This window comes from Chiloscyllium plagiosum, unplaced genomic scaffold (genome assembly GCF_037043375.1).
Source record: "Chiloscyllium plagiosum isolate Xiang-an unplaced genomic scaffold, Cpla_swu_hap1 HiC_scaffold_47, whole genome shotgun sequence".
NCBI lineage: Eukaryota > Metazoa > Chordata > Chondrichthyes > Orectolobiformes > Hemiscylliidae > Chiloscyllium > Chiloscyllium plagiosum.
In genome coordinates, this window is record NW_028270185.1 from 29,145,453 (window position 1) to 29,217,541 (window position 72,089).

Sequence of the window (72,089 nt, forward strand, 5' to 3'; positions counted from 1 at the left end):
ATAGAGACATACAAGATGATCAGAGGATTGGATAGGGTAGGCAGTGAAATACTTTTTCCTAGGACGACGATGTCAGCTTGTATAAGAGGGCATGACTACAAATTGAGGGGTGATAGATTTAAGACTGATGTCAGAGGCAAGTTCTTTACGCAGATAGTAGTAAGGGCATGGAATGCCCTACCTGCTAAGGTAGTCAACTCAGCCACATTAGGGAGATTTAAACAATCCTTAGATAAGCACATGCATGATTTTGGGATAGTGTAGGGGAACGAGCTGAGAATATTTCACAGGTCGGCGCAACATCGAGGGCCGAAGAGCCTGTTCTGTGCTGTATTGTTCTATGTTCTATCCTTGTTCCTGTTTGATTATAGGTCCACTTCTCACACAACAACAGGGAGAGCTTCAACAGAGTTGCTGATGGGGAGAAGACTCTGCAACAGGTTAACCCAGATATTTCCAGACCTTGAGGGCAGGGTGAAATGAGTGCAGGAACAGCAATGCTTCCTCTAAGCGAGAGAGACAATTTAATCAACGGGATGAAGTTTGGTGCTTGCACCAAGGGAATGGCCCTGTATGGTTAAGAGGCAAGTTTAACTTGAGGTCAGGTCCTGCCACTCACAAAGTTTGGGTCAGTGAGACAGTCCAGAACAAACATGTGGAACGCTTGAAAGCTGTGACCTCACAAACAGAATGTGAAACACCAAAGGTCACTAAGAGGTGGGTCGTTACAAAGCCTATCTGACCAACAGCCGGCTTTGAACTATGAGAGAGAAAGACTGATCTTGCTAAACTGCTGCTGGACCAGTCAGGGCCAGTGCTCAGCCAAATGTCATCAAAAGAAATCATACCTGGCCCCTCAGAACAGCTCTGCCCTATCTAGTGTGAGGATACCTCAGAGTCCAAGATGGATGCAGCCTCGAAACTGTTGGTGTCCCTGGTAAGTTTTGTAACAACTTAACTGATATAAATTTCTGTATTCAATCATATTTATATCTGCTGATGGCTGGTAATTATTTTATTCCATTTAGCAAGGCAAATCCCATTGCTAGACGATGGTGTCCTCACTTTCTAGGTTAAAAATGAATAGTTTGTCAAGTAAGAGGCTCCTCAGCAACGTGCAGCATTGTCTGTTTCTCTATAACTTGTTTGCAGAGGCCACATTGATGACATTTGGCTGAGCACTGGCCCTGACTGGTTTAGCAAGCAGTTTAGCAAGATCAGTCTCTCTTTGTCATAGTTCAAAGCCGGCTATTGTTCAGATGGGTTTTGTAACAACCCACCTCTTAGTAACATTTGATGTTTCTCATTTCTTGATGTGAAGGTATTTTCTTGGTGGATCTTGCATAAGCAGCTTGCTCCAAATGGGAGCCCAGATGCAATGGATGGGTTGAGCAAGTGGTTATGGAACAATGTGAGGCTCAGCACAGAATGGTTTGATCATCTTGTGTGTTTTTGTCAGTCAGTGAATGTGTGGGAGCATGATATTTGTGAGGACAGATTGCTGGGAGGAGTTTTAAGCACAGGGTTCCAATGAGGACATATATTGTTTTATGAAAAAGGCATGCAATTGTGCCATTTGTAAAACAGTGCATCGTACTGTGGTGTGGAGTTTAATAGGACAAACACTGAGGTCTGGAGTGCTTTGGCAGCAGCTGTCCCACAGAGGATCAAACAATTTTGTCCAACAGGATGTTTCCCACCTTGTTCCTTGTTGCTGTTATCCTTTGATGTTCCCTGAACAATTATGGTCTGTATGAAGATACTCCATTGTGCCTTCCTTTGGGATTGTCATTTTGTCTTTGACTATCAACTTAGCTATGTGTTTATTCGTCTTTGATTCCAAGCTGTAATGATCTCTATGGAGAGTGCTGGGGAAACTATGGCAACTTCCAGCCCCAGTGTATGTTCCAAATCTAGGAGAAGGATCTTTTCCATTCACAAGGAGAGGGCCAAGGATAGAAGCTTTGCTTAATCCCAGATAAAGTGTCTGATTTCTAAACTGAACAATTGCAATGACTAATGGTGCATGGATTCAGATTCTATTTCGCTGGGGAATATAGTCTTGGACAGGTCGGGAGAATGTTGAAGTTCTTCTGATTACGGTGGGTATCCAACTTGGGACATGATGATTGGATTCATTTCTGAATACATTCATGGTTCAGATTGTCAGGATGTTCAGTCCTGTACACGATGGAGAGACTCGATGCTTGATCACTTGCTCATCCATATTGTGGAGTGTGTCAATTTGTGAACACTGTGGAGTGATTCAGTGCCCTGTACTGTAGTTCATCTAGTGTGAATATATTATTCTGGAGGTAATCTGAGTTGTTCCAAAATCAAATATAGAAACTTCACAATCAATGTCCAAGTTAGGTCAGAGAGTCAAAGATGTACAGCACAGAAACAAACCTTTCATTCCAACTCATCCTGGCTTCCATTATTTTATTGATCCGGGATGTCTTTGCCTAGGTATTGTGGTCTTATGGGAAACTTAAGCCAGTTTAAGTAACCTATAAAGCAGGTGAAACTTGCCAACCTCAAAAAAAAAGTACATGACCATGTTTCTACAAGGAATGTGCTGCTCTTGTTCTTTCCAATGTCTTTTAAAAATGCAAACAATTCATTTAGAGAGAGAGTGTGCTTCTGTGATTCAGATTCTTTAAACGTCATGGAGAATGTTTGGCCAGTAACTTCCAGTCTCTTTGTTTTTCTCTCTTACAGTTAGTCTAGTGGTGATTATATTCCTGGTTCAGGATAAGTGTGGTCTTTCTACATGCAACACTCACCATGTTTTGGCCATGTCACCATCTGATCTATTGTTCATTGTTTTTTATGTTATATTTCGCAGATTTGCATGTGATTATTATCATCAATTATGTTTTCCGGGCATCACTCCTGCTTGTAGTGTAATCTACATTCTCAGTCACTTGACCATTAACTGTTCTTCAAAGTTTGGGTGAAGATTTGTAGCTCGGGTGCTCGTTGTTGTGGTTCTGTTGCACAAAAATTTCCAGCTCAGCGAACAGAATCACAACAATTAATTGTTCTGTCTGGTTCACTGTTGTTTTCTTCTTTTGATAAATTTGTCGCCATTTATTCTCATCAGCTGAAAACTAAGTATTGCAGTGAAAAAACTGCAATGAGTGTTCGAGCAACAATTTGTACTTTTGTCTTTTGAAGAACACTCCTTACTACTTTAATTTAATGCCTGGAAGCACAATGAACCAATGTTCCCATTCACTTTTATTCTCTTTATCAATGTCTTGTCTGTCAGATATATTTTCAAGGACATTAAGGTGCACAAAGGATTGAGGGGGTCAGAGAAAAACAGAGAATGATCCAAAGATAGAGAGTAGAAAGAAATGTGTGATTTTACACTGATATATTTGCCAGCTTCAAATTTTTCTGGTTGGTGTATATTTTAGTTTCCTTTAATGCCAGTTATTCCTTGTATTCAGCTGCTTCAGTCTACTGCACCAATCTCCAAATCTCATGCATCATCCTCCGCCACTTTTGCCATCTGCTGTCAGATCCTGCCACCAAAAATATCTTTCTCTCGTTACCTCTATTTGCATTCCATAGGAACCGTTCCCTCTGTGATTCCCTTGTTAGGTCCATGCTCCCACTAACTCCCTCTCCACTGTTGGCACCTTCCCCTGCTACCGAAAGAGGTGCAAAACCTGTGACCTCACCTCCCACCTCACCTTCATCCAAGGCCCCAGAGGATCATTTCAAATCTGGCAGAGATTTACTTGTATATCCTCCAATCTCGTTTATTGCATCTGGTGCTCTTGATGTGGTCTCTACATCAGAAAGGCCAAGCACAAACTTGCGGAATGGTTCAGTGAACATCTCTGGTCTGTAAGCACTAACCAACCCCACCATTCTGGGCCTCCTCCACTGCCTACACAAGGCCACATGTAAAAGTGGAGGAGGAACACCTTCTCTTCCACCTCAGGAGCCTACAACCACGTGGCATAAACATTGAATTCACCTGTTTCCAAATCTACCTACACCCCACCCCATATCCAACCCTGTGACTTGGATCTGCCCTCTTGACCTGATCTACCTACCTATCCACTCCATCCTTCCCACCGACATGTCACTATCGCTTCCTACCTTTGCCCACCTTTCCCTAACCCCAACCCCCTTTCTCCTATTTATCTCTCAACCCCCTTCCTCCTCCCCAGTCATGAAGTTTGATCCCGCTCAAAACATCATCACTTGTTGCATGTTGCCTGACCTGCTATGCCTTTTCAAGTGCCACACACTTTCAGCTGACTCCAGCATCCACGTTCCTCACTGTCTCCAATAGACCTCTATCAAGTCTCCCCGCAGCCTCTGATACTTCAGAGAAAACAACAGGAGTTTTTCCAAGCCTCAACTTATATCTCATACCCTTTTTCCAGGCAGCATCCTGGTAATCCCTTCTGCCTCCTCTCCAGAGCCTCCACATTTTTCCTGGAATGTGGCAACCAGAAGTGAATGCCATGATTTGGAGATGCTGGTGTTGGACTGGGATGTACAAAGTTAAAAATCAGATAACACCAGTTACAGTCGAACAGGTTTATTTGGAAGCACCAGCTTTCGAAGTGCTGCTCCTTCATCAGGTGGTTGTGGAGTACAAGGTAAAAGACACAGGTCTTTTTCAATATATTATTTCAGTTACATCACACTGTAAACTTTTGGTATAAATTCTGTGTCTTACGATCTTATATTCCACAACCACCAAAAGTGCTCCAAAGGCTAGTGTTTCTAAATAAACCTGTCAGACTATAACCTGGTGTTGTGTGATTTTTAACTTCGAACTGAATGAAATATTCTACATATGGCCTAACCAATGTCATATACAGCTGCAAAATGACATCCTGATTCATGGCCTCAATGTCCTGACCAAGACTGGAAGTATGACACACACCTTCTTAATACCCTATCTACATGCGTGGCCACTTTCAGAGACCTATGAATATGAACCCTAATATCTCGCTGTACCTCAATGTGTTCAGGGTTCTGCCCTTAACTGTATACTTTTCGTTAACATTTGATCTCCTGAAGAGTAGCACCTCACACTTGGACGGATTAAACGCCATCTGCCATTTCTCCGCCCATTTCTGCAACTGATCTATATGCCACTACATCCTTTCTCAACCTTCTACAATATCTACAACTCTACTGATCTTTGCATCATCTATAAACTTACTAACCCACCCCCCATCTACAACTTCATCCAAGTCATTTATATCTGTTAAAAAGTAGAGGTCCCAGTATGATTCCCTGCGGAACACCATTAGTCACCATTCTCCAGACAGAAAAACACCTTTCCACAACTCCTCTTTGCCTTCTATGGGCAAACCAATTCTGAATCCATGCGGCCAAGTTACTGTGGATCCCATGCATTATACTCTTCTGGATGAGCCTACCAAGATGGACCTCGTCAAAAGCCTTACTAAAATCCATGGAGACAATATCCACTCGCTCTACCCTCATCGATCACCACCTCAAAAAATTCAACCAAGTTAGTATAACACAACCTGCCCTACACAAAGCCATGCTCACTGCCCTTAATTAGGCAGTGCTTTTCCAAATGTGCTGAAATCCGATCCCGGACAATTCTGTCAATAGCTTCCCAACGACTGATGAAAGACTCACCAGTTTATAACTTCCTGGATTATCCCGAATTGCAGTCTTGAACAGAGGAACAACATTAGCTGCTTGCCAGTCCTCCGGTACCTCTCCAGTGGCTAGTGAAGATACAAATGTCTTGGTCAAGGTCCCAGTAATCTCCTCTCTTGCCTCACTGAAAAACTTGGTGGAGATAGCATCAAGCCCTTGCGACTTATCAATTTTAATGCTCTTCAAAAAACCCAATACCACTTCTTTCTTGATCTCAAAATGCCCTTGCATATTAGCATGCTCCACACTAATCTCACTATCCTCTAAATCCTTCTTCTGAATCAATACTGACACAAAGTACTCATTTAGGATTTTGCAAGCCTCCAAGCAGGAGTTCCTCCTTTATTCTCAAATGGTTCTACCTTCTCCCTCGTTATCCTCTTGTTTTTATTTTTTAATATATGCCTAGAATATCTTGGAATTCTCTTTAGACCTATTTGTCAATTTCCTGGTCCCTTCTTGCTCTACTAATTCCCTGCTTGAATTCTTTCTTGCTTTCTTTATATTCTTTACAGTCCTTGCCCAATTTTAGCTCCCTAAACCTTCCCATTTGCTTTTTTTCCTTTGAGTAAATTCACAACCTCCCTCTTTGTCCAAGGTTCCCTTACCTTGCTATCCTTATCCTTTCTCCTTACTGGAACATGCCAGTCCTAATATTGACCCGTCGGGAACTCCACTCCAAATCTTCCTCCAGCCAGAAAAATATCCACTGACCATTGACTCTCTCTTTCCTATCACTCAGTTAATGTTGTATCCATGTTGCCCGTGCCTCTTGTACCATGACTTATAATCTGCACAATTTGTTGTATGCTATCTTCTGGATATCCATGTTAATCACATCAGTAACATTGCCCTCATCGACCCTTTCTGTTAAGTCGTCAGAACACTTCAGCAAGATAGTTTTACACAATTTCCCCTTGACATTTTTTAACCAACCCACCTTTATCCATGTGATTCTCAGTTTTATCACAATAGTTGTTTCCAGAAGCTCTCCCAACACCAGTGTTAAACTGACAAGGCTGTCAATTCCAGGATTAACTTACAAGTCTTCACAGAACAAGGTCGTAATGTTGATAACCCTCCAGTCTCCCGACACCTCCTCTCAGTCCAGAGGAGACTGTAATGTTGTGGCCAGTGCCCCTCTCACTTCAATCAGAATCCTTGGATGTATCTCATCCTGATCTGGTGTCCTGTTAACCCCGAGCGCCAACATCATTTGGACAGGTAATTGGATAGAAAAACTTTCGTCCTCAGTGTATCCGCACATTAACAGTTTACTGATTAGTATCACAGCTGTTTTCTCACCTTCACTGGAAAGACTTAAAAATAAACTCTTATTTCTCTCCAGCGCGAGGCCCCAGTCCGCGAGCTCGCGCAGAGTCGGTTAAACGGCCGCGCCTCGAGACCCCGCGTGAGCCCTCGGGGCGGGCCTTTACTCTCATCCAGCTCTGATTGATCAGAACATCTGTCAATCTCGTGCTTATAGCCAATAGAAGTGCGGTCCCGCGTTGGGAACGTCATCTGGAAGTGAATGTGGATGAAAAGAGGAATCGCTGGAGAAACTCGGCAGGTTTGGCAGCTTCTGTGGAGTTAAAACAAAGGTAACGTTTCAGATTCAGTGACCCTTCATCAGTCCTGAAAGTAGCTCGGAAAAAAGTGCAGTTAGTGGCTCTCACTCCTGCAATAGGTGGAGATGGAGCCCAGAAAGAGAGAGAAGAGATGCAGATAAAGGGGATGGATAATTGTGAGGCAGGGAGAAATAAAAGCTGATACAGGGGAAAATGTAGGAGCAGATTACTGCAGATACTGGAATCTATTGAAAACAAGTCACATTCCTGATGAAGGGCTTATTTCTGAAATGCGGACGGCACAGCATTTCTGCGTTTTTGGGGTTTCTCTTGAGGGAAGGAGAGGATTGATAAATCAATGGCTGAAAAGGTGGTGCAATGTGCAGGGATTCAGTTTCTTGGATCGTTGGGATCTTTTCTGGGACATAAAAGATCTGTTCAAAAAGGATGGGTTTCACCTGAACTGGAAAGGGACCAATACCCGACTGAGGAGATTTGCTAGTTCTAGTTTCGGATCCTGTCAACATTTTTAGAGTGGTGAGGTGGGAGCTTCTAAGTAAAGTGCATAGACAGAAATATGAGGATGGTTCTGAATCAGAAAAGAGCAAGTTAATTCGAAAAGACAGACATGAGCGGTCAGAGAATGATTTAACTTTCAGGTAAGGCTGATAAGCTTGGTTGAGGAATTGACAAGAGAGGCAGCTCAACATTCCGGGCTTTAGGTGTTATAGGAGGGATAGTAAGAGAGGAGAGGGAATGGCATATTTAATTAAGGAATACATTACTACTGCAATTAGAATAGATATTTCTGAGGGACTGTCATAGTGTTAAAGTTTTGGTTGGTGAAGAATTTGTTAAATGTGTTCAAGAAAATTTTCTTTCTCAATATATAAATGTTCCTGTCGAGAACGAGCAAAACTTGAATATCTTTTGCAAAATAAGGCAGAGCAAGTGACTGGAACTAGTGATTGTAATGCTGTTAGTTTTAAAATAGCTATGGAAATGGATAAATCTTCCAAAAAAGTTAAAGCTCTTAATTGGAATAAGGCAAAATTTAAGGGAATGATGCAATAACTTTCAAAAGTTGATTAGAGGAGACCGTTTACAGGTAAAAGTATGACTGACAAGTGGGAGTCTTTAAAAGTGCGATAATGAGAGTTCAGAAGCATATGGTCCTATTGGTTGAAGGGTAGAAAGAGGGTAGGAACATGCTTAAAAAGGAAATCAGAAAGGCAAAAATGGAAAGTTAGATAGCTTTGGCAAGTAAGATTTAAGATAACCCAAAAACGATTCTATAAACACTTCAAGAGCAGGAGAGCAATGAGAGAGAGAGTAGGACCCTTTAAAGATCAACAATGTTGTCTTTGTGTTGAACCTCCAGAGGTGGGAGAGATACTAACTGAATATTTCACATCAATTTTTACTGTTGAAAAAGAAATGGGGGCTAGAGAACTCCGGGAAATAAATATTGATATTTTTAAAACAGTTCACATTACAGAAGAGGAAGAACTAGAGATCTTAGAAAACATAAAGATAGATAATCCTCCAGTGCCTGATTATATGTGTCCCAGAATGTTGTGGGAAGATGGGTACGAAATTGTGGGGCACCTAGTAGAAATGTTTGTATATCTATGAACATGGGTGAAGAACGAAAGGACTGGAGTTTGGCTAATGTTGTGCTATTGTTTAAGAAAGGATGTGAGGAGACGTTCTGGAACTATAGACTCACGGGTCTAACTTCGTGGTGGGTAAGTTGTTGGTGATGATTCTGAAAGATAGGCTTCATATGCTTTTAGAGAGGCAAGGACTGAGTAGAGAAGCTTGGATTTTTTGCAAGAAAAATCGTACCTCACAAACTTGCTTGAGTTTTTTTGAGGAAGTAATCAATAAGATTGAGGGCAGAGCAGAAGTTGTTGACTTGGATTTTAGTACAGCCTTTGACAAGGTTCTGAATGGTTGACTGGCTAGTAAAGTTAAATCACACAGGATTCAGGGTGAGTTTGCCAATTCATTGCAAAATTGGCTTTGGAGTAGGAGACAGAGGATGGTGGTGAAGGTTTGTTTATCAGACTGGAGGCCTCTGACCAGCGGTGCTCCACAGAATTTGGTGCTAGGTCCACTACTTTTTATCATTTTACATAAATGATTTGGATGTAAATATAGGAGGTATGGTTAATAAGTTTGTAACAAGTTTGCTTCATCCTAAGATGGCAGCATCATATGGCAGAACGGCTCTTGTGCCAGAACTCATTTGCTCTGACCGCTTTTCTCTTTCTTTCTTTTGCTTCTCTGTTTTTCATTTCTCTTCTTGACCTTGTCCTGAGCTTGGACAGTATCATGGCAGCAAGCGTCCAACCACAGGGAAGAGTGGGCCCAGGACACACCTCGAGTGAGCTGCTACTTACTTTTCCAGAGCATGCACAGGACCTAAAATCAGTGTCTGTCATATCGGTGGAGACGACATCAGCGAGGTCAACCCAGAGGCAAAAGATCGTGCCTGAGGTTTGGCGACTTTATTGTTGGTTGGGTCCAGCACTCGCACCAGTGAAGCAGTGGCAGAAAGGCACAATGGCAACATTGACGAGGTGGGTCTACCGGTGAGAAATCCAGCTCTGACATTGGTTGGTTTGGCGCAGCCATTGGCTCACAATGGTTGAGCAGTACATGTCTAAGGATCAGCAACTTCAATATTGGTTGGGTCCACTGCAGATGATGGTGAAGTGGTGGTGGAGAAAGGATAATGGCATAGATATTGATTGCCATGTTTAACTGGCTCATCTTCAGCAATATCTTTCCATTTTTTCTTATTCTTAAATTATTCAAAATTGTGCTGTGTCATGGTGACAAATGAAATTTTTTCACTATTTTATTGTAATTTTTATGTAAAATGCACATGACAATACAATAATAATCAAAATCAAATCACACCAAAATTGATGGTGTAGTGGACAGTACAGATGGTTATGTCAGAGTACAATGGGATCGTCATCATATGGGCCAGTGTGCCAAGGAGTGGCAGATGGAGTTTAATTCAGCGAAGTATGTGGTGTTGCATTTTGGTATGGCAAATCAGGAAAGCACCAATACACTTAATGGGAAGTGTTGTCAAATAAAGAGACCTTGGGGTGCAGGTTCATTGTTCCTTGAAAGTGAAGTCGCAGGTAGACAGGGTAGTGAAGTAGGCTTTTGGTGTGCTTGCCTTTATTGTTCAGTGTTTTGAGTATGAGAGTTAGAAAGTCATGTTGCGGCATTACAGGACATTGGTTAGATCGTTTGGAATGCTGTGTGCAATTCTGGTCTCCCTGTCGTAGGAAAGATATTGTTAAACTCCAAAGTTTCAGGAAAGATTTACGAGGATGTTGCCAGGGTTGGAAAGTTTGAGCTGCAGGGGGAAATTGAATAGGATGAGGCTATTTTTCCTGAAATATTGGAGGCTGAGGGATGACTTTATGGAGGTTAATAAAATCATGAGGGGTATGGATAGGGTGAATCACCAAGGTCTATTTCCCAGGGGAGAGGAGTGCAAAACTATAGGGTATAGGTTTAGGAGATGGAGTTGGATAATCAGAAGGATTTAGAGAAGGAATCAAGAAGTTTAGACAGCTCAGTGACACAGGATTGTTCCCAATTGTCAAACTTACTGTTGTTTCTGGCATTCTTACCTGCATTTCATTTCACTTAATTCTATGAAATCGGTCATTTCTTTCACGATCACACCAGCTGCTAACATTAACATCACAACAGAACCGCGAACACTTCCATAGAGATTTTACAAAATGTGATTCACACCTGTCCAAGAAAGTAAATAAATTAATGATGAACATGGAACATTTTGAATACAGGTAAACAGGTGAGAATGTAAATTCGAGAATTTAGAGGACAACATGCTCCATTATAAAGATTAAATCACATACTTTTTTAAAATCTGTGTCTTTTGATTGCAAATGTATTTTCAGCAATACTTTACTTGGTCTGTTTCCATTCAGTCCATCCTGACCTGATGTACCCACTTTTATCATGACAAATTCAATGAAGTTAATTTTGACTCATCAAGCATGCAGGTACAGCAGGCAGTGAAGAAAGCTAATAGCTTGCTGGCCTTCATAACGAGGAATTGAGTATAGAAGCAAAGAGGTTCTTTTGCAGTGTTTTAAAAAATTCTCAAGGTCAGGTTCGTAGGAGAGTAGTCTGACACAGAACAAACGACCAAGAGGCGAGTCTGCTAGAATATGAGCATTTTATTCCCCGCAGCGTCGCCACAATCAGGTCTCATACTTACAACGGGTCTGGCTTATACTCACTCTACATGTTACCGGAACTGGGAGCCGTCAGTTCTCGTAGAGCGGTTGCCAACAACCCACGCTCGGCGGTTAAACGTAACCCCGGAGCAGACTCAACCGAACTGGAGACTTTTTCAGCTGATATACTCTTTTCGAGATATAAACATTCATGTGAACAGCAGAGCAAGGCTAAAAAACACATTCCATTCTGACAGATAAGAAGATTCACACAGGAAGGAGTGTAATAAGATTCACACGGGACTAAGCAACACCTTAGATTCACACATGTATTGGGACATAATTTTAACTCTTTCACCACATGCAGCTATACAGGGCCCTGGTGAGACCACACCTGGAATATTGTGTGCAGTTTTGGTCTCCAAATTTGAGGAAAGACATTCTGGCTATTGAGGGAGTGCAGCTTGGATTCACGAAGTCAATTCCTGGAATGGTGGGACTATCTTACTTGAAAGGTTGGAGCGACTGGGCTTGTATACCCTTGAGTTTAGAAGGCTGAGAGGGGATCTGATTGAGACGTATAAGATTATTAAAGGATTGGACACTCTGGAGGTAGGAAGCATGTTTCCGCTGATGGGTGAGTCCCGAACCAGAGGACACAGTTTAAAAATAATGGGTAGGCCATTTAGAAAAGAGTTGAAGAGAAACACTCTTCACCCAGAGAGTGGTGGGTGTGTGGAATGCCCTGCCCAGAAGGCTGTGGAAGCCAAGTCTCTGGATACTTTCAAGAAAGAGTTGGATGGAGCTCTTAAGGATAGTGGAATCAAGGGTTTTGGGGATAAGGCAGGAACAGGATACTGATTGAGGATAATCAGCCATGATCATAATGAATGGTGGTGCTGGCTCGAAGGGCAGAATGGCATACTCCTGCACCTATTGTCTATATTATATAAGATAACAATAACTTATTCAAAGACATGAATTTTAAGGGGTATCTTAAACAGGAGAAGGACCTGTTTACTCGGAATTATGATACTGGCCAAAGGAAAGTGGAGGTAAAAACAACGACTGCAGATGCTGGAAACCAGATTCTGGATCAGGGGTGCTGGAAGAGCAAAGCAATTCAGGCAGCATCCGAAAAGCTTCGAAATCGACGTTTTGGGCAAAAGTTCTTCATCAGGAATAAAGGCAGAGAGCCTGAAGCGTGGAGAGGTAAGCTAGAGGAGGTGGGGGTGGGGATAGAGTAGCATAGAGTACAATAGGTCAGTGGGGGAGGAGATGAAGGTGATAGGTCAGGGAGGAGAGGGTGGAGTGGATAGGTGGAAAAGGAGCTGGGCAGGTCGGACAAGTCCGGACAAGTCAAGGGGATCGTGTTGCTGGAGGTTAGAAACTCTGATGAGGTGGGGGAAGGGGAAATGAGGAAGCTATTGAAATCCACATTGATGCCTTGGGGTTGAAGTGTTCCGAGGCGGAAGATGAGGCGTTCTTCTTCCATGCGTCTGGTGGTAAGGGAGCGGCGGTGGAGGAGGCCCAGCACCTCCATATCCTCGGCAGAGTGGGAGGGGAAAGTGGAGCTCTCAACCTGCACCAGCCGTTACCTCGTGGTTGTGGTGATGGCAGAGCTATTTTTTATAATCACAGAGGTTATTCTGTGATAGATTAAATGTATTAATTTCCCCTGTCTTTCCTGGATCTCACCACTATGTGTAGTGTACACAACGTTCTGATTCATTCAGCCAAAAACTATTCTGTTTGGTTGACAGTTACCTCCTCCTTTGATCGATGTAATTGTCATCTGTTTCCAGAACATGGATACACAGTATTGCGCCAAGAAAAATGCAGCTATCGTCCTCTGAATAACATGCATTCTGGTCTATTTTTAAAAACATCCCCTTCTACTATCGATATGAACCGACAGAGGTAATTGCCAATTGTTTCTGTTATCCAAAGCAGAATTATTTTTCTGTGCCGGTTGGGTGGGATTTGACTGTTTTGATTGGGTTTTAATGCCCTTGGTTCCATACACTTTACTTCTGTCGCTCAGTACTGGCAGTGAGACATATTTTTGTGACAATTCGGGCCCATCAGAGACTGAAGGACCAAAGCAAAGGAGAGAATCCCGGTGACCCAGAGGTGGAAAGCAGAAGAAAGTCTGTGATTTTACTTTTGTCGTTGTCCGACATTTTCATCATTCTGTGGTCGGTGCAAGAATGACAGAATTCTTTTATTATAATATTCGGGGAACATACCTGAGACATTACAACAGTTCAGAATTTAAATTTCAATGGTTGGCGTTTCACTGGTGAATTTAAATTGCTGCATAAACACTCAGTTCAAATTCAGACTGCAAGTCAAAGAAATAATGAAGTATCCTGTCATATTAATTATCCAATTAATAAATAAACAACATATCTGAGAGTAGCCTAGAGAACCCAGTATATACATCGCGTGAATGAAAAAAAAACTCACGAAGGCTATTGCGAATAACTGGAACCCAAGCATTGATCTTTATACTATCCAATGTCATTACCTTCCACTCCAAACAATACACGTTCTGTTTGCTATGAATTCTCAATTCAAGTCAGTATATTATCGTGATCCCATTTGCTTTGATGTTGCAAACTAACCTTTTATGTAGGGCTTTGTCAAAAGATTTCTGAAAATCCAAGTACCCACATCCACTAGATCTCCCTTATCTATTCTCTGAGATAATACCAACTGAACAGAATTATTTGAGGAAGTGACAAAGTTGATTGATGAGAGAAGGGCTGTAGATGTCATAAACGTAGACTTCAATAAGGCGTTTGATAAGGTTCCCCAAGGCAGGCTGATGGAGAAAGTGAAGTTGCATGGGATCCAGGGTGTAGCTAGATGGATAGGGAATTGGCTGGACAACAGGAGGCTGTGAGTAATAGTGGAAGGGAGTTTCTCAAAATGAAGAACTGTGACCAGTGGTGGAGTAGCAGTTAGTGAAGGGGACTGTCAGAGAATGTAGCAGAATATAGATAGATTGGAGAGTTGGGCAGAGAAATGGCAGATGGAGTTCAGTCAAGGCAAATGCGAGGTGATGCATTTTGGAAGACCCAGTTCTCAAGGAAACTATACAGTAAATTAGAATCCCTACAGTGTGGAAACAAGCCATTTGGCCCAAGAAGTCCACACCAACCCAGTCCCCTGCATCAATTAGTCTAGACTTCCCCTATCTAATGCACCTTGCTTATATATCCCCGAATACGATGGGTAATTTAGCAAGATCAGTTCACCTAACCTGCACATCTTTGTACTTAAGCCCTGGGGAAATTGACATACGGAGAGATCTGCGTGGTCAGGTCCATATTTCCCTGAAGGTGGCAATGCAGGTCAGTAGAGTGGTCAAGAAGGCATACGGCATGCTTTCCTACATCGGACGGGGTATTGAGTACAAGGTTTGTCAGGTCATGTTACAGTTGTGTAGGACTTTGGTTTCGCCACATTTGGAATACAGCATACAGTTTTGGTTGCTACATTACCAGAAGGATGTGGATGCTTTGGAGAGGGTGCAGAGGAGATTCACCAGGATGTTGCCTGGTATGGAGGGTGCTAGCTATTAGGAGAGGTTGAGTAGAATAAGATTATTTTCATTAAAAAGATGGAGTCTGAGGGGGGATCCTGACTGAAGTCGACAAAACCATGAGAGGTATAAACAGGGTGGATAGCAAGAAGCTTTTTTTTTAACCAGGGTGGGGGACTTAATTACTAGGGGTCAAAAGTTGAAGGTGAGATGGGAAAGGGTTAAGGGAAATATTCATGGAAAGTTCTTGACGCAGGGAGGAAGTAGAGATGGACATGATGGCATCATTTAAGATGTATCTAGACAGCTACATGAATGGCCAGGGGACAGAGGGATACAGATCATTGGAAAATTGACGACGGATTTTAATTGAGGATCCAAATCAGCAGAGGCTTGGAAGGCTGAAAGGCCTGTTTATGTGCTGTAATTTTCTTTATTCTTTTTTGTTATTGTGGTTTTGTCAGAGGGACAAAATGCATCACAAATGTGGTGAAATTTTTCGAGGAAGTGATCAGGTCTTTGGATGAGAGTAGAGCAATTGATGTAGTTTGTATGAATCTTAGCAAAGCCTTTGACAAGATTATATTCAATTCCCTACAGTATAGAAACAGGCCATGCAGGCCAACAAGTCCACTCTCACCCTCCAAAGGTTAACCCACCCAAACCAATTCCCCTACCTTTACCCCTGCCTAATGCACCTATCTCTATGGGCAATTTAGCATGGCCAATTCACCTAACCTGCACATCTTTGGACTGTGGGAGGAAATCCAGCACCCAGAGGAGACCCGCACAGACACAGGGAGAATGTGTAAACTCCACACAGACAGTCACCCAAGTCTGGAATCGAAGGGCCCTGGTGCTGTGAGGCAGCAGTGCTAAGCACTGAGTCACTGAACTGTCCCAAAGCCACACATAGGAGATTGACAACTAAAGTAAAAACACATGAAATTCAGAATAAATTAGCAAATTGACTCAGTCAGAGGAAGCAGAGGCAAAGTTGAAAGAAGGCTGTTAGAGAAATTGGAGACTGGTATCCAGTGGGATCAATTTTGGATCTTTCATTGTTTGTGATATTCGTAAATGATAATAAAGAGTGTGTGTGTGTGTGTTCATGTATATGGGTGAATGTGTTGTTGGGGGGTGGCGGTGGTTGGGGATATTAAGTAAGTTTGTGATGACACAAATATTGACTGGGTGGTTGGCAGTGAGGAAAATATTCTTAAGTGACAAGCAAAAATAGGTAGATTGGTCAAACAGGCAGATCAACGGCAGATAAAATTTAATCCTGATAAACCCTGACGTGATACATTTTGCCAGAAGTTGCAAAACAAGGTAGTACTCAGTGAATGGGAGGACACCAGGCTGCATAAAGCAACCAAAAGATCTTAAGGTGCTTGTTAACAGATCTCTGAAAGTAGCAGGATTGGCTACGAGGGTAGTTAAGAAGGCATACAGGATATGTGCCTTTACTAGTCAAGACGTAGATTATAAGAGCAGGGAAGTGCTGTTGGACTTTGTTTAGGCCATAGTTGGACGATTGTGTGTCGTTCTGGTCACCGCAGCATGGGAAGGATGTATTTGCATTGGAGGGAGTGCAAAGGAGGTTCAGCAGAATGTTGCTTCGGTGTAGCAATTTAGCTGCGAAGAGGGAGGCTGGATAAGCTCAGGTTGCTTCACGAAGAACAGAGATTGGAGTATCTATGAAGACCATAGACAGGGTGAATAGAAAGCAGTTTCCCCCTTACTCAAAGGCCTATAACAGGGTGGTATAATTTTAAGCTGAAAGGCAGGAGGTTTAGAGGGGACCTAGAGGTTGGTAAGGGGCCTGAAATTGAAATCAGAAACCTCAGAAAAGTACTTGGAAGAGCACTTGAAATGTCATAACATTCAAGGCTATGGGCCAAGTGCTGGAAAATGGGACTGATGTAGATTTAGTGTAATTTTGGTGGGGCAAGCATGATGATCTGTTCGATGTTATTCTGTCATTTGAGAATTCTGAGGATAAGGATCTGAATTTGTTTCTGTTTTTCTTTATATTTGTTTTAAGAAAGTATTATCTAGTGTGAGTTCGAGCAGTTGTTGTAGTCAGCATCAGGTTTTGGTTCTGTACCAGAGTGCTCATCCACAGATAGAATTTCCTAAATGGGTTGCAAAACTGAATTAACAAGAAAAGCAGTAGGATAACAGTATTTATTAAAACAGCTTTCAAGGTGTTCTACAATGTGAGGTATTGATTGGCTGACTAGCCTCAGCAAAATGAAGGTCATCACTGAAAGGAATATTGAAAGATATTTCAATATTGCTGGGACTGATAGTGGGTGAAATCATGCAAGTCTTGTTGTTTGAATACAAGTTGGAATTAGCATTTGAGACCTAAGAGGATCAGATTAATCCAGTCTTTGGAGTATTGAACTATAAACATAAATCTCAATGATATCACATCATTAAAATAAACCTGCTGTCATTCAATGATTTTAAAAATAATGAGATACCAGACAAGATAAAATAGTCTCTGAAACTGTCTCTTCTTCAATTTTGAGATAATTCTCCAATTCTGAGACATTGCCAGCAGCAGGAAGGGAGAGGTTATTTCACAAACAACAACATGTACTTTCCAAGGCTAATTATCTTGAAAGTATGCTACGTCTTCCTTCACATTGTTGGTGTGCCTGGTAAATCTTGTAACAACTTAAGTTATATAAATCTCTACATATCCACTGTACGCCTGATATGCCAGATGACAGTGTGCTCACTAACTGAGTTTAAAGTGAATAGTTTGTCAGATTGGAGGCTCCTCAGTAATATGCAGTATTGTGGGTTTCTCTATGCTGTACAGAATGTATATACACTGAGGCCACATTGATGGAATTTAGCTGAGCACTGACCCTATCTGGTCAAGAAAGTGTTCAGCAAGACAGTCTTTCCCTGTAGTAGTTTAAAGCCTGCTATTTCTCAGATGGGTTTGTAATGACCCACTTCTCAGTGACACCTGGTGTTTCCCATTCCTTGATATAAAGAGATGTTGTTAGTGGATCTTGCTCAGGCAGCTTGCTCCAAATGGGAGCCCAGGTACAATGAGTTTTTCAAGTCATTATGGAGTGATAACTGATGGTGAGCACGGATGGCATTGACTATCTGCGTGTTTTCATCAATCAGTGGATCTGTGGAGACACAGTATTTGTGAGGACAGCTCACTGGGAGCGGTGTTAAGCACAGGGTTCCATTTATGATGTGTATTGTTGAATTATTTGTTTGTCGAAAAGACGTGTGAGTTATGCTATTTGTAGAAAGAGGCATAGTGCTGTAAGTGCACAGTTTAACAGGACAAACACTGAGATCTGGAGTGTTGTGGTAGCAGCTGTCCCACAGAGGATCAAACAACTTTGTCAAATAGGACGTTTCGCATCTTGCCCTTTGTTGCTGTTATCCTTTGATGTTCCCTAAACGATAATGGTCTATGTGAAGATACTCCCATGTACATTTGCTTGGGATTGTTATTTCATTTTAGGCTATTAATTTGCGTAAGTACTTATTATTGCTATTATTATTTTGTTGGCACTGACATTTTACAGATAAGTGCCCGGATATATTTTTAGACCAATTCACAGTGAGGCCATAGTGTTACACCTTGATGCAGCAATCCATCAACTTTGTGAAGTCTCTGTAATTGGACCTTGTCCAGAGGCCTCACCACTGTGGAAATTGGTTGGTCCAAAAGGATTTTTCACAGGTGAAAGCCAAGTTGGTTTATGGTGAATGACGTGTGATTTAGGATATTTGATATTTTTGTGCTGCTCCAAGGCTCCAATTAGGATCAAGAACATTTGGCCCGACAGAGTGAAAGTTGGTGCTGCTGGTGTGTATTCCTGATGAAGAGCTAATGCTCAAAATGTTGATTCTCCTGCTCCTCGGATGCTGCCTGACCTGCTGTGCTTTTCAAGCACCACACTCTTTAATTTTAATCTCCAGCATCTGCAGTGCTTTCTCTCTGTTGTGCCCTCCAGTTGAACTGAAATACAACACTGAGAGACTCATGAGTTGGAAACTGTAAATGGATCATCAGTTGATTCATAGTCCATCAGCAGCACACTGCTAAAAGAATATGAATCATCTGTCAACTTTGATTTACAAGATGCTCTTTGCATCATGGTATGGGACATCATTGCACCGATTGTCACATGGGATGTCTGTCCAAGCAGTGATGGTGATTCACACCGCAGAGGCAGATTTATATAGATATATAAATTCCACCCGTTATAATTGCTGTAGTACAAGTCAGTTCAAGATCTTGCTGGGCAATTTTAGCCAATCTACTTCTTAGAATTTTTATTGTATCTTCCTTGCATTCTGCGTGGTTGAAAAGGAGGTGAGTGGGAATGACTGCTCGCCTGTGTTCACTTTATGGGTAGTTGTTCATGACTAGAACCTTTGCTGGTTGGGGATGGCTATTCAGGGAACTGACCTCACATAGGGCAGTTTAGTATGTTCAGCTCCTGTTTGGATGACAGTTCTGCGGTAGGGCCACTTAAATTGAAATTCACCTCTGATTTCTTTCCACCAATGCTGCCAGACCTGCTGAGCTTTTCCAGCAACTTTTGTTTTTGTTTTTGATTTACAACATCTGCAGTTTAGATTAGATTAGATTACATTACATTACAGTGTGGAAACAGGCCCTTCGGCCCAACAAGTCCACACTGACCCGCCGAAGTGCAACCCACCCATACCCCTACATGTATCCCTTACCTAACAGTACGGGCAATTTAGCATGGCCAATTCACCTGACCTGCACATCTTTGGACTGTGGGAGGAAACCGGAGCATCCGGAGGAAACCCACGCAGACACGGGGAGAATGTGCAAACTCCACACAGACAGTCGCCTGAGGCGGGAATTGAACCCAGGTCTCTGGCACTGTGAGGCAGCAGTGCTAACCACTGTGCCACCGTGCCGCCACTTTCAGTTCTTTCAGTTTTTATTTGTCATTTTTCATGTTATTTGAATCACTGTGTGAAAGTGAGGTGATTTATTGAAGATCACACTTAGGTGCTGAATAACCCCAGACTGCTTTGTGGTCATTGATGGTTGGAAAGTATATCAGGGTGGGAGTAAGGTAGTATTGAAGGGACTTGTTGTTGCCAGCTAACAATTGAAAGTTTATAAATGTTTGCAGTAACAACAACACTGAGCTGAACATTCCCCCAGTACATTGTATATGTCAGGGCAGCTGCTGGCACAGCATGTTTTACATCAAGGGAATAATGCAGTGGATCAGACTTTTTGATGGAATAACAACCTGTTACTACAATTCCAAAAAAGTTCACTCGAAGAAAATGCTGTTGATGCTTGTGCAATGGCATGGGGTGTTCAGCAGCAGGTATCATTGTAAACAAGAGAGAGAGAAAGAGGGAATTAATCCCCAAAACAAAAGACACTCCATTGGACAGCGACACAGACACAGAGATTACTCACAAATATACAACACACTGATACATTCCCAGGCTGAAGCAAACCTCATGGGAGAGAGGGAATGTGAAGAACCATCAAGAGAGCTGGGACTAACTGGAATATGAGTATCACCACTTCAGTCTGTCCATGTCTTAACTTCTGTTTGTCCCTGTCTGACTTTTCCTCTTCTCTCTATCTGTGTCCTTTTGTCTGCCTCCCTCTTTCTATATCCCTCTCACTGTCCTTCTCTTTCTCTCTGTCTCCATCTTTCTCTTTCTCTTTCTCTCTTCCCTATCTCTCCCTCTGCCCTTCTCTCTCTCTCCCTTCCTGAGATTCTCTAGCACTTTCTGTCTCTGTTCTTCGCTTGCTCTCCTCCTCCTCGATCTCTCTATTCTCTGTCTGTTCTTGTTTCTTCAGCCCCATTCTTCCTCTCTTCTGTCTGTCATTTATTCCCTCTGTCTCTTTCTCTCACATTCTCTCTCACCCTGTCTTTTTCTCTTAGATCTGAAATTGCATCCTCCTATTCTGTTCCCATTGTACTCCGCTCCCAAATGTTTGCCCTTCCCCAATTATTTTGCCCTCCCAATTATATTCCTCACCAAATGTGTACCCTCACAAATATTTTGCTGTCCTCCATATCATGCTGAGCCCCACTTCCCAAGCGCAGAGATTAATGAGTTTGTCTGGACTAACTGGCCTGTAACTGACTGCTTTTGTGCACAGCAAGATCCCAGTCCCAGAATTATGGAAGCTTCACATCACATAGATAATCCTTTCAGCCCATCATGCCTCCCTACCACCACAACCACCAACAACCCCCCATCCTCCCCCCACACCTCCCATTAAATGATCCTGGTGCTATCCAGCTACTCAGGCCTTGCCCTGAAGGGCATTATTACTCCCCTACCTGGGGAGACCGCTCTTCCGCCCTGTCTCATACTCTGCCTCTTTGTCCTCTCACCCCTCCATCTCTCTCTCTCCGACAACAGCCCCTTCCCCCCTCAAGCCCCATCAAACCCTCCCCCTCACCCTGGCTCTCTCTCACCACCTCCTTGCTTCCCATTCCTCCGCTCAAGAACTCAGGGGCATGGCTACTCCACCTCCCCTGGCAGACTCTCAACCCCTGGGCTGAAGGACATGGTGAGTATGTTCAGAGACTAACTGGTCTTTTGACTGCTGTAATGCACAGCAAGATTCCAGTCTGCAGCCACTCAATGAGAAAGGTACTTTATGCCCCTTCCACTCATTCCTCCACTCCCTGGCCCGGTTTGGACAACAGGTGAGGGTAAAACCTGGGAGCGACAGGGGAAATGTGTATCCTACTGCATTAACTGTACAGCAACTTGTGGCACTAAGTCCAAATCTTCCCAATCCCCCTTCCCAGGGTGAAAGAGGGAGAGAAAATGCTTTGAGAGAAAAAGAGAAGAACCAACAGACAGAGAATGAGATAGTGATAGTCAGAGGGAGGGAAGGAGAGAAAGAGAGTTCAAGGGAGGAAGAGATCGCAAGTGAAAATCCCAAGGACAGAAACAAGATGTCAGGCTAATAAAAGTAAGTATATTATCTCCATTCTTTATCTACCTTCAGAGACTGGTGTACATTCACCCCAAATCTCTCTAATTGTAAATGCTTCCCAGGGTCCTATTGTTCATCGTGTATTTCCTTGTCTTGTTTGTCCTGCCCACGTGCATTACATCATCTCACCTCATTACTGCTGTTTCCTCGATATGAAGGATTACTTTCTGTTTTGATATTTATTGTTAAGTTTCACCATTTTAACATGAAATTCAGTGGCAGTGCTATTACTGAGTCCTCTTTATCCATATTTTCTGGGAGTGAGGGACAACTGGGGGAGTATATGGGCCAAACACAGGCAAATGGAACTATTTAACAGTGAAAACTGAGTGGCATCGTCCAATTGGGCCGAAAAGCCTGTTTCCATGCTGTAGACCTCTAGGATTCCATAAAACCTTCACAATCACAGCTCCATCTCCCTCTGCTTGACAGTGACTATCACCCACACCCCAACGCTCACCAGCTGCTACTGAAATTTTCCACTGAATCTTGTTGAAACAAGGAAGACTCCACATCACTTCCTTTTTATTTCAGGAATTCCAGGAATTGCTTTTCTTGAGTCAGTGTAATGTCTCATGTGTTTTGCTTTATCCTTTATAGAGGTGAGAGAAATACACCACACTGTAATATCGAGTCCAAATAGTTGGCAACTTCTTGATCCTTTGATCACACAAATACTCAGACACCAGCCCTGCATTCTCTCAGTGCTCAGAGCAACCTCTTTCCATCTGAAATGAACTGAATACTCCATTATCTAAGAATGAAATAAATGAGTAATAACCAACCAATAAAGTTAAAATGACAGAATCATTTGTATTTTTCCAACTGAAATGCACACATTTTGAGATCAAACTGTAGCAGCTACACAGTAACAAATGGGTGTAAGTGGTGGGGGAGAGAGAATCAAATGAGCTGTTGCACACACAGACAGAGCTGTAGGAAACTAAGGTGTTGATATTTGGGGAATAATGTAAATTGTGATGTAGTTGGACTGGGGGAACCTCACTGGACTTGTAATGCAGTGACCCAGAATACAAATACCAGCAATTGGCAGAATTTAATCTCAAATAATTAATCCATCTGGAATTGAAAGTTAGTTTCATAGTCCCATTGCAGAACCTAACACCAATTGCTGTAAATACACATCTGCTTCACTCATGTCCTTCACCAAAGGGAATCTGGGAATCTTACCTGGTCTGGCCCAGAAGTGTTTTCAGAAGACATTAAAGAGTTCTGACTGATCATTAATGCATGGTTAAAGATGTATGTTTCAGACATGAGTGAGCAATGAAAACAGGAATGCTATTCGGTTTCAGCTTCGACACTGAAATTGGCAACACACACAATGAACACAGTAAAGTACTTCTTCCTAACAACTGGTAGCAGGACAGACATGGTCTAGGTTGTTTTTACTGATTATTACATCACTTCACTCCTAAATGTTGATTGCCCTTTAAACACTACCTCAAAGACGTGCTTCAAATGGCAAGGACGGAGAACAGATTCTGACTGGGGAGTATCAGATTCGCAGTAGCAATACTGGGGACCAAATTCGTCAATTCGTGCGGAGATGGTCAACCAGATTAGACCTGAAACTCGCCTGAAGGGAACCAATAAGAGTGAACAACTTACTTGTGTCCCACTCCTCCAATAGATGGAGCCCAGAAAGAAAGAGAAGAGCAGTCTGGCAGACAAAGGGATGAATAATTGTGAGGCAGGGAGAAAGACAAGCTTACCATGGAGCTACAGGTGAAAATGGAGTTGGCTGTGCCTGAAGCAGCCCGTGTCATGACCAGGGCCTGGGTTGTGGAGGGTCGATGCAAACTTAGTGGGCCAAATGGTCTCTCTCTGCAGTGTAGGGATTCTATGATCTTTGCTGAAAATGTGTTGTTGGAAAAGTGCAGCACATCAGGCAGCATCCAAGGAGCAGGAGAATCGACGTTTCAGGCATAAGCCCGGCTTCCTGAAGAAGGTCTTATGCCCGAAACGTCGATTCTCCTGCTTCTTGGATGCTGCCTTACCTGCTTCGCTTTTCCAGCAACACATTTTCAGCTCTGATCTCCAGCATCTGCAGTCCTCACTTTCTCCTTCTCTGATCTTTGACAAGTTGAGTGACGGTCACAGATAAGTACCTAATGAAATTAATCATTAAAGCAAACATTAAAAATTAGAGCTACACAAACCCTGTTAATTGAGCTAAATGTTGAACTGGGAACTGAACTGAACTGCATTGCCAAAGAATTCATCAATCTTGGAGAGTTGGCACAGGAAGATTACCAGGAGGGTACCAGAGCTGGAGAACTTTATTTAATTTGTTGGGCCGGCATTATTTTCCATCCCCAATTGCCTAGAAGGTAGTTAAAGGTCAAGCACATTGCTGTGGGTCTGGAGTCACATGTGAGCCAGACCAGGTCAAATGGCAAATTTCCTAACCTAAAGCACATTAGTGTATCAAACTATGTTCACAACAATGTTCTAATGGGGAAGACTCCTTCCTTTTCCCCTGAAATTGAATTCAATTCCCACCATCTGCCACTGTAGGATTCAAACTCATGTCCCCAGAACATTGACTCGATTTTTTTCTGCCCTTGCCCAGTCCCTTCCCACTTCCACCTGTGATTCCTCTGACACCTTACTTTGGTTCTGGATGTTGCCAGGTTTATAGTGTTGTCAATCACAGGGACCCTGTTTCCAAAACTCATTCAACTTCCACGACAGAATAATCATCTCAATCCTTGTGCTCCTCATGTTGTGGCTCAGACTGGGAACACTTCACAGTTCCCATCTTCATTTCCCGCAGTTTAACCTACACTGCTGTCCCACAGGGACAAATCACCTTTGGGTGTAGAAGGATGGACTGGGCAAGGAATGGGAATTTTAATCAGTCACTAAGTTAGCTTGGAAATATCTGCTGCACATTATATTCCATCAGCTAATTCCTTCCTCAGTCAGTGAAGTTGCCCATATCTTTGGTCGTCCCCACAGCTTTTTCTCCCACCCACTGTAGATCTTTTCGGTGAACCTGGAAACATTACATTTGTTCCCTTCAGCTACTCATTGCTATCGATTGAAAGTGTCTGTGTCTTTAGCAGTGACCCTTCAGGCAGTCCCACTTGCTACTAACTCGGAGAAAGTGAGGACTGCAGATGCTGGAGACCAGAGTTGAAAAGTGTGGTGCTGGAAAAGCGCAGCAAGCCAGGCAGCATCTGAGGGGCAGAAGAATTAACGTTTCGGGCATAAGCCCTTCTTCAGGAATGAGGCTAGTGTGCCAAGCAGGCTGAGATAAAAGGGGGGCGGCGGGGGGGGAGGCGCTGGGAATACGATAGGTGGAAGGAGGTGAGGGTGAGGATGATAGGTCGGAAGGGGGTGGGGCGGAGAGGTCGGGAAGAAGATTGCAGGTCAAGAGGGCGGTGCTGAATCCGGGGTTTGGGACTGAGATAAGGTGCGGGGAGGGAAATGAGGAAGCTGGAGAAATCTACATTCATCCCGTGTGGTTGGAGGGTTCCTAGGCGAAAGATGAGGCGCTCTTCCTCCAGGTGTCATGTGGCCAGCGTCTGGCGATAGAGAAGGCCAAGGGCCTGCATGTCCTTGGCAGAGTGTGAGGGGGAGTTAAAGTGTTCAGTCACGGGGTGGTTGGGTTGGTTGGTGCGGGTGTCCCAGAGGTGTTCCCTGAAACGTTCCACAAGTAGGCGGCCTGTCTCCCCAATGTAGAGGAGACCACATCGGGTGCACCAGATACAGTAAATGATGTGTGTGGAGGTGCAGGTGAATTTTCAACAGATATGGAAGGATCCATTGGCACCTTGGAGGGAGGTGAGGGGGGAGGTGTGGGCACAAGTTTTGCACTTCTTGTGGTTGCAAGGGAAGGTGCCGGGAGTGGAGGTTGGACTGGTGGGGGGTGTGGTCCTGACGAGGGAGTCGGAGAGGGAGTGGTCTCTCCGGAATGCTGATAGGGGTGGGGAGGGAAATATATCCCTGGTGGTGGGGTCTGTTTGGAGGTGGCGGAAATGACAGAGGATGATACGATGTATCCGGAGGTTGGTGGGGTGGAAGGTGAGGATCAGTGGGGTTCTGTCCTGGTGGTGATTGGAGGGGCGGGATTCAAGGGCGCAGGTGCGTGAAGTGGAGGAGGTGCGGTGGAGAGCATCGTCGACTACATCGGAGGGGAAATTGTGGTCTTTGAAGAAGGAGGCCATTTGGGCTCTTCGGGAGTGGAATTGGTCTTCCTGGGAGTAAATGCGGCAGAGGCGAATGAATTGGGAGTATGGGATGGCGTTTTTACAGGGGGCAGGGTGGGAGGAGGTGTAATCTAGGTAGCTGTGGAGTCGGTCGGTGGGTTTGTAGTAAATGTCTGTGTTGAGTCGGTCGCCCGAGATAGAAATGGAAAGGTCTAGGAAGGGGAGGGAGGAGTCTGAGACGGTCCAGGTAAATTTGAGGCTGGGATGGTACTAGCTCACCAAGCTGGTAATGATCTTGTTTACTGCCCACCAGCTAGTCCTCCACCCTCCAGGACACAGCAAACACCGTGACATTCATGGTACAGTCTCTCTTAACATCGCAATGGTGTCATGAACCCGCAGAAAGCAGAGATGAGGGAGGGAGACAGAGAAATGAGATGCAAAGAGAGAGAGAGAGGAGAGAAATGGTGAGACAGAAGAGGAGAGACAGACACAATGTCTATGCCTATGAGGGAGAGAGAGCTGTGAGCGCTCACTGGGCTGAATACATCCCTAAATGATGAAACAAAATTCAGAGACAGATCTATAGTCAATGACAGTGTGGGGATGGCATTTCAAACCCATGGCCAAAGGAACAGTGATGGGAACAATGTCGAGGTGAGTTCTTCCTCTGTGCCTAACACCATTCTGTCTCTGTCCTGTGAGTGTTTGATGAGGATGGAGTGAGGGAGATTTACTCTTATCAATCCCAGGATTGTTCCTGCCCTCGATGTATACAGATGGCATTACATGTGGTATTACAGAGACAACATTTCTCTTTGTATATCTTCTGCTGTCATTGCCCTGTCAATTTTGGTGGGAGACAGATAAAATAGAGATGTCTGAGTCTTTGAAGTATGAAGCAAGCTCCATTAAACAATCCCTGGATGTTAGACTAACACGAGACATTCAAACACATAGGTCAGCTTCCGTCATTTGTATAGAAACCACCGCGAACCCCTCGATTAGATTCCGGTCTGAAACTCACTCCCTCATATTCTTTATACAAACCACCCTGAAACCCTCAGTTAGATGTGGACATCATTGCAGTGTTCTGATTTCTGTTCATTAAACAGCCATAATCATTCTCACTCAGTCCCATTTAGTTCCCATTTCTACAAGTAGATTCTATCTCATTTGTTTTCTTTTTGACTGTTTTCATTTCTATCTGCATCCAAATGACATCCAATGTCACTATTTCCGGTGTTAGTGTCTATAGTTAAAACATCTGACATCGCAATGTCCAGCATTACACTGTCCAGTGTCACAGTCTGATCTCACAGTATTTAGTGATAGTGTCCAGAGTGACAGTGTTGTAACCAGAGTGATAGTGTCATACAGGGAGTGACAATGTCCAGAGTTATTGTGTCTGGAGTTACGGTGTCCGGAGTGACACAGGAAAATGAAGCTGAACCAAAACCAGCCTCCCGATCACTGGATTTGCAACACAGTGACATTCAACCATTCAATGACCCTCAAAATCGTTCAATTGTTCCTAAACAGAATTTACAAATAACAGATCTTGGATATCAAGTTTATAACTTAATAAATTGTTCATTTCTGTTTATGTCACTTTAGCAGAACATAGATGATCATAAACCCATGCACCACTCCAATTCGCAGACAGTTAAGAGATAAACTTGTTCAGAAATTTTAATTTGCCAGTTGATAACAGTTTCAATGATCAATAGTAGGCCATCATGAAATCCTTTGATGCTGGGTTGTATTACAGGCACAAGAACTGTACACCATGTTTGAACTTAAAGTCACCAGTCAATGTGAACAAATTCTGCAGACCTGTGGAGACTAACACTCATTCCCGAAGACTCACATTCTCATCTCTGACCTTTTGACAAGTTAACAACTGGGGAAATAACTAGACAAAGTCAAACCAAAAAGAACCAGACCAGTTCCAGCAGCTTCCAAAGAAGCACTTTCACCAAGCCCAAAATCCAGTCAGAGCGAGGTCACTCATGGTTTTTGCTTTTTTCTCACCATTCTCTTTGGTTACCTGCCTGGCAGCATTCATCTCAATGACTGACCCATTCAATATCCATCCAGCTGTCAGTCCCTGAGCATAACGACATCTCGGTGCTGAAGCATCTGCTGTTTTCAGAGAGCAGTAATTCACCTGAATTACCTTTCCTGGCCAGATCCTAACAGCAAACATCAGTCTTTTGTCTCTCCAGTTTTTTTTTAAAGAAGAACTAGCCACTGTTCAAAGTTCAATTCTCAATTTGGACTCAGTTCCAAACCAAAATGAGAAAAATAAAAAAAATTGTGATGGTCACAACACTGGTCTTGCAGTGTCCAGCTGTACATGCCCACTCGTGCAGTGTTCCAGTAATGCAGTGCCCACTTGTGCAGTGTTGAGTATTATTGGCGGATGTGTCCCTGTGAGACTGGGCACAAACAACCCCATTGACCTGTGGCCAACCACTTCAACACAATGACACTTCCTGCACCACCAAATCCAAGCTATCCGACGACTGGAGGAAGAACACCTCATCTTCTGCCTTGGGACCCTCAACCACATAGCATCAACATTGACGTCACTAGTTTCCAAATCTCTCCTCTCCCCCCAACTCATCCCAGATCCAACCCTCCAAGTCGGCTCTCCCTTCTTGACCTGTCCATCTTCCTTCTTAACTATATGCTCGACCTTCCCCACCGAACAATCACAATCACACCCCAGCTGGATTTACTGAGCACCTTCCCAGCTACGTTCCCCAAAAGCCCCACCCTCACTCTATTTATCTCTCAACCCCCTTACTCCCCCACATTCCTGATGAAGGGCTTATACCTGAAACATCAGTTCTCTCCTGCTCCTGGGGTGCTGCCTGACCTGCTGTACTTTTCCAGCACCACACATTTTGACTCTCACAGTAACTAATGTTACAGTGCTAAGTCTCACAGTGCCCAGTGTTACAGTGGATAGTATTAAGGTATCCAATCTCCACAGTGTCCAACACTATAGTGCCCAGCCTCACACTGACGAGTGCTACAGTGGCCATGTTACAGCATGCAGTTTCACAGTGCCTGGCCTCCACAGCAGCCAGTGTTATAGTATACAATCTCACAGTGCCGAGTTTCACAGTGCCCAGTCTTTGTGTTTCCGATGTCTCACCCACCATCTCTACCACCATCACCGAGGTTTACTTTGTCCCAACCTCCAACACAGCCCCAGTTTTACCAAGTGTCCTGTTTCGGAGATATTCCTCCATGCACTGTACTGCCATGTTGTCCATGTTGGGGTCAAACTTATTTGCAAAGAAACATCTCTGACGGACCACCCAATGTAGATCTCCTGCCCCATACACACAAACCAAATGGCGATACTTTCCCGTGCAGGGAGGGTACAGGGCACCCCTCGCAACGTCACCAGCCTCAAAGGACCACTTTACTGCCCGGCCAAGTGTCCTGGTGGCTCCTTGGGTGTACGGGATGAAGCCAGGTACATTGGGCATTCTGTGCAGGGTAGCCCACACATGCTCGTCCGGGCTGTAGGTATCCTCCGACCACTTGAGGAAGGCCTGGATCTTGGCACTGTCAAACACATGGCCGACAAACTCTCTGGAGGCCAAGAAGTAGGCGCTGCCCACGAACATGGAGGTGCTGATGTTCGGCTGGTCTTTCAGTTGCGCCGTCAAGACGACTTGGTCGAGGGTATCGTGGTGGTATTGCCAACGTTTCTAAAAGGCAAGCGCAAGAGAAAGTGAGAGAGACGAGAAAGTAGAAATGATAGCTTTTCAACTTCGCCTGTGGCTTTTTCCCTCCCCAACTCCTCTGCACTCTCCTTGCCCCCAGCTCCAGCAAGATCCATGCACACTCCTTCTCTCAGTTACTCACCTTACAGTGGAGAATAAGGCCATTCAGCCCCTCAGGCGTTTCTCACTCCCATTGCCTAGTGCCAGTCACCTGCCAATTTCCCCATATTCCTGCCTCCCAAACCATCTCCCAATGTTCATTCGCTGAGCAAACATAAAACTTATCCTCAAGCTCTCCCAGTGGATCTGGCTTCAAAAATACACTTCAAACTGTGCCCTCTGGTCATAAAGGTTGAGAGCACCAGAAAAATAGATCCTTGAGCCCATTATGACTGCGCTGGCAAAACAGGCTCCTTGCTACTCCAGTCTCATTTTCCAGCACTGGGAAACATCACCTTTCATGCCTCACCAGTGCAATGGAGACACTTTCCTGTGGTCATCAACTCCTGGAGTGGGACTTGAACACAGAGCTTTTGCCTTAGAGAGAAGGACATGGTGTGCAGGGATATAGTTCTTTGAAAGTTGCATTGCAGATAGACAGGGTGGTGAAGTAGGTGTTTGATACCTTTACCTTCATTGGTCAGTGCATTGAATATAGGAGTTGGTATGTAATGTTGCAGCTGTAACAGAGATGGACAGAGCTCTGAAAGATAGTGGAATCAAGGATTATGGGGATAAGGCAGGAACAGGATACTGATTGTGGATGATTAACCATGTTCATAGTGAATGGTGGTGCTGGCTCGAAGGGCCGAATGGCCTACTCCTGCACGTATTGTCTATAAGTAGGAATATCTTTGACTATCTCTGATATGCCTTTGCCATTACCAAGTGTGATCTATTGTCTGTCGAGGACATTAGTGAGGCCATTTTTAAAATACTGCATACAATTCTGGTCGCCCTTCGAAAGAAAGGATGTTGTTAAACTTGAGAGGGTGCAGAAAAGATTTACCAGGATGTTGCCAAGATTGGAGGGTTTGAGCTACAGTAAGAGGTTGAATAGGCTAGGGCTATTTTCCCTGGAGTGTTGGATCCTGAGGGGTACCTTTACAGAAGTTCATAAAATCTGGAGGATCATGGATAGATGTTGAAATGATCAGCCGGATGATAGTACACTTCACACAACTTCCTTTTTCACATACATGCAAGATGACTCAACCAGCCGGGTCAAAGCCCACCCTTGCCTGGAGAGTCTGAAACAGGCAGTTGCAATCACACTTTTACACACAAATCGGCGTTTCCCTTTCACAAATTACATTTTGATTCCTAGCCTTAGCAACACAACTGATCAATCAGATCCTGATCTAGGTGCGTGACGTTTAGCATTAGATCATTGATCTTAAACTTCTACAACACCTGTTGAGTGTTGTTTCGGTCTTCCTGTCTTCTCACTTAACTGGTGCCAGTTTCAGTAAGCTAGCTCGCGTACGTACGTGCTTGGCTGCACTTTTCTGTTGCTGGTCAGAATTGTTTAGCTGACCTCCTTTTCTATTCTTGCCCCATTTTGATTCCTTCCACGTCAGCTGTATAGCCAAATGTCTTTTCCCGAGGGTGGGGGAGTCCAAAACTAGAAGCATAGGTATAAGGTAAGAGGGGAAAGACCTGAGGGGTTACTTTTTCATGCAATGGGTGATGTGTGCTTGGAATGAGCTATCAAGAGGTGGTGGAGGCAGCTGGTACAATGACAATATTTAAAAGGCATCTAGATGTGGACATGAATAGGAATAGATTAGAGAGATATGTGCCAAAGGCTGGCAAATGGGACTCAGTCAGATTGGGATGACTGGTCAGCGCAGACTGGTTGAACTGAATGGTCTGTTCCATACTGTATGATGTTATGACTCCGTGCTCTCTGGTTATTGAGGTTTAGAGGACTAAAATAATAAGTTGCCCTTCAGCCCATCATGTCTGCACTGGTCAAAAAGACAAGCTCCGAGCTATTCTCATCCCATTTTGCAGCACTTGGCCCATACCCTTGAGTGTCTCACAATAGCAATGAAGACACCTTCCTATGGCCATCAGCTCCTGGAGTAGGACTTGAATCCAAAGCTCCTCCCTCAGAGTGAAGAACACCACACATTAGATTCTCTACAGTATGGAAACAGGCCATTTGGCCCAACACGTCCACACCAATCCTCTGAAGAGCAACCCATCCACACCCATTACCCTACCCGATATGAGCAATTTAGCACGACAAATTCACCTAACCTGCACATCTTTGAACTGTGGCAGGAAACCAGAACACATGGACGAAACCCACGCAGACGTGGGGAGAATGTGCAAACTCACACAGACAGTCGCCCAAGGCTGGAATCGAACCCAGGTCTTTGGCGCTGTGAGGCAACAGTGCTAACCACTGACCCACCGTGCCACCCCTTCCGCAAGACACGACACTTTATTCATATTGTGTCAAAAGATATCTTTTATCCTCGGTCCTTGTGGCATCATGCATGGGAGATATGGATCCTTGGTTACCAAGGGGAGGATAGATTATCGATGGTATGCAGGATGTAGATGGTGGAACAGGATCAAAAGGGTTAATGGCCTACTCTTGTTCCTTGTATGTATGGGAACAGATCTCTTTTTTTTAATCCAACTAATATCGGAACTTGCCATCATCTCATACGAATGTAGTTTAGGCTTCATTTCGGTTCAATTCCTCAGATCTCCCTACCATGCCTCTAACCGAAAATCTTACATCTGCATTCCATTGCATTTTTACAATCGGTGAACAGTGAAGTATATTTCCTTGTCTTCATTACCGAGTGCTCACCCTTTACCCATTGAATAAACCTCACCCCAATCTCCTTTGTTCCAATGGGAGCATCGTTGACCTTTCCAACTGAGCCATCCAACTTAAACCCTGGCAACATTCCGTGAAGTCACCTCTTCTCCCTGTCCTGAGGGCCCTCACATCATTTTATAGTCACCGGAAATGACCACAACAATCCAACTGAGGCTAAACCAATTTGACATGCAGCATAACTCAACCATTTATTGGCATCAATGCCTCTATTTATTAAGCCTTCTGCTTTTCTATCCTCTTACGGCCTCCTTCATCTTCTAATGTTGATGAATGTTTATTGCCAGATCCCTCTAATCCTGCGCACTCTTTACGATTGTGCCATTACATTTCTATTACCTCTCCACATCCTTCTCCCAAAACATATCACCTTACACTCTTCTGTATTCCCCTCTGACTGGATGCTGTCTGTTCACTGTGGTGACTCTGGACAATTCACATCATCCTCACCATTTGCCAATCCTTCAGGTTTATCATTGCCCCGAATATGGGCATTTTTCCACATACTCCAAGATTGATATAAGACCATAAGACATAGGAGCGGAAGTAAGGCCATTCGGCCCATCGAGTCCACTCCGCCATTCAATCATGGCTGATGCGCATTTCAGCTCCACTTACCAGCGTTCTCCCCGTAGCCCTTAATTCCTCTAGACAACAAGAATCTATCAATCTCGGCCTTGAAGACATTTAGCGTCCCGGCTTCCACTGCACTCTGTGGCAATGAATTCCACAAGCCCACCACTCTCTGGCTGAAGAAATGTCTCCACATTTCTGTTCTGAAATGACCCCCTCTAATTCTAAGGCTGTGTCCATGGGTCCTCGTCTCCTCGTCTAACTGAAACAATTTCCTAGCATCCACCTTTTCCTAGCCATGTATTATTTTGTACGTCTCTATTAAGTCTCCCCTTAATCTTCTAAACTCCAACGAATACAATCCCAGTATCCTAAGCCGTTCCTCATATGTTAGACCTGTCGTTCCAGAGATCATCCGTGTGAATCTCCGCTGGACACGTTCCAGTGCCAGTATGTCCTTCCTGAGGTGTGGGGACCAAAACTGGACACAGTACTCCAAATGGGGCCTAACCAGAGCTTTATAAAGTCTTAGTAGTACATCTCTGCTTTTATATTCCAACCCTCTTGAGATAAGAGACAACATTGCATTCGCTTTCTTAATCACGGACTCAACCTGCATGTTTACCTTTAGAGAATCCTCGACTAGCACTCCCAGATCCCTTTGTGCTTTGGATCACTGACATATTGAATAAAAGCAGTCGTCTATTTAGGGCTGAGATGCAGAAACATTTCTTAACTTATAGGATAGTGAAGTTATGGAATTCTGTACCACAGAAAGCTGTGGAGTTTGAGTCATTGAATATATCCAAGAATGCGATTAACAAATATTTACGTTTCAAAAGCATCAAAGGCATGAGAGAAAGTCTTAGTATGGCATTGAGATAAAGGATTAGCCAGGATCATATAGTATGGTGGGCCTCATGTCGGGCCAAATCATCTTCTCTTGCTCCGGGTCTTGATGTTTAAAATGTCCCAATACCCATCATTCCCACCTACCAACCTGCCAACCTCTCGTCCAAAACAAAATCCATGAATCAGGGCTTGTGTTGTCAATTTTGTTGTCAAGCCATTTTTATCTAGTGCCTAGTGAAACACTTCATTGAATCCAGTTCAGACAATGTTCTCTGCATTCAAATTCTCAGCTACTTCATCAATGCATGATGCGAGGTTGGAGACTTATCTTTTGAAAACCTGCACTGGCTTCGCTTCATTAATTTGATCTAAGGCTGCAAATTGCAGCCATAACGACCAGCATCAATGTCAAGTGCATGATATAAAGTAAACTAGGATCCATGTAGTGTGAGCCTCGGAGACCCAGGTTCAAGTCGCTTCTGCTCCAGAGTTGTGCGATAACCCCTTTGAACAGTTTCATCAGTAAATGTAAGACCATTAACAAGTCGGGACAGGAGTTGGCCATTTGGTCCCTCAAGCCAGCTTCACTAGGATCATGGCTGATTCAATATTCCTCAAGTCCATGTTCTTGCCCTGTCCCCGTAACGCTTAATTCACCAACTGAGCAAGAATCTATCCATCTGAGCCTTAAATATATACAAGGACAACTCTCTGTGGCAAGGAATTCCAAAGATTCACAACCTTCTGAGAGAGGAAATTCCACCTCAGCTCAGTTTTAAACTGGTGCCCCTTTATTCTGAGACAATACCCTCCCTGGTCCTGGACTCTCCCATGAGGAGAATCATCCTTTCAGCATTTACCCAGTCAAGCCCCTTAATCCTGTCCATTTCAATGAGGACATCTGTCATTCTTCTAAACTCCAGTGAGTAGAATCCTGTTTAGCCTTTTGTTTTTAAGACAATCCCTCCATAATGGGGGCCATCCTAGTGAATATTCTCTTCACTTCCTCCAATGAAACAACATGTTTTCTTAAATAAGGTGACCAGAAGTGCTCACAGTACTCCAGATGTGCTCTCACAAGCACCTTGCACAGTTGCAGTAAGACTTTCTGACTTTTATACTCCAACCCCCCTTCAAATAAGGGCGAACATTCCACTACAGTTCTGAAGAAAAGTCACCAGACTCAAAACATTGACTCTGTTTTCTCTCCACGAATGCTACCCGACCTGCTGAGTCTCTCCAGAAATTTCTGTTTTCGTCCAATATTCCATTAGTCTTCCCAATTACCTGCTGCCCCCGTGTGCAAGCTTTCCATGTTTCATTCACTAGTTGCCCCAAGTCCCTTTGTGTTGCAGCTTTCTGAAGCTTTCTCCATTTAAATAATATTCTATTCTTTTGATTTCCCTTCCAAATGAACAACTTCACATTTTCCCACATTGCACTCCATTTGCCAACATTTTTGCCAACTTAACATATCACTATCTGTCTGTAAAGCACATAAGACAACATTTTTTACTGTAACTCGATTATACATGACAGTAATATATCAGCAAGGTTTGAGAAGGTTTGTAGCTCAGGTTGAGGTTCTAGATGTAGGTTTGCTCGCTGAGCTGGAAGGTTCACTGAAGATGTTGCCTAGTATGGTGACAAAACATCTGAAAATGAACCTTACAGCTCAACGAGCAAACCTACATCCAGAGTAATATTTCAAGTCAACCTCAGAGTACAACGGGATCTTGATCAGATGGGTTAATAGGCCAAGGAGTGCCAGATGGAGTTTAATGTCGATAAATGTGAGGTGCTCCATTTTGGTTTGGCAAATCAGGGCAGGAATAATACACTTCATGGTAAAGTCTGGGGAGTAATGATGAAACAAGAGATCTTGGAATGCAAATTCATAGTTTCTTGAAAATGGAGTCGCAGATAGACAGGGTAGTGAAGAAGTCGTTTGCCACGCTTGTCATTATTGATCAGTGCATTGTGTGTAGGAGTTGGGAGGTCATGTGGCTGAACAGGACATTGCTTTGACAATTTCTGGAATACAGCATGCAATTCTGGTCTCCCTGCTATAGGAAGGCTGTTGTGAAACTTGAAAAGGTTCAGAAAAGATTTACAAGGATGTTGCCAGAGTTGAGTGTGGAAATGCAGGAAATTGGTACTTACAGACATGATGGAATATTTACAGACATGATGGGCTGAATGGCATCCTTCCGCAAGAATTCTTTAATTCTGTGACTGGCGCAGAGGGAGATTAACTTCAAGGTTCATGTTATCAGGAGGGACACCAAAGCCCTTAGCTAAGTGGTCAGAAAATTCCCCAATCTTTACTTGAACTAAGGCATAACCTGTCTCCACCAATATCATAGCAAAAGTCAGCCATTCGTCCCTTCAAGTCTGCTCCACCATTCAAGAAGATCACTGCTCTTCTGGTTGCAATTTCAATTCCACATTTCTATCGGTTGCCCCGGGGTCCTTATCTTTTTTTAAAAAAAGGTCACCTTGCTCACCCTTTCATAACTTCATCATCTCAGCCTTCACAACTTCGTACAGAAGAGATTTACACAGTGCAACAACCCTCTCAGGGGAAAATAATTCTGCAAGGCATTGGTGAGGTCACTTTTGGAGTGATCGCCCTGCTGTTGGAAGGCTGTTGTTAAACTGCAAAGGGTGCAGAATAGATTTACAAAGATGTTGCCAGGACTGTGAGGTTTTAGTTATAAGGAAAGGCTAGATAGGCTAGGACTTTTCGCACTGGAGTATTGGAGGGTGAAGGGTGACCCATCAACCACCTTATCATGTCCCCTCAGAGAAACTTATTCATTTCAAAAAGATCTCTCAGATTTCCAAACTTAAATGTGTAAAAGCCAATTTGTTCAACCTTCCTTCATAAGATAAACCCTTCATCCCAGGAAAAAGGCAGGTGAAACTTGCTGTCAATGTAATTATTTTATGTTTTAAATGAGAGAAAAATGTACAGACTGATTCTGATGTGGTCTCATCAAGGCCTTGTATGGCAGTCTCTCCACCCCTCAGGCCTGGAAATGGGCTCTACATTTTGAAGAAAAATGTCTGTACTAATGGACTCTGGACTAGAAAGGACTCTGTTTGTTGGTAATTAACTGTCATATAGTTTGTTGGGCTTATCACCTGCACTGTCTTGCATGTCCCTGGGTCTGTCAGGTCTTACTGTGAGCTGGGAGGCTCATGGGTCGACCTGAAAGCTGTCACCCCGAGAACCGGCGAGTGGGTAGGCCATCCTGTGAACCTGAAGGTTGGTAGGCTATCCCGAAAGCCACATGGTGGGTAGGCCACCCTGATGACAGTCTCCCCGAGAGCTAGATGGTGGGTAGACCATTCTGAGCACAGTCATCCTGAAAAGGGGTAATCGGGACGGGCTGTCCTAGAGGTGGTCGAAAGCTGTGTCAGAGCAGCCGAGAGCCAGAAAGCGTGTAGGGGCGGGCTAAGATCCAGAAGGCTTGTGGGCTGCTCTGCACGCTGTCAACTCAGGGAAGGGGACAGGCTGTCCTAGAGGTGGCCGAAAGGTGTGCCAGGATAGGCCACTGGCCAGATTGGGGTGGGTGAGAGCCCAATGGTACGTAGGGGCAGACCGAGAGCTAGAAGGTGTGCAGCCATCCTCAGCGCTGTCACCCCAGGTGGGTACTGGGGCGGACAGTCCTAGAGGTGGTCGAAAGGTGTGTCAGGGCGGACCGAGAGCCGGAAGGCGCGTAGGGGCGGGCTGCCTTAGAGTGGTCGGAAGGTGGGAGGGACGGGGGCTTGCTGGGTCTGTATTGTCTGCACTTTGTCTCGTCCTTAAGCATAAATGTCATTGTTGCTGTCTTTTCATATTTGAAACTGGGATTTGTGGTTTGTCCTCAATTCCCTGTAAATTGGTTGAACAGGATGGCTTGAAGCCTAACTTTGCTGCTCCTCTCCCTTGTAAAATTGCTGTTGTATACAGCTGTAAATGTTAACTGTTGTGCTGTAACCTCTTTTTTGTACTTGTTTAATAAATTTTTTAAAAAAGGGGAATGCTCCTCTCCCTTGTAAAATTGCTTTCTCTTGTCTACATTTGTAAATGTTAACTGTTTTTGTAAACTATTTTGTAACTGTTTAATAAAATTTATAAACAGGAGATTCAGCGGTCTTCTCAATTTAGGGGACTGACTCTGTGCTGGCTGGGTCACAGTCAGTGTGTTACTGTTGGTTTCTGCTTCTTTTTTGTGTGGGGGAAACCTGATTCCTGAACTGGCATTCCTTTAGGGAGGACTGATTGTTAAACTCCTGATGTACATAATGTGTTTCAGGTGTAACTCAGTTCTCATTAGGCGATTGTTGTTTCACTGGCTGGTTACAGTCTGTGTGTTATTCTTTTCTTCACTTTTGAGAAAAGGACAATGTTAATATTGTGGTAGGGCTTAGCCCTTGGACACTAGTTTTCTTTGTTTTTTGTATGTGCCCTCACTGTTTTTGGTGTTTGGACTGAGCCCTTGTGGAAGACTGAGCCCTTGTGGAAGAGGAGCTGTTCCTGTGGGGAGGCCTAGCCCTGAGACTGGGCCTCTGAAGATTGAACATCTGTGTGTGTGCTGGGAGGTGAGCACTTGCTGTATCCTGGAGTTTGGGAGAAGACATTCCCTTCAGGAGTGGACCAAAACCCCTGTGAGTTAACCATCTTTACAATGTACTGTGTTCCTGTGAGTGGGCCTGGCTCTCCAAGGATGTGCCAGGACTCCATGGAGACTGAACACCTGTGTGCTGTGGGGTGTGCAATTGCTGTCTTTGGGAGTGGACTCTGCCCTTGGTTGTAGACCCTGTTTTTAGCAGTGGACTCTATTTCTGCACTGTCTTGTGTGTTCCTGGGTCTGGCAGGCCTTACTGTGAGCTGGGACATTCATGGGTCGTCTTGAAAGCTGTCACCCTGAGAACCAGAGGGAGGGTAGGCCAGTTGCCAGTTGCCCCTAAAGCCAGTAAGTGGGTAGGACATTCTGAGCGCTGTCGTCCTGAGAAGGGGTAATCTGGATGGGCTGTCCTAGAGGTGGTCGGAAGGTGTCTCAGACCAGTCAAGAGCCAGAAGGCGCATAGGGGCGGGCTGAGATCCGGAAGGCTTGTGGGCTACCCTGCACTCTGTTGTCCCTGGGAAGGGGACGGGCTGTCCTAGAGGTGCTGGAAGGTGTGCCGGGGTAGTCCACTGGCCGGACGGTGCATTAGGGTGATGAGAGCCCAATGGTAATTAGGGGCGGACCGAGAGCCAGAAGGTACATAGGGGCGGGCTGCCTTAGAGCGGCTGGAAGGTGGGAGAGATTGGGGTGGGGGTGGGAGACTTGCTGGCTTTTTGAGGGTCTGTATTGTATGCGCTGTTTCTTACATAAGTGGACTGTCTCATATGTATGAATGTCATTGTTACTGTTTGTAATGATTGAAATTGGGATTTGAGGTTTGTCCTCATTTCCCTGAAAACCCGGTTGAATGTCAGGGTTTGGGGCTTGGCTTTGTCATTTCCCTCCCTTGTAAAATTGCTGTTTCTCTGTATACAGCTGTAAATGAAATTGTTTGTATAAACTGTGAATTGTTTAATAAAATATAAATAAACAGGACTGTCTGTTTCCTTTCTTCCTGGTGATGGAATATAAATTGTGAGGAGCAATTATAACTGTTATCTGCGAAAATCACAAAGCTGAATCATGAAAGAGGAAGGGGAATGTAGGTTAAGCTAGATATGCTTGTACAAACAGTTATAAGCATCTGTTTCCCACTTCTGCAAAAACAAAAACCACAATCAAGCGGTCATAAGGCTCAGTGTGGACGAAGAATGAGAGGAAATGTTGCTTTAGCAAGCAAGGAAGCAGATGGCAGTGATAGGATATACGCTAACAATAGACCACAGAGGGATATGGTGAAATGGCCAAGCAAAACCTGTACTGTTACGCACAAGGCCAGATAAGGCAAGAGATAAACAAGAGGAATGGGCACTGGGTTTAGAGTAGTGGGAGGAGGGAAAGAGAAATGTAATTGTACCAAGGTTTTGTACTGTGCGCCTACCTTGTAGACACCACTCTTGCAAGAGTATATCAAATGATACTGCTGCTGCAGATCTTGTCTTGGACTGAAATTATTGAAGTGAGTAGGTTCTATTTCCCACATAAATTAAGATTTAAACACTTGTTTTTCACTGCATCTGACACCTACACACATGACATGGGTACTAGGGAAAAATAAGCATGACTCCTGTCGGGTGGTAGTGGAAGAAAAATAAACAGGCATGTCAAGAGATCTGCTCACTGAGAGCTGGCTCTAGGGGAGCTGGATCAGCATATGAAGGACTCTTCAATCCTCTTGAGGAGAGGAGACTGACTTCAAAATAGCCTCAATGTGTCTTATGTGCTGCTGTTGGTGTCTTCCTACTGAGGAGTTTATTTTTAATTTTTTTTTCATAAGTTTGTTGTGATTTGTTTTCTGGAGTTTCTTTCTGCTTATTTCTGTTAATTTGAAGCTGTGCTCAGCTGCACAGGCAGCTACTACCACCATTACTGCTACAGTCTGGGCCTGCTCCTGCTACTGAAGCCTAGGCCTCGCCTGCACCCCTGCTGCTGCTGCCTGGGCCTACCTACACCTGGGGACGACTTCGACCGCTACTCCTGAGGCTGCTTCTGAAAAAAAAATAAACAGGACGATCAGAGCTGGCTCTGAGGAAGCTGGATCTGTGTCAACGACTCCATGTGTAAACAAAAGGGTGAGTTGGTGACTGGATAATGGCCTCTGTGAAGTTATTCCTGATGTCTGGGTTTCCTGCTCCTCGAATGCTGCCTGACCTGCTATGCTCTTCCAACACTGTTCTATTTTGCCTGTAATCTCCAGCATCTGCAGTACCCACTTACAGTCATAGACATGTACAGCATGGAAACAGATCCTTCCATCTTACTAGATATCCCGACCCAATCCAGTTCCACCTGCCAGCACCCGGCCCATATCCCTCCAAATCTTTCCTATTCATATACCCATCCAAATGCCTATTAAATGTTGCAATTGTACCAGCCTCCACCACATCCTCTGGCAGCTCATTCCATACGCGTGCCATACTCTCCATGAAAATGTTGCTCCTCAGGTCTCTTTTATATCTTTTCCCTCTCACCCGAAACCTATGCCCTCTAGTTCTGGACTCGCTGACCCGAGGGAAAAGACTTTGTCGATTTATCCTATCCATGCCCCTCATAATTTTGTAAACCACTATAAGGTCACCCCTCAGCCTCCGACACTCCAGGGAAAACAGCCTCAGCCTGTTCAGCCTCTCCCTATCGCTCAAATCCTCCAACCCTGGCAACATCCTTGTAAATTATTTTGGAATCCTTTCAAGTTTCACAACATGTTTCCAATAGGAAGGAGACCAGAATTGCACGCAATATTACAACAATGGCCTAACCAATGTCCTGTACAGTCGCAACATGATCTCCCAACTCCTGTAATCCATAATCTGATCAATAAAGGAGCATATACCAAACACTGCCTTCACTATTCTATTTACCTGCGACTCCGCTTTCAAGGATGTATGAACCTGCACTCCAAGGTCTCTTTGTTCAGCAACACTCCCGAGGGCCTTACCATTAAGTGTATAAGTCCTGCTACGATTTGCTTTCCCAAAATGCAGCACCTCGCATTTATCTGAATTAAACTCCATCTGCCACTTCGCAGCCCATTGGCCCATCTGGTCCAGATCCTGTTGTAATCTGAGGTAACCCTCTTCGCTGTCCACTACACCTTTAATTTTGGTGTCATCTGTCAACTTACTAACTGTACCTCTTTTGCTCGCATCCAAACCGACTAATCGTGGACATCTACTACAAACCCACCAACTCCCACAGCTACCTGGAATACACCTCCTCCCACCCTGCCACTGTCAAAACACTATCCCTTATTCCCAATTTCTCTGCCTCTGTTGCATCTATTCCCAGGAGGACCAATTCCACCACAGAACATCCCACCTGGTGTCCTAGCATAAAAACTACAATTTCCTCTCTCACATGGTTGACAATGCCCTCCAGTGCATCTGCTCCATTTCCTGTACCTTCACCCTTGAACCACACCCCTCCCAATGCAACGGGGACAGAACCCCTTTGTCCTCACCTTCTACCCCACCAACATCCGGATACATTGCATTATCCTCCACAACTTCTGTCACTTACAAACAGACCGCACCATTAGGGACATATTTCCCTCTGCACTCCACCTGCATTTCAAAGACTATTCCCTCTGCAACTCCCTTGTCAGATCCACACCCCCCACCAACCCACCCTCCCCTTCTGGCACCTTCCCTGGCCTCTGAAAAGTGCAAAACTTGCACCCACACCTCCGTCCAAGGCTCCAAAGGATCCTTCCACATCTGACAAATATACTTGTACCTCCACCAATGTCATCTACTGCATCCATTGCACCCAAGGTGGTGTCCTCTACATCGGGGAGACAGAACTCTTACTTGCGGATTGTTTCAGAGAACACCAACCAACCTCACCACCCCGTGGCTGAACACTTTAACTCCCCCTCCCACCAAGGGAATGCAGGTCCAGGGCCTCCTCCATCACAAAACCCTTACCAGCTGATGCCTGGATATTCCACCTTGGAACCCTACAATCAAGCGGATCAATGTCGATTTCACTAGTTTAATCATTTCCCCAACCCAATTTATCGCAGTCCCCAGCCTCCAACTCAGCACCACCCTCCTGACTGGTCCATCTTCCTTCCCACCTGTCCACTTGACCTTTCACACCCCACGCACACCCCTTCCGCATACCTTCATCTATCACATTCCCAGCTACCTTCCACCCCCAGCCCCACACCCATTCCGCTTCTCTCTCGGCTCCTTGTTCCACAAGCCTCATTCCTGATGAAGGGCTTATGTACGAAACATTGATTCTTCAGATGCTGCCTGACCCGCTGTGCTTTTCCAGTGCCACACTCTTGACTCTGATCTCCAGCATCTGTAGTCCTCACTTTCTCCTGCACTCTTAACCTACCGACATTCCTGTATACTCTCGTAATCAGTTTATATCCCTCCTTATCCCAGGCCCAGCCCTCTCTTTCTACCCCATCCCTTTCACCTGCCCATCTTCCCTTTCGCTCATCTGCTCCACCCCACCCACTGTCTAATCACAGCCACCTTCGCCCTGCATCCACCAATCGCCATCCCACCCACCTTTCCCCAGCCCCACACCCCCATTTATTCTGCAGCCCCTTCCTCTCCCCGGGTTCTGATGAAAGTTTCCGACCTGAAACGTCAATTGCTCTTCTATTCTGTTTGCAGCTCAACTCTCCAACTCTTCTATATTCCTTTGTACATTCTGAACCTCCCTCCATGCAATTGAACTGTTTTAACAACCCTGTCTCTCTTTGTACAGGCAGGAGTGAAGGACTGGAGGGGAGAGAGAGAGATGATGGAGGGAGGGAGGATGGAAAACACTTGGATGAAGAGAGGCCCAGCAAACAGGAAGGCGGTTACCTTTTTGAACCCTGGTGCAGGATCCGACTCAATCACATTGGAGCCGTTTAGAGCTCTGAGGCTGCGGACTATCTCCCGGTTGGTCTTCAGGGGGAAGTCTTGGCCACACACATTGATGAAGTACCTCCAGGGGACAGGGCTCTCCAGCAGCTCCTTCATGCAGTTGAGATCCGCCTGAACTCTGCTCCAGCCAGCATAGGTGACCCACTCCAGCTTGGCTGCAACAAAGACATTGTGGAAACACGAAGCGATGGCCCGAACGGCCGCATGAAATTGACTCGGGGATTTGCGGTCCATGTGGATACAGTAGACATTCTGTGGGGTGTAAATGCTCCGTAGAAGCCTCTCGAATATCTCAATGCTCTGGTGGATGACCATGGAGTAAGCCAAGGGGAAGTGTTCCTCCTCAGGGCTCAGGGGGACAGTGATATACTTGCGGGCCCTCACAAACGATCTGCAATTTCGGGTCATGTTCAGATAATCTCCCTCAGTGACGGCTTGGTGCTTGAGGGAGACAGTAATGGAGTTGAGGAGGGCCCTTTCCACCTCCTGCCTGTCCCCCTGGATGATCTGCCAGCAGGTGGAGTTCTCCTCGACCAGGAGGAGATGTTCCTGCATTGGACTGGCGCCTGGTTTCACCAGCCTAAGGGTCAGCCAGCCCCCTCCTTTCTGGACCAGCAGCCATTGGCACAACAAGACCACACTGAGCACACACAGCGTTGATCTGAGGCGCGACCAGTGGGCACAACGCTGGCTCAGCTTGGGCATAGCACTTTCCAGGGGGCAGTGTCCCCAGCCTATAGGCGATAGGCAAATGCAGAATGGATGCTCTCTGTGCTGGGCAGCACTGCCTCCACCAGGCCGTGGGGAAGGAGTGACTGCAATTTGCTGGAGAGGTCGCAGCAGTCAGTCCCCTCCTTGTTAGACTCTTGTCTTCCTTTTCCCTAAGATTCAACAATGACTCGACTTTCACTCCCTCTCCCCCCGGAACTGCTCTCCCTCTGGAATTCCTCTCCCACTTTAACACCTCTCCCTCTCTCTGTGACCCCTTTGTAACCCCTCTCCCTCTAATAACCCCTATCCCTTTGTAATCCCTCTCCTCCACTAACTCATCCCTCTCCCTCAGTAACTCCTCTCTCCCTCTGTGACTTCTCTCTCTCGTTCCTCTCTCTCTGTAACTTCTCTCTCACTCTCTCTCACACACACATTAACTCCTCTCTCTCTTTCTCTGTCCCTCAGTAACTCCTCTCTTCCCTTTCTCGGTAACTCTCTCGGTAACTCCTCTCCCTCTCTCTCACACACACACACTAACGTCTCTCACTCTTTCTCTGTCCCTCAGTAACTCCTCTCCTCCCTCTCTCGGTAACTCTCTCCCTCTCGGTAACTCCTCTCCCTCTCTCTGTCTCTCTCAGTAACTCCTCCCGTCCTCCTCTGGATGAAACCCAGTCAATGTTCCGTTGTTCCTCTCTCGGAGTCCGGGCTCCTCTCGCTCCTGTCTGCCTGCCTGGCTACAAGCGTTTCCTTCCCCAGTCTCTGCTTCTCTCCGGCCGTTTCTGGACCGATGTTGCCGGGTGGAGTAAATGAGAGGATCGCGATGGTGTGCAGTCTGGATCAGAGAACCTATAACCAGAGAGACACAGAGCCAGCCAAGCCCAATAACCCACGCCCCAGCCTGAGCTGAGATGCTCTTTCAACAATGTGGGAGGGGTAACCCTTGGATGAAGAGAGGACCAGGAGACGGGAAGGTGGTTACCTGTTTGTATTGTGACTCTTAACTGCCCTCTGGGCTATTAGGGATGGCCAATAAACACTGGCCTGGCCAACGGTGCCCCCATCCCATGAATTTATTGAAAAAAAAGTGACAATAGTAAGTCAAATTAAATCAAACTTCACCACTCGTCATCTCTCTCTCTCTCTGATGCGAAATTGGAATTATGCTGATTTGACCGTTCATAATAAAGCTGTGAATCTGAGCACAGCAAGTTGATATGAATCAAAAAAAATTCCCCGACCGAGAGTGACTCAGAGGTTAGCATTGCTGGAGCACAGTGCCAGGGAACCAGAGTTTGATTCCAGCCTTGGATGGCTGTGTGGAGTTTTGCATGTTGTCTGCTTGGGTAACCTTTGGGTGCTCTGATTTCAAAGATGTTCAAGTTAGGTGGATTGGCCATGCTGAATTGCCCATAATGTCCAGGGATGTGCAGGCGGTGTGGGTTACCATAGCCAAACACACACACACTCCTGCAGGTTTAGGCAATGCTCAATCTAATGCAACATCCTGGTGGATCTCCTTTGCCCTCCCTCCAGTACAATCACATCCTTCCTATAATGTGGTGCCCAGAACTGCACACAATATTCCAGCTGTAGTCTCACCAAAATCCTGTAAAGCTCCAACATGACACCTCTCTGCTCATGTATTCAGTGGCTTTGACCCTTCTTAATTCCCTTACCTGTCTATCCTGCCGCCTTCATGGATGGCTGGACACACAAATCAGGATCCGTCTAATCTTCTGTGCTTGCCAGTGTCCTCCTATTTAACATGTATTCCCTTGCCATGTTAGTCCTCCGGAAATGCACGTCACAGAAATTTGGGCATTCAGTAGCACAGAATGGAGAAAAACAAACGACTGGCTCAAGAGCTGGCATCTTTTAAACATTGTAACTGTGTCCACATACATTACTTCATCTGGAAGTTCATTCCATCACAAACCACTCTGGGGAATAAAGAGTTGCTCCTCAATCTTTAAATCTTTTTCCTCTGACCTTACAAATATGGCCCTGAGTCTGAACTCCCCCACACTAGGGAAAAGACCCTTCTCATTCACCTTATCAATCACTGTCATGATTTTATAAACCTCAACAAGGTCACCCCTCAATTTTCTATGCTGCAGTGAAAACACGTACAGTGCTGATCACCACCCAACCAGAAGGATGTGGATCCTTTAGAGAGGGGACAGAAAATGTTTACTAGGACGTTGCCTGGAATGGGGGATTTTACCTGTGAAGAAAGATTGGAAAAAATTGGGCTTGTTTCCACTAGAATGCAGGAGGTTGAGGGGGCGACCTTATAGAAGTTTATAAGATTGTGAATGGCATAGATACTGTGGAAAGTATGAGGCCTTTTCTCAGGGTGGAAGAGTCAGTTACTCGGGGACACAAGTTCAAGGTGGAGGGGTCAGGGGGGTGTTTAAAAGAGATATGCGAGGCATGTTTATCATGGAAAGGGTGGTGAGTTCATGGAACACACTGCCAGAACAGACAATGGAAACAGACACAATTGTACTTTCAAGAAGCATCCAGCAGCAGGCATGAATAGGAAGGGAACAAGGGAATACGGATCCTGTAAGCGAAGACAGTTTAAATATGGAAGGCAAAATGTGTCAGTGTAGGCTTGGAGGGTTGAAGGGTCTGTTCCTGTGCTGTAATGTTCTTTGTAAAATGTCCCCAGATTCTCCAGTCTATTTTTATATCTCAAACCCTGCACTCCTGGCAACATCCTGGTAAATCTTTTCTGAACCGTCTCTAGTTTAATAATATTCTTCCTACAGCAGCGTGAGCAGAACAGGACACAATCTTCCAGAACTGGTCTTACCAACTTCCTGTCCAACCTCAGCACACCATCCCAACTCCAATATTCAGAGACCTGAACAATGAATGTCATCACTCTCCATCTGGCATTGTTTCACCCTGACTCCCCTTGTAACTGTCCACATCTCGCTGGGACACTGATGTGAAACATCTTGGCTCTTTGACTGATTCGACCAAGTCTCATTTCCTACTGTTCCTGTGTATCCCTCAGAACAGGAATGTAATGTGCATTCCCATGGCAACATAACGATGACATACTTGTTTGTGGATTCACATGAAACGGGCATCACTGACTGGGACAACCTTGTTAGCCATCCCCCTAATCTCCACGGCATAAATGATGAGGAACTCTCCTCTTTAAACTCACTGTCCTTGTGTTTTAAGAACCCTGACCACAAATGCAAAGTCACATGGGAGAGAGTTCCAGGATTCTGTCCCAGAAAAACTGAAGGAAGGATGATTAATTTCAAAGTTGGGATTAAGGGTGAAGTGGAGAGTAACTGCAGAAGAAGTAGTGTTGAGTCATATTGCTGGCCTTGTCTTCAAGGTAATATTGATGTTGGGTTTACAAGGTGCGGTTGAGGGACCCTTCCGGAATTACTCTAGTAAATCCACAACAGGTATAACATTGTTTCCAGGAAAAAATGGACAGACTTCATCAGAGAAAGGAAATGCAAATTGCTCAAAGTCTTATGAGATGATAACATGGAGGGCCCAAGCAGCTGAAGGCCGGTGGAGTGATGGAATTAGGGAATGGTCAAGAGGCTGGAATCGCAGAAGGGCTGACATCATGGAGTGATAATGAGCATTGATGTTACAGCTAAGAGAGGGTTATTGGGACTGGAGGAGGTTTCAGAGATAGGGTGGGGTATAGGGGGTGGAGGAGGTTCTAGAGATAGAGAAGGTGTCAGGGCTGAATGAGGTTACAGAGATAGGGAGGAGTGTACTGGGTGGAGGGGGTTATAGAGATGTACAATGCAGAAACAGTCCCATCAATCCAACTTGTCCATGCCTACCAGTTCTCCTAACCTAATCTTGACTCAATTGCCCGCACTTGGCCCATATCCCTCTGCACCTTTCCTCGTCATATACCAATCCAGATGCCCTTTAAATGCTGTAATTGTACCAGCCTCCACCACTTCCTCTGGCAGCTCATTCCATACATGCACCACTCCTCAGCCCATTGGCCCATCTCATCAAGATCCTGTTGTACTCTGAGGTAACCTTCTTTGCCATCCACTACACCTCTAGTTTTGGTGTCATCTGCAAACTTACTAACTGTATGCCCTATGTTCACATCCAAATCATTGTATAAATGATGAAAAGCAGTGGACCCAGCACCGATCCTTGTGGCACACCACTGTCACAGGCCTCGAGTCTGAAAAGCAACTCTCGGCCACCGCCCGTCTTTTACCTCAAAGTCAGTTCTGTATCCAAATGGCTAGTTCTGCTTGTACTCCATGAGATCTAACCTTGCTAACCAGTCTACAATGGGAATCCTTTTCGAGGGCCTTACTGATGTCCACATAGATTGCGTCTACCGCTCTGCCCTCATCAAATTCTCTTTGTTACTTCTCTGAACAAACTCAGTCAAGTTAGCGAGACATGATTTCCCACACACAAAGCCATGTTGACTATTCCTAATCAGTCCTTGCCTTTCCAAATACATATAAATCCTGTCCGTCAGGATTCCCCCTAACACCTTGCCCGCCACCAATCTCAGGCTTCCTGGTCTATAGCATCTCTCAGCTTTAAAGCATCACCTTTTCATTCTGAAGCTATGTCCTCTGGTTCTAGTCTCTCCTACTCGTGGAAACACCTTTCCATATCCAGTCTACCACGGGGCCTCAGTATTCTGCAAGTTTCAATCAGATCTCCCTCACTCTTCTGAATTCCATTGAGTCCAGACCCAGATCCTCAGCCACTCCTCATGTGACAAATCTTTCATTCCTGGGATCATTCTTATAAAATGCCTCAGGAATGCTCTTAACTTACTATTGTGAGAGATGACATTACACTGAATTACATATTTTGACTGCAGGCTATAAAACCACCGAACTTTAGCAGCAAGCTATGTTAGTGTCCCTTTCTCACTGACTGCTGCTATCTCCTCAGCAGTTTGAAGGGTCTATGATATGTAGATACTAGACAGTACAAACTGAGCGGACACATCTCTCTGTAATGAGAACAACCATGTTCTACTCAGACTATGTGGACTTTACCTTTACCTTCACCAAGCATATGTTAATATGATTAAGAAAACATTTACTCAACAACAGGAATGTTGGATGATTACAAAAATAACTTGGTCCACATATATTTTGCCTGAACCATGGTTGCTACCATATAACCAAAAACAATTATACATGAGGAAGTCTAAACCCAGTTTATTCATCCAAGACGTGTGTTGCAATTAAGTGCTTTCTGTTTTCTTGTCTTTGACAGTGCATTACCCTATAATGTCGGTATGTGTGCTCTCATGTATGTTCACCCTGTTCAATGTCCTTGCTTTTATCTTCATCTTCACTCTCAGAAGATTACTGCTGATCCCCTATTTCCTCTGCTGACAGTCCACACTCTGTTTGTCAACTGCACTTGAGAAAGGCATAGTGCACCATTTCTGATCTATACTGCAATGCCCCACTGGAGCTTCCAACTCAGCTTGAAGTGGTTGAGTTATGATTGTTCAACTATGGCCCTGGTGGAAGCATGGGCAGTGTTGTATCTTCATTTTCCCGTTGCCTCAGGGACGCACTACCCCCTTGATAGCATTCATAGGCCCTTATTTCAAGGAGATTGGAGTGTAAGAGTAGGGAAGACTTACTGCAACTGACAAAGGTACTGGTGAGACCACATAGAGTCATACAACATGGAAACAGACCGTCCGTTCCAACAAAGCCTTGCCGAACATTATCCCAAACTAAACTAGTTCCACCTGCCTGCTCCTGGCCTATAGCGCTCCAACCCTTTCCCACTCAAGTACTTATCCAAATGTCTTTTAAACCTTATAATAGTACCCACATCCTCCCTTTTCTCAGGAAGTTCATTCCTGTTTGTTTTTTTAGCCTTCCCAATCTTCTGATTTCCCAGTGCTTTTGGCCACTTTATAGGCTCTCTCTTTTTCTTTGATAGATTTCCTGACTTCCTTTGTCAGATATGGCTGTCTAATCCCTCCCCAAATAATCTTTCTCTTCTTGGGGATGAACCTCTGTACAGTGTCCTCAATTTTACCCACAAACTCCTGCCATTTTTGCTCTACTGTCTTCACTGCTAGGCTCTGCTTCCAGTTTATTTTCGTCAGTTCCTCTCTCATGCCCTCATAATTACCTTTATTAAACTGTAACACCATTACATCCGATTTTGCCTTCTCTCTTTCAAACTGCAGACTGAACTCTACCATATTATGATCGCTGCTTCCTAAGTGTTCCTTTACTTTAAGATTTTTTATAAAGTCTGTTTCATTACATAGCACTAGGTCCAGAATAGCCTGCTCCCTTATGGGCTCCATGACAAGCTGTTCCAAAAAGCCATCCTGTAAACATTCCATGAATTCCCTTTCTTTGGATCCACTTGCAAAATTATTTACCCAGTCCACCTGCATATTGAAGTCTCCCATGATCACTGTGACCTTGCCTTTCTGATATGGCTTCTCTATTTCCCGGTACATGTTGCGCCCCTGGTCCTGACCACTGTTAGGAGGTCTGTACATAACTCCCATTATGGTTTTTTTGCCTTTGTGGTTCCTCAATTCCACTCACACAGACTCCACATCATCCGATACTATGTCATTCAGCACCATATATTTAATTTTGTTCTTAACTAACAAGGCAACCCCGCACCCTCTGCCCACCTCCCTGTCTTTTCAATAAGTTGAAAACCCTTGGATGTCCCCCCTGTAACCACGTCTCTGTGATGCCTACCACATCATAATCATTCACGATGATCTGTGCCATTAGTTCGTCTGCTTTGTTATGAATGCTACGAGCATTCAGGTAAAGTGCCTTAATGTTAACTTTCTTATCATCAGAGATATTGGAAGTCATAAGATGTCCTAAGTTATCCTTCCTTTTTGCTGCATTCCCAGTCTATTTCAAGTTTAAATCTGCCTGCACATATGCTATCTTGCCGCTTATCTTTCCATTTAACTTTATACTCCCTGTCGCTTTCACTTTCCCTCCTCCCCAACTCAGAAGTTTAAAGTCCTACTGACCACCCTATTTATCCTCCTCACTAGAACATTGGTATCTGATCGGTTCAGGTGGAGACCGTCCCAATGGTACAGATCCCCCCTGTTCCAAAACTGATGCCAAGGCCCCATGAAGTGGAATCCCTCTTTCCCACACCAATCTCTTAGCCACGTGTTTACTTCCCTAATTTTCTTATCCCTATGCCAATTGGCACGTGGCTTGGGCAGTAATCCGGAGATTATGACCCTTGAGGACCTGTATTTCCATTTCCTTCCTAGTGCTCGATAATCCCCAAACAGGTCCTCCACCCTAGCTTTGCCTATGTTGTTGGTCCCAACGTGCACCACACAACTGGATCCTCCCCCTCCCGCTCCAATATCCTTTCAAGCCGGTCAGAGATGTCCCGAACCCTGGCACCGGGTAGGCAACACACCATGCGAGACTCCTGATCCAGCTTGCATAGTATACTATCTGTCCCCCTAATTATAGAATCCCCTAGAACAACTACTTGTCTTTTTGCTCCCCCCTCTTGAATGGCCTTCTGCACCATGGTGCTGTGGTCAGCTGGCTCATCCTGTCCAGAGCCCTTTTCCTCATCCGTACAGGGAGCAAGAATCTCATACCTGTTGGACAAAGTCAAGGGTTAAAGCCCAGTTACCAAGCCAAACCAAGTTACAATTGAAAATAATGCATTTCCATTGGCTCATTTCAAGGCAAACAAACAAAATAAATTGATTGCAAGAATGTTTGATCACTGAGGTTAGTCTGCCCTTCCCTCTGAACACAATAAAACTGCAATAAACAATGCACCTGTTTCTAGAATTTGTTTTATTTCAACAATAAATACTTTGTACAGTGAGCAATAAAATCTTGCTGAGGAGACAGGACAGTGAAACACAGATGGAAGTGATATGGGATATTTTGGAACTATCATTGTCCCTGGATCACTAAACATTAGATATGTGAGTAAGATAAATACGGAAATCCTGATGATATGACTTGCACGTTTCAAATTCCCATGACCTTCTGTCGACCCCTCTCCCTGACCATCAAGGACATCCAAGGCTTAGCTCCCAGCTCCCCTGTGTACCAGCTCCCCAGCCTGTGATATCTTACCTTGGTTTATTTAGACATTTCAAAGAAATCCTCTGCCTTCTGCAGTGAGTTTCAGTCACAGACATTGCAAAGTCCTCGTTCGTTTCCTGGTAGCTGTTTGCTAAATCTAGGCTTCAACCACCTCTTGGGTAACTAAACTCACACACACTGAATCTCCTTTCCCATCTATCATTCTGTTCCATTGTCCATGTGATTACTATCCAAACCCACACATTACCTTCTGAATACCCAGTGACCGAGTGAGTAAGCTAACCTCCAGATCCAGTCCCACAAACTTCCAGACCCTCTGAACCCTCTGAAACTACAAACATACATCATGGATCATCCGATTTCAGCCCCACCCCTTACCCTCCCCTTATCTGACCTGTCAAACACCTTGACTGTTAGAACCATCCTCCAAACCAGAACTGACCAGAAAACACCACCACGCACACATTCTAATTACTCCCACCAACTGGACTCTGCAATTCAATCTCAACCATCCAGCTTTTGCCCCCAAACAGATACAATTACCCCCATTGAAATGCATTGACACAATAGAGTCAGGCCCGATTATACTGCCCCTTTTCCCAACTATCCGGATACACTCAAGGCAGAATGACCAGCTCATCCTTGTACCAGCTCAGCAATCTGCATTATCCAATCTTTCTTTATTCAACCATTTCAAAGCCATCCTCTGAAATGTGAAGGAAGGATGAGACTCAGGAAACACATAGATTTGACAAAAATCTTCTGTGAAGATTGCAGCTCTGTATCAGCTAAGTGACAGAATTTCATGATTATGTGCGATGAATCTGTCACAATCACATTCGATCAAGTTGCTCTGGAGAGTTTCAGCGTTCAGAACTCTGGGTTGGGGACAGAATTGTCACATTTGATGGATTTCCAAACAGAATTCTTAATACCAAAGTTTGGTTTCTGGTCACTGGATTCAAAATGTTAACTCTGATTTCTCTTCACAGATGCTGCCAGACCGCTGAGCTTTTCCAGCAATTTCTGTTTTTGTTTCTGATTTACAGTATCTGCAGTTCCTTCCATTTTATTTGATTATCAATGACCTGAATGCTCAGCATTTGTCCAATATAAAATGCTCAAATAGCCAATCACTATGACTCAGAGACTAACAGTTAATAAGTCTGTTGCCCACCTGTAAACTTGTGAAATACTGACTCTCTTTGTTGCTGTGCTGCGTAACTGACTTACTCAAGGGCTAATGCAACAGGCCAGACAGTAAATCAGGTGGCATGTGAGACAATATTGAATACCCATTGAATGCTCATTGGCATTTGGTGCTAAAAGTTTGGATTATGATGCAGTCTGGATAAATTAGATATTGCAAACAGGAGATAATCAAATGGACAGTCACTATTTTCAATAATATAAAGAAACAACTGTGGATGTTGGAAATCTGAAACACAAATAGAAGTTACTGGATATTTCTCTCTGCATTCTCTCTACCAATGCTGCCAGACCCGTGGAGTTAACATTTTGACCCTTTTGCAGAATTGGACTTGAAATGTTAACTCGACTTTCTCTCCACTGGCTTCAATAAGCAGCTCTGCCACGCCCATTTTGGAGCAGATATTTTAACCTTCATTTGCTGAGTAATGTCAACTCAGACAGCTCAGTTTCCAGACATGAAAGTTCGTATTTTGGAAATGTGCATGCAATTTAAATCCCTCTCATTTGTCCTGTTAAAAAGGCTTTGGCTTCTTTTGATGGGCAACATAAAGACAGACTGTTTTCCCAAGATACAAATATAAATTGTTTCTGTTCATATGAGCCTGTCCAATATGTTTGTATTTAAACAAATCAAAATAATAGCTCTGTATCTGAACGTGGGCAGCTTTTGTGTCAACTTAAATCAATCCATAGCACACATTGATGTAAATAAATACAGCATGAGGGGAAAGTTCGGGGAAAGCAGCCACTCAAGGGGCTGTTCGATAGGCCCTCTGATGTTAAACATGAAGAGATATTGGCTGCTTGTGATAGTGAGATGGCAATCAGCATTGCTGATTTGAATCTACCTGTAAATCAGGTTGGCAGCAGTAACGTGGATGAGAGGTTATTGATGACCTTCGAGAAAGTATCTTAGAGCTGCGTGTTCTGAAGCAACCAGACAGAAGGTTATGTTATTATCATCTTATTGATACTGTGTAATGTGACAGGATTTATGAAGCAATCTCAGTGTAAAGATTTTCCTACGTAGCAGCCATCACAATATAATTCAATTTTACATCCAATGTGAATGGAAGAAGATTGACTCTGAGGTAAGTTTTTCAAACTTAAACAAGATCCACTCTGCAGGCATGTAAATTAAACCAGCTGAAGTGAATGGTGTAACTGGCTCGGAGAGAGATCAGTAGAGACAGTGATGGCAGAGATTTAAGAGGATACCTCAGAATAAGTATATTCTGATTGAAACAAGAGACTTTAAAGGGAGGACTTGCTTTCTGTGGTTGACTGAAAAGTTGAAGAAACCAGCCAACCTGAGGATATTGCAAACATGGGTGGCAGGTCAGATGATTGATTAGAAAATAAAGTATGGCAGAGAAAAAGGTTAATTAGGAGGAAATTATAATCTCAGAACCCAACTGAAAATGTTAAAAACAACAAAGCAAGAGTTTCCATGGGTATTTAAAAACAAAACATGTATGCAATGTGAGTGCCATGTTTGGGCGGCTCGGTGGCACAGTGGTTAGCACTGCTGCCTCACAGTGCCAGAGACCCATGTTATTTCCCACCTCAGACTGACTGTGTGGAGTTTACACATTCTCCCCGTGTCTACGTGGGTTCCTCCGGGTGCGCCCGTTTCCTCCCACAGTCCAAAAATGTGCAAGTTAGGTGAAATGGCCACGCTAAAATTGCCCGTAGTGTTAGGTGCAGGGGTAAATGTAGGGGAATGGGTCTGGGTGGGTGCACTTCAGCGGGTCGGTGTGGACTTGTTGGGCTGTAGGGCCTGCTTCCACTCGAAGTAATCTAATCTAATCTAATCCTCTAGGGAGTGAGAATATGGGAGTTATTGGTAGATGTTAGGGGGCAAAAAGTGCAGAGCTGGAAAAGCACATCAGGGCAGACTGCATCCAAGGAGCAGGAGAATCGATGTTTCTGGCATAAACCCTTCATCCATAGATGTTAAGGAAATGGCAAATTAAATGAATAAGTAAATTGCTTCTATCTTCACTATAGAAGATACAAAAAGCATTTCAGTAATCGTGGTAAGACACTGTTTTGCTGACATTGAAACTTCAGGCCAACTGTGTCTACATGCTGACTCAGAACTGAGCACATGCACAGTTCCAAATTGTCTGCATCATCATTCCAATCTCCCTCACCCTCTCCCTTCCTCTCTGAATCTGAACATCACCGCCATTCTCTGCACCACCTCCACCAGCCCCAACCACCATCAGACTGGACATCAATCTCTCTCTTCTCCAGGTCACAATGTCTCTCTCACCCTCAGACTTTCTCTCCCACCCCCACTCTATCCCTCCAAATCTCAACATCCAGTGAAACTGAGCAGACATGGAAAGAAGATGCATGATTGAAACACTTCAACCAATCGCATTCACCCATGCATGAGCAAGCATCTCCCTGGAGAATACTGCATGTACTCCTCAGTGTCAACCCAACTGTAAGTCAGGAAGTAGGAGGGAGGGATGAACACAATGTAATTACAGTCACTAAGGAGGCTGGACTCAGCAAACTGATAATAGGTCTCATCACCTTCTGTCTTCATCCCAGAGTCTTAAAAGAGGTTGTTAATTTGGTTGTAGATGCATTAATGCAAATTCTTTGAATTTCCCAAGATTCATTAGACTTCACTCAGTCAGAGATCATTTAGTCTGTCAATGTTTTGCCCCATCCCTTGTCAGTGACCATCGCCTCCCTGCCTCTAAACCTCTTCTGGCCCCAAGGCCTATCTGGAATGACTTGATGGCACTAACTGCTGTTTGGAGACTCTTGCTGACACTAATCTCGAGGATGCATAAGGTTCACTTGGTACAAGGTTCATTAATTGAAACCTGCTGTTTTTCTATTACTACAGTATAATAATGTCTATTTAACCCTGACCGTATAATTCATTTCAACAGTCCCTTATTTTGAAAGAGGATGTAAATGCATTAAAGACAGTTCAGAGGAGGTTTACTCGATGAATACTTTGAATGAGTGGCTTGTGCAATCGGGATAGGTGCTCAGACTGGGTTTGTTTCTGCTGGAGTTTAGACGGGTTAAGAGTGATCTGATCAAACTGTATAAAGGCTCTTAATGATCTTGGAATGGATGTTTCTTCTTGTGGGTGAGTTCAGAATTAGGTGCCATGTTTATAAAATTAGTGAGGGGTCACACTTTTTGGACAGAGATGAAGATAATTCTTTTTTCGGGTGTGTAACTTTGGAATTGTCTGTCCCAGAAAGTAGGAGAGGTGAGGACAATGGATATTTTTAATTCACAGGTAGATTTATTCCCTTACATAACAAGAATCTAAGATTACACTGCGTAGATGGGAACGCAAAACATAGACTTATCAGCCATAAACTTATGAAAGAGTGGAATAGGTTCAAGCGAGCAAATGAATTTGTTAAATGCATTCATGAAAGTTTCCTCAAACAGTATATAGAGGATCCTACTCAGGAAGGGACAAAACTCGACCTACTCATGGGAAATAGGGCAGGACAGGTGATGGAGGTAATAGTGGGGGAGTATTTTGGGACCAGTCCTATTAATTTTAAAGTAGTTATGGAGAGGAACTGGTCCACAGGTTCAAGTTCTAAATTGGAGAAAGGTGAATTTTGATGGAATTAGACAGGAGCTTGCCGGGGTTAATTGGAGTAGTTTGTTTGCAGGTAAAGGGACCTCCAGCAAGTGGGAGGCCTTTAAAAGTGAGATCGCTGAAGTTCAAGGTCGATATGTTCCTATGAAGGTGAAAGGCAAGGTTGACAGGAATAGGGAACCCTGAATGACAAGAGATATTGAGGCTTTGACCAGAAAACGAATGAGGTATGGCTGAGGTACCGGCAGCTGGGACCAAGGGAATCCCTGGATGTATACAGGGGATGCAGGGTTTTACTGAAGAAGAAATCAGGAAAGCAAAAAGGGGGCATGGGATGGCCTTGGCTGAGAAGGTTAGGATGCGTCCAGAGGTTCTTTAAGTAAAAAGGAGTAAGAATAACTAGCAAAAGAATAGTTATTTCTTATTTTCTAAAGGCAAGTGTCAGTCATTGTGTTCCAGAGGCAATTCAATTGGACAAATTGATAGGCTTGAAGCAAAGCACACTTTATTCTTACACTGCAGTTAAAATAGTGATTTTAAAATAGCGACAATTCCAAGATGGAGGTGAAACAGGACACCTGAGATCGAGCTTGTCCACTCCACCCATTTAGAGTCATCGGGTCATCGGGTCATAGAGATGTACAACACAGAAACAGACCCTTCGGTCCAACTCATCCAGATATTCCAACTCATTCAGATATTCCAACTCAATCTAGCCCCACCTGCCAGCACTCGGCCCATCTTCCTCCAAACCCTTCCTATTCATATACCCATTCAGATGCCTTTTCAAATGTTGCAATTGTACCAGCCTCCACCACATCCTCTGGCAGCTCATTGCATACACGTACCACCCTCTGTGTGAAAACGTTGCCCCTTAGGTCTCTTTTATATCTTTCCCCTCTTACCCTAAACCTATGCCGTCTAATTCTGGACTCCCCCACCCCATTTGTCTGTTTATCCTACCCATGCCCCTCATGACTTTATAAACCTCTATACAGTCACCCCTCAGCCTCCGACGCTCCAGGGAAAATAGCCCCAGCCTGTTCAACCTCTCCTGCAACTCAAATCCTCCAACCCTGGCAATATTCTTGTGAATCTTTTCTGAACTCTTTCAAGTCTCACAACATCTTTTTAAAAGGAAGGAGAGCAGAACTGCACACAATATTCCAAAAGTGGCCTAACCAATGTCCTGTACAGCTGCAACTAACTCCTGTGTTCAATACTGTGACTAATAAAGGAAAGCATACCAAACGCCTTCTTCACTATCATATCCTACCTGCAACTCCACGTTCAAGGTGCAAGAGCCTGCACTCCAAGATCTCTTTGTTCAGCAACACTCCCTAGGACCTTACCATTATATGTATAATTCCCGCTAATATTTGCTTTCCCAAAGTGGCTCCTACCATCACTACTTTACAGTTGTTAAACTTTTGCACAAACTCCCTAAAATTTTTTTTTACGTAGCTTTCCCATGAGTTCTTGGCCTATAGAATACAGGCCTAATGCACTTTATGGTCTCTTAAGAATGTCAATCCCTGTGTGGCAAATTCCCAACTGCAGCATTGCCATGTGCCCTGCAGATTAGAGGGATAATTAGTGGGATTAGTTCAGCCTTGTTCAAAAGAGGAGAATTACTTGAATATCGAAGTAGTACATACTATTCAAGCTCAATGAAGGAGGAACAGAATATTGGTTTGCTTCAGTATTGTCTCATATGCTGCCAATGGGAGCTCTGTGAGTATTCCTTCATTTGAAAAGGGGATTTTCAGACTAAATGAGAGAGAATAATTGTATTAGATGAAATCCATCAAGTCCCATTTGCCAGCATCTGGCCCACACCCCTTCAAACCTCTTCCACTTTGGGGACAGTGACCACAATTCGGAGACTTTTACTCTAGTGATGGAGAGGGATAAGTGTGCACTGCAGGGCAAGAGTTATAGCTGGGGACAGGGAAATTATGATGCGGTTAGGCACGACTTAGGATGCGTGGCTTGGAAAAGTAGGCTTCAAGGGAAGGGCGCAATTGATATGTGGAGCTTGTTCAAGGAGCAACTATTGAGTGTCCTTGATAAGTATGTACCTGTCAGGCAGGGAGGAAAGGGTCATGTGAGGGAGCCGTGGTTTAATAAGGAATTGTAATCCCTTGTTAAAGGGAAGAGGGCAGCCTATGTAAAGATGAGGCGTGAAGGTTCAATTGGGGTGATTGAGAGTTATAATGTAGCCAGGAAGGATCTGAAGAGAGAGCTAAGATCAGCAAGGAGGGGACATGAAAAGTCCTTAGTTGGTAGGATTAGGGAAAACCCAAAGGCTTTCTATAGGTATGTCAGGAATAAAAGAATGACTAGGGTAGGAATAGGTCCAGTCAAGGATAATAATGGAAAGTTGCGTGTGGAGGCCGAAGAGATTGGGGAGACACTGAATGAATACTTTTCGTCAGTATTCACCCAGGAACAGGAAATTGTTGCCGATGTGAATACTGAGTCACAAATTAATTAGAATGGATGGCTTTGAGGTATGTAGGGAAGAGGTGTTGGAAATTCTGGAAAGGGTGAAAATAGATAAGTCCCCTGGCCTGATGGCATTTATCCTAGGATTCTCTGGGAAGCAAGGGAGGAGATTGCAGAGCCATTGGCCTTGATTTTTATGTCCTCGTTGTCTACGGGAATAGTGCCAAAAGACTGGAGGATAGCAAATGTGGTTCCCTTGTTCAAGAAGGGGAGTAGGGATAACCCTAGTAACTATAGGCCAGTGAGTCTCACTTCTGTTGTGAGCAAAGTTTTAGAGAGAATTGTAAGGAATAGGATTTATGAACATCTGGATAGGAATAATGTGATCAAAGATAGTCAGCATGGTTTTGTGAAGGGCAGGTCGTGCCTCACAAACCTTATTGAATTCTTTGAGAAGGTGACTAAGGAGGTGGATGAGGGGAAAGCGGTAGATGTGGTGTATATGGATTTTAGTAAGGCGTTTGATAAGGTTCCCCATGGTAAGCTACTGCAAAAAATACGGAGGTATGGCATTGAGGGTGAGTTGGAGGTTTGGATTAGGAATTGGCTGGCTGGAAGAAGACAGAGGGTAGTAGTTGATGGTAAAAAGGTTCATCTTGGAGTGCAGTTACTAGCGGTGTTCTGTAAGGATCTGTTTTGGGACCATTGCTGTTTGTCATTTTGATAAATGACCTGGAGGAGGGGCCAGAAGGTTGGGTGAGCAGATGATACGAAAGTTGGTGGAGTTGTTGACATGAGGAAGGATGTGTCAGGTTACAGTAGGATATAGATAAGCTGCAGAGCTAGGCAGAAAGGTGGCAAATGGAGTTCAATGTAGGTAAGTGTGAGGTGATTCACTTTGGTAAGAGTAACAAAAAGATGGGGTACTGGGGTAATGGTCGGATACTTGGTAGTGTGGATGAGCAGAGGGATCTTGGTGTCCATGTCCACAGATCTATGAAAGTTGCCACCCTGGTAAATAGTGCGGTGAAGAAGGCATATGGCGTACTGGCTTTTATTGGTAGAGGAATTGAGTTTCGGAGTCCTGAGGTCATGTTGCAGCTGTATAAGAGTCTGGTGCAGCCGCATCTGGAGTATTCTGTGCAGTTTTGGTCGCCATACTATAGGAAGGATGTGGAGGCACTGGAACGGGTGCAGAGGAGGTTTACCAGGATGTTGCCTGGTATGGTAGAAAGATCGTATGAGGAAAGGCTGAGGCAGTTGGGGCTGTTTTCATTAGAGAAAAGAAGGTTTAGGGGTGACTTGATAGAGGTGTACAAGATGATTATGGGTTTAGATAGGGTTGACCATGAGAACCTTTTTCCACGTATGGAGTCAGCTATTACGAGGGGGCATAGCTTTAAATTAAGGGGTAGTAGGTATAGAACACATGTTAGGGATAGATTCTTTACTCAGCGAGTCCTGAGTTCATGGAATGCCCTGCCAGTAGCAGTGGTGGACTCTCCCTCTTTATGGGCATTTAAACAGGCATTGGATAGGCATATGGAGGATAGTGGGCTAGTTTAGGTTAGGTGAGCTTGGATCGGCGTAACATCGAGGGCCAAAGGGCTTGTACTGCGCTATATTTTTTCTATGTTTCTATGTTCTAGGACATCGGTTAAGGCACTGCTGGAATATTATGTACAATTCCAGTCTCCTTCCTATTGGAAAGATGTTGTGAAACTTGGAAGAGTTTAGTTAAGATTTGAAGGGATGTTGCCAGGGTTGGAGAATTTGAGCTATAGGGAGAGGTTGAATAGGCTGGGACTTCTTTCCCTGGAGCGTCGAAGGCTGAGGGGTGATCTTATGGAGGTTTATAAAATCATGAGGGGCATGGATAGGATAAATAAACAAAGTCTTTTCCCTGGGGTGTGGCAGTACAGATCATAGGAGGACATAGGTTTAGGGTGAGACAGGAAAGATATAAAAGAGACCTCGGGAGCAACTTTTTCATTCAGAGAGTTTTACGTAAATGGAATGAGCTGCCAGAGGAAGTGGTGGTGGCTAGTACAATTGCAACATTGAAAAGGCATCTGCATGGGTATGTGAATAGGAAGGGTTTGGAGGGATATGTGCCAGGTGCTGGCAGGTGGGACTAGATTGTTTTGGGATGGCATGGATGAGTTGGATGAAAGGGTCTGTTTCCAAGTTGCATATCTCTATGATTCTATGACACTGTGACACTGCCACCTTTAGTGATCTGTGGATGTGTACACCCATATCCCTCTGCATGTTAATGCTCTGAAGGGTTCTGCCATTCACTATAAAATTGCCAGCTGTATTTAATCTTTCAAATGCATTACCTCACATTTGTTGAGATTAAACTCCATCTGCCATTTTTCTGCCCATGCCTCCAACTGATCTATGTTCTGTTGTATCCTCTGACAATCCTCCTCATTATCTGCAAATCCATCAATCTTTGTATCGTCCCAATCTTTGTATCTTCCACAAACATACTAATTAGACTCGTCACATTTTCCTCCAAATTATTTATAAAGGCCATGAACAGTAGAGGTCCCAGCTCTGATCCCTGTGAACACCTCTAGTCATAGCCCTCCATTCTGAAAAGCATCCTCCACTACTCCCCTCTGTCTCCTATGATTGAGTCAGTTCTAAATAGGAAAATCCATCTTGCCAGCTCACCCCCGATACCATGTGACTTCACCTTTTGTACCAGTCTGCCATGAGGGACCTTGTCAAAGGTTTTACTGAAGTCCATGGAGACAACATCAACTGGTTTTCCCTCATCAATCATCTTCATTATCTCCTTAAAAACGTGGTCCACTTAGGAAGGCACAACCTCTCCCTCACAAAACCATGCTGTCTGTCACTAATAAATCCATTTTCTTCTAAATGCAAATAGATCTTGTCCGTGTGAATATTTTCCAATCGTTTCCCTACACTGACATAAGGTTCACAGCTCTGTAATTCCCAGGATTATCCCTGCCACCCTTCTTAAACAATGGAACAACATCAGCTATTTTCCAGTCTTCTGGGACCTCACCTGTGGCCAGAGAGAATACAAAGATGTCTGTCAATGCTGCAGCAATTTGTTCTCTTGTCTCCCTCAGTATTCTGGGATCGATCCCATCAGGACCCAGGGACTTATTTACCTTAATACTTTTTAAGACACACAGAATGTTTCCGTGTCCATGTTTAACCTGATGTCATGAGGCTTCATGGGGTCTGGGACATTAATGCTGAGCACTTCCATAGCACAGCCCTCTTGACTGTATCCCACGGAGTTGTTCCCTCTGCTGGCTCTGTCCTGACAGTGGGACAGGACCTGCCCTGAGATGGTCATTGTGTTGTCTGGGACATTGTCTGTAAAGTGGGATTCTGTGATTGTGACTATGTTCGATTGTTGCTCGATTAGTCTGTGAGGAATATACTGCAGGTCAGTTTTAAGTGTTATACAAGAAAGAGTTAACACCTTTTTTCTTTGAACTGTAAAATCAAGCTGAACTAAATTTAGTTCTCTTTTGCTTCAATAATCAGAGTACACACCCGATTATTTCTCAATTCAGTAACTGCAGTAACCAGCTGAGTCACCTTCCCAACACACTGCCCGACCAAATACATTGAAAACAGCTTCGGAAAGGCCTGAATTCAAATATAGTGCTGCTGCACCTCACTGTCCCTCCAATAAAGAGTGAGTCAATGATGGGATCTGAAATCTGTCCAGAGAGCTTCCAAACTGGGTCCAGGCAGTTATTCAAATATCCCCTCACTACAGACAATTCAGAACTATCTCAGAGAGGGTGCAGAATATTCCCAAAGGGGAGAGGGACCAGCAGGATGTTGCTGTACACATTGGAACCCATGATACAGGATGGGAAAAGGACGAGGTTCTGAGGAGAGAAAATAGGAATTTAGGCAGGAACTTAAAAAGTCAATCCCGGAGGGTAGTTGTAGGAGGGGGATGAGGGTGTGAGTCCTTTTAGGGTAGAGAATACGAGAAAGAATATCAGGCTTATATGATTTAACCAAATCAGAAATTATAATGTACTTAATAAAAGCAGAGGGCTCAGTAAACGGATTCCCGCGGCTGGGTTTTGAGATTTCACTCCCTATTGCCGGTCTCCTCCCTCATTCATTCCATTTCACGGAGGCGCGATTTGACAGTAACTTTCTTCAAGGGGGCAGGGACCCCATTCAATCTGTATCGAACAGGTCCGTGCTGATGGAGACAACTTGTTTGATGTCCTGCAAGCTGTTCCAGTCCCGGTAGATGGTTCTGAGGGGGATTAGTATTCTCATCTTTTCATAGTTTCGGGTGAGATAGTGCGCTGGGGAGTGGGGAGACCACAGTTTGATGAATGACTGAATGAAATGCGGAAGGAGTAAATACCGAGCGATTGTGAGTGGGTTGGCAAATAAAGGGACCTTAATATAAAAATAAAGAAACATATAGTACAATATCTCACACAACCATAGAATAAGATGTTTGAAGGTGATTGACTCTCTGCATCAGTAAAGACACGCCAGCTCGCCCACGGAGACATTGGGAATGATTAACTGATATGGGTGAGCAGGGCAGAACCTCAGCAGATCACAGGATATTCAGGGACAAAGGTTACAAGATAAACAAGTGACCACATCAGCGAACAGGCACCGTGTGTTTGCATCTGACCGGTAGATATGTAATAGACAGTGATGTCATCAAAATGCCGAGTTAATTGGATTATTAATTGGATGTAATTAATTTACAAACTTAATGAAATTAACTTCCTCATCAACTGATTTACAGACCTGATCATCGCCCAGTTGGTTGACTTGTGGACTTGATATGATCAACTGCACACGAACAGTTAGTTTGTAGACTGCCATAACTTTGATGTCAGAAAGTGTAAGATTGGTATTGTGCGGGTGTTTGACAGAGAGAGCTGGATTGTCCTGTGTGACGGTCTGGAGTTCCTCTCCTGGCTGTAATCGATTCCCGCTGGAATAAACTGCTGTTCCTGCTGAATTGCCCAGACCTTCAGAGTCTGCTTGCCTCAGAGACAGCGGTCACTCCTAAAGCAGTAATATCTGGATTACTCCCAGTGCCGTGTCCCAGTGGGAGTAGGAACAGGAGGGTAGAGCAGATAAATGTGTAGCTGAGGAGCTGGTATTGGGGAGAAGGATTCATATTTTTGGATCATTAGAATCTCTTCCAAAGCAGAGACTTGGGACTGCCATAGCGTTAAGGGTTTGGATAGAGAGGAATTTGTGAAGTGTGCACAAGCAAATACTCTGATTCAGTATTTGGATGTACTTACGAAAGAAGAAGCAAAACATGACCCACTCTTGGGAAATAAAGCAGGACAGGTGACTGAGCTATCAGTCAGGGAGCGCTTCAGGGCCAGTGACCCTAATCCTATTAGATTTACAATAGTGATGGAAAAAGACAGAGCAGGTCTAAAAGTTAAAGATATTAATTTAGAGGAAGGCCAATTTTGATGATATTAGGCAAGAACTTACAAAAGTTGATTGGATGTGGGTATTCGCAGGTAAAGGATGGCTGGAAAGTTGGAAGCCTTCAACAATGAGATAATGAGAGTCCAGAGACAGTATGTTCCTGTTAGGGTGAAGGGCAAGGCTGGTAGGTGTAGGGAATACTGGATGACCAGAGAAAATGAGGTTTTGTTCAAGAATAAGAAGGAAGCATATGTCAGGTATAGACAGCAGGGATTGGGAGAATCTCAAGAAGAGTATAAAGGCAGGAGAAATATACATAAGGGGGAAACCAGGAAGGAAAAAATGGGACATGAGATAGCTTTGGCAAATAGGGTTAAGGAGAATCCAACAGGATTTTATAAATACATTAAAGACAAAAGGGTGATTATGGAGAGAATAGGGTCCCTGAAAGATTAACAAGCCCACCTGTGGATCAACAAGCCCATCTTGCATCAGTGTTTATTGTGAAGAAGGAGATGGAAGCATGAGAACTTGGGATAACTGTAATAAGGACATCTTCAAAATGCCCATATAACAGAGGAAGAGGTGCTGCACATCTTTAAACACATAAAAGTTTATATATCCTCAGGACCTGTCCAGGTGTACCCGAGAGCTCTGTGAGAAGCTCGGGAAATGATTACTGGGGCCCTTGCTGAGATATTTATATCATCAATAGTCACTGATAAGGTGCCATAAGGCTCGGGGTTGGCGAACGTGGTGTCATTGTTCAAGAAATCTGGGAAGGAGAAGCCAGGGAAATATAGATCGGTGAGCCTGACATCGGTGGTGGGCAATATGTTGAACGGGATCCTGAGGGATCCTGAGGATTTACATAAATTTGGAAAGACAAGGACAGATTAGAGTTAGTCAACATGCTGGGAAATCATGTTTCATTAACTGAATTGAGTTTTTTAAAGAAGTAATGAAGAGGATTGATGAAGGCAGGGTGGTGAATGTGATTTATATGGACTTCAGTAAGGCGTAAAACAAAGTTCTGCATGGTCAGTTGTTCAGAAACACGAGGTCACGTGGAATACAAGTAGAATACTAGCCATTTGGATACAGAAGGTAGGAGACAGAGGATGGCGATGGAAACCTGTGAGACCTGTGACCAGCGGTGTGACACATTGATTGGTGCTGGGTCCACCGCTTTTCATCATTTATGTATCTCCCTCATTGACACTTTGGGCTTGCTCTGACCATGTTAGGCTCGGGCCCACAGCCACATCCATGACTCGATGGGCCGAATGGCCTTATTTCCACTCCTATGTCCTATGTCTTGTGGTCACACCCCAGATGGCCATCCGACAGCACTCAGGACCCACGGTTACTGGCACACTTCCCACAATGCATCACCAGTGCTGCCTCTCAACAGAACTCCAGAAGTGAAGGAAAATATATATTAGAAGGCGAGAGAGGGAAAGGAAATATGGCCAGCCTGGAGCAGATGGGCCGAATTGCCTGTTCCAGAATCTTGGATAACTTGCTCAATCTCCCACTCACACTGCCTGCTCCCACTCTCTCTCTCTCTCCCTCACACTGCCCACTACCACTCTCACTCCCTCACACTTCCCGCTCCGACTCTCTCTCCCTCACACTTCCCATTCCCACTCTCTCTCCCTCACACTGCCCATTCCCACTCTCTCTCCCTCACACTGCCCGTTCCCACTCTCTCTCTCTCTCCCTCACACTGCCTGCTCCCACTTTCTCTCTCTCCCTCACACTGCCCGCTCCCACTCTCTTTCTCCCTCACACTGCCCGCTCCCACTCTCTCTCCCTCACACTGCCCGCTCCCACTCTCTCTCTCCCTCACACTGCCCGCTCCCACTCTCTCTCTCCCTCACACTGTCCATTCCCACTCTCTCTCCCTCACACTACTCACTCCCACTCTCTCCCTCACTCGGCCCGCTCCCACTCTCTCTCCCTCACACTGCCCATTCCCACTCTCTCTCCCTCACACTACTCGCTCCCACTCTCTCCCTCACTCTGCCCGCTCCCACTCTCTCTCTCCCTCACACTGCCCGCTCCCACTCTCTCTCTCCCTCACACTGCCCATTCCCCTCGCTCTCTCTCCCTCACACTGCCCGCTCCCACTCTCTCTCCCTCACACTGCCCGCTCTCACTCTCTCTCTCCCTCACATTGCCCGTTCAGACTCTCTCTCTTCCTCACATTGCCAACTCCCACTCTCTCCCTCACACTGCCCGCTCAGACTCTCTCTCTCCCTCACACTGCCCGCTCCCACTCTCTCTCTCCCTCACACTGCCCGCTCCCACTCTCTCTCTCCCTCACATTGCCCGTTCAGACTCTCTCTCTTCCTCACATTGCCAGCTCCCACTCTCTCTCCCTCACACTGCCCACTCCCACTCTCTCTCTCCCTCACACTGCCCACTCCCACTCTCTCTCTCCCTCACACTGCCCGCTCCCACTCTCTCTCTCCCTCACACTGCCCATTCCCACTGTCTCTCCCTCACACTGCCCATTCCCACTCTCTCTCCCTCACACTACTCGCTCCCACTCTCTCCCTCACTCGGCCCGCTCCCACTCTCTCTCCCTCACACTGCCTGCTCAGACTCTCTTTCTTCCTCACACTGCCCGCTCCCACTCTCTCTCCCTCATACTGCCCACCCCCACTCTCTCTCTCCCTCATCCGAAATTGATTTTCCTGCTCCTTGGTTGTGCCTCACCTGCTGTTCTTTTCTAGCACCACTCAGATTTTGACTCTAATCTCCAGTATCTGCAGTACCCATTTCTGCCGAATGGAAAAGACTGGCAGCTCAGTGTTCTGGTTTTGAGATGGTGCAGAAGGGATAGAAAGAGGCAAGGCAGGGGGAAGGCTGGCATTTCTGATTAAGGAAAATATTACTCCTGTAATTAGAGAAGGTATTTCTGAGGGATATTTTAGTGAAAATATATAGGTTGAAGTTAGAAATAAGAAAGGGATGATCACCTTGATGGGGTTTTATATCGGCTCCCCAAGGGCAATTGAGAAGCAAATATGTTGAGAGATCTCAAATATATGTAAGAATAATAAGTTTGTAATAGTAGGGGATTTTAATTTTCCAAACATTGACTCAGACTGCCATGGTGTGAAAGTTTTTGATGGTGAAGAACTTGTCCAATTGCAAGAAAATTTTTGCAATAGATATATAAATCTTCCTATGAGAGATGGATCAAAACTTGACCTTCTCTTGGGAAATACGGCAGGGCAAGTGACTGAAGTGTGATCAGGGAACGCTTTTGGGCCAGTGATCATAATGCCAGTAACTTTAAAATAGTTGTGTAAAAGGATAAAATTTAAAGTTCTTAATTGGAGTGAGGCAAATGGGTATGAAAGGGTATGAAACAAGAACTTTCAAAAGTTGATTGGAGTAGACTAATCGCAGGGAAAAGGAGGACTGACAAGGGAGGCCTTCCAAAGTGTGACAACCAGAGTTCAGAAACATTCTGTTCCTGTTAGAGTGAAAGGCAAGGCTGGTAAGGTTAGAGAACAATGGATGAATAAAGATGTCGAAGTTCAAGTCAAGAATAAAAAATATACAACTATTAGAGAGACAATTAGGATCAACTGAATGTCTTGAAGAGTGTAAAGAGTGTAGGGACATTCTTTAGAAGGAAATGAGGAAGGCAAAGAGGGGACAGGAAACAGCCTTGGCAGATAGGGTAAAAATTATCCAAAGAGGTTCCATAAATACATTGAGTGGGGGAGCAACTGGAGAGAGAGTAGGTCCCCTTAAAGACCAACAAGGTTGTATTTGTGTTGAACCTCAAGAGATGGGAGGGATATAAAAATATTTTGCATCCATTTTTATTGTTGGGAAAGAAATGGGGGCTGGAGAAATCAGGGATATAAATATTGATGTTTTGGAAACAGTTCACAGAAAATAGAAGAGGAAGTACTGGAGATCTTAAAAAACATAAAGATAGATAAACCTGATCAAATGTGTCCCAGGACGTTGTGGGAAGTTAGAGAGAAGATTGCAGGGCCCCGAGCAGAAATATTTGTATCATCAGTAAACACAGGTGAAGAACTGGAGGACTGGAGTGTGGCTAATGTGTCATTGTTTAAGAAGGGATGTGAGGAAAAGCCTGGGAACGATTGACCTGCGAGTCTGTCCTCGATGGTGGGTAGGTTTTTAGAGATGATCCTGAAAGATAGGATTTACAGAGGTTAGAGAGGAAAGGATTGATTAGAGATGGTCAGTCTGATTTTGTGTGAGCAAAATCATATCTCCCATTTGATTGGGTTTGTTTTTGGAAGTAACCAAAATGATTGATGAGGACAGAGTGTTAGATGGTGTTTGCTTGGCCTTTAGTAAAGCCTTTGATGAGGCTCTGCATGATCGACTAATTGGTAAAGTTAGATCACATAGGATTCAGGGTGGACTTGCCAACTGAATACAGAATTGGCTTTTGGCAGAAGATGGTGGATCATTGTTTTTCAGATGGAGGCCTGTGACCAGTGGTGTCCCACAGGGAGTGGTACTGGCTCCACTTCTGTTAGTCATTTATACAAAGGATTTGGGTGGGAATGTAGGAGGCAATGGTTAGTAAGTTTGTGGATGACACCAAAATGGTAAAATAGACAGTGAAGAAGGTGACCCAAGATTACAAAGTGATCTTGATCAATTGGGTCAATGGGCTGAGGAGTAGCAGATGGAGTTTAATTTGGATAAACGTGAGGTATTGCATTGTGGTAATACAAACAAGGTCAGGACTTAACGGTAGGCCCTGGGTAGTGTGGGAGAGCAGAGAAACCTCAGGGTTCAGGTGCATAGTCCTTTGAAATTTGCTTAACAGTTGGACAGGGTAGTTAAGAAGGTGTTTAGCATGCTTGCCTTCATCGCTCAGACCTTTGTGTATAGGAGTTCTAACATCATATAGAACTTGTACAGACAGTGATGAGGCCTCTTCTGGATTAATGTGTGCAATTCTCATCGCCCTGTTATAGGAAGGATATTATTAAACTGGAGAAGGATCAGGAAAGATTTACCAAGATGTTGCCTGGAATGGAGGGTTTGAGATATAAACATGGGCTGTTGCACTGGAGGGTGAGGGGGTGACCTTATTGATGTTTAAACAATCATGTGGGGCACAGATAAGATGAATGATAAGGGTCTTTTCCCTCGGATGGGGAGTTCAAACCTGGGGGTATATTTTTAAGGTGAGAGGAGAAAGATTGAAAAAGGACATGAGGGGCAATGGTTTTAGAATGTTGGATGTGGAATGAACTATCAGGGGAAATGGTGGATGCAGGTACATTAACAGTGTTTAAAATACATTTGGACAAGTTCATGAATAGGAAAGGTTTGGAGGGACATGGGCCAAGCGCAAGCAGGTGGGAATAGTTTAGTTTTGGAACATGGTGTGGCCTGGTTGGTCCGAAGGGTCTGTCTTCATGCTGTATGACTCTATGACTCCATGACATTACTGTACGCAGTCAAAAGACACATTAGTCTCTGCCCTTTGACCTCCAGCCCAGGGGCTGGGACACAGCAGGGGGAAGGGTATTGTTGATGGATGGAGATACCGAAGAGCTTTTATATGCAGGGAGTGCTTAATGGAGGAACTACGGAGAGACAGATCAGGATTGATGAAGCTGCACAAGGGAGGCAATTAGACAGGAGCCATGGAGGGGACAGGGGTAAAGGAGGGGACAGGGGTAATGGAGGGGGACAGGAGCCATGGAGGGGACAGGGGTAATGGAGGGGGACAGGAGCCATGGAGGGGACAGGGGAAATGGAGGGGGACAGGAGCCATGGAGGGGGACAGGGGTAATGGAAGGGGACAGGAGCCATGGAGGAGACAGGGGTAATGGAATGGGAGAGGGGCCATGGAGGGGGACAGGAGCCATGGGAGGTTGTCCAATATTGAAGGGGGAATGCAGATTCAATCTCAGGATTGAACAAGAGAAACAGGGAAGGAAAGGAAGAGAAGGGAAGAGAGAGAAAAATGAGAGAAGAAGAAAGAGCAAGAGAGTGGGAAAGAACACAGTAAAGGTGGGAAGGAGAGACAGGAGAGAAAAATACAAAAGAAAAGGCTGTCCGTAAAAGAGAGAGAGAGAGAGAGAGAAAGATTGAGAGGGAGAGAGAGAGAGATGTAGAGTGATACAGACAGAGGGTGAGAGACAGAGGCAAAGAGAGGGACAGAGAGAGAAAAGAGGAAAAACCAGACAGACATAAGCACGTGCTAAGGAAAGATATAGTGAGATTTAACAATTGATATTCACAATTCCGGTTGGTCTAAGCTCTCGCGATGGTCTCTCACACTCTTTCTCTCCCATTCAGGACAGTTTCTGCTCCAGGGGCTTGCTTTTGAGATTGAACCATTCCCTACACTCTCACACACAGAGACAGACAGAAACCCACAGATACTCACCCCCTGCTCAGTGCACACGGTGAAAGTTGAGTAGGTGAGGATAGTTTTCATTTGAAAAAAGGAGATTGAGGGGGGATCTGATTGAGGTCTACAAAATTATGAAGGGTATAGACAGGGTAGACAGAGATAAGCTTTTTCCCAGAGTGAAGGATTCAATAATGAGAAGTCACGCTTTCAAGGTGAGAAATGAAAAGTTAAATGGGGATACACACGGCAAGGACTTCACACAGAGAGTGGTGGGTGTCTGGAACACGTTGCCAGCAGAGGTAGTAGAGGCAGGCACGGTAGTTTCATTGAAGATACGTCTGGACAGATGCATGAGTAGGTGGGGAGCAGAGGGAGACAGATGTTTAGGAAATGGGCGATAGGTTTCGACAGA

General features: G+C 44.6%; 1 protein-coding gene across 1 annotated transcript; it reads right to left on the reverse strand.

The window, feature by feature from the left end:
* Positions 1-27,361: 27,361 nt before the first annotated feature.
* On the reverse strand, positions 27,362-44,689 carry LOC148136037 (beta-1,3-galactosyl-O-glycosyl-glycoprotein beta-1,6-N-acetylglucosaminyltransferase 3-like). Its single transcript, XM_087983922.1, has 2 exons — positions 43,741-44,689; positions 27,362-29,956 (listed from the first exon to the last, which is right to left on the reverse strand). The coding sequence occupies exons 1-2, from the start codon at positions 44,506-44,508 to the stop codon at positions 29,420-29,422; spliced, it is 1,305 nt and encodes a 434-aa protein (XP_087840048.1). The 5' UTR covers positions 44,509-44,689; the 3' UTR covers positions 27,362-29,419.
* Between the last annotated feature and the right edge of the window lie 27,400 nt (positions 44,690-72,089).

What these genes read in the sequence shown, in the direction of transcription:
- LOC148136037 (XM_087983922.1), bottom strand. Translation starts at nt 44,508, where the DNA reads ATGCCCAAGCTGAGCCAGCGTTGTGCCCACTGGTCGCGCCTCAGATCA. An exon ending in CTGCACCAGGGTTCAAAAAG is followed by an intron (nt 29,957 to 43,740) that starts GTAACCGCCTTC and finishes CTTGCCTTTTAG; the next exon opens with AAACGTTGGCAATACCACCA.